Raw genomic sequence first — 72,089 nt, 5'->3', positions numbered from 1 at the left:
TGAGTATTGTTGTAGAAGGTAAAGAAGCAGCCTTGCGCATATTTAATAATGTATGTTAATTGTAATTTAATTTGTTCTAAGAAATGTCCCAATAATAATTTTTATAATATAAAGCAACTCTTTTAAAGGAAAACATTCATTTCAATTTAAAGAATTTCCAATGCATTATCATTGCTTCCAAGAATAAAAAAAAAAAAAAAAAATACGCCAGCATTGCACGAAGCTGTGTCGAAAAATGACTAATCAAGTGCAGATATAATTTGCAGTTTTATTGAGGTAAGAATTTTTGCTTTTTTTATTCAGAATACAGGGCCGAAGGTCAGCGCCGCTGTCCTCATAAAATTCATCAGGTTACAAAACTTTTCTTATTATTTTGGTGTTTAGGAATTTTTCTATTTCGAACTTGACATTAAATGAGAAAAGAATTTTGTGGTAACATTAAATGTGAATGCATTTCTGCACACAGACTATAAATGGGAGCCAATTTTGTTCAGAGGTTACAATATTAAAAAATTCATTTAATTATTTTTTTGTGGCGAGATTACGCTTGTCTCCATTTCCATTTATATTTAACACATTTTCGTGTGGGGAGGTTACACTTGGTTCATGGTTCATTATTTAATTAATATTATTGTGTGGTTTATGGTCAATTATCATTTATTAATTTCTGTTGGGAGGTTACACTTGGCTCCATTTCCATTTTCATTGAACAATTTTTCGTGTGGGGAGGTTACACTTGGCGACATCCGGCCAGGATCGTATTTCTTTGTGAATCTTCTGAGAGGTAGTCATATATCTGCTCTTATTTACTTAAATGTAGTTTGCATCTGGCGCAACGCATTTACTAATTTGTCACTCTTTCTTTCACAGATCATCGGCAATTTGTTGTATTTGTGTTTGTTGTATTTTGCATTGTCCTTGTTTAATTTGTGCTTAATTTTGTTTTGTGAAAAATGCCGCGAAAAACTGTTAATAGTACATCGCGATGTATAATGAGTGAAATAGCCGACTTAAATAACTTGGCCTATAGTACTTGCGACACGCAGTGTAATGACGACAATCCTTCAATTACAGACAATCAGTGCGTACTTATCACCGATAATGATTTTAATGCTAATGATGAGCAAACAAATTCAACTATGTCCTTTGTTAATTTAACGACAATTGATGGCGCGGGACGTTCTGTTACAATGAACGCTGCCCAGCTCGACACGCCCGATTTGCAAAATTTACGTAGCGAACAGATAATTGTTTCCAAAGAAAATGAACAGTATACTCAAAGTAGGAGAGATTTATTTAATTCCGGTGTAGTGACTAACAGTGTATATCCGAATGGCAAATCTTTTCGAGAATTACAGAATGACCAAATGGTTACAGAAAACGTGATAAATGCACATACACCATCACACAGCACAGAGGATAGAGTAGGTAATATTGGCTTGGATCAAATTATAGCATTATTGCTACAAATTAATGAATCGTGCAAACAACTCAATGAAAATTATGAGAGGTCGATCAAACTAATTAGTGAAAGTTTCAAACAGTCAAATGAAAAACACGACAACCTTAATGAACAGAATAAACAACTTAGTGAACAGATTACAGCCGTTGCCGCACAGTGTCATGATATTAAAGAACAATTACGTGATGAAATTGAGGTTTGTGCTAGTAACAGTAGTGAAGAAATTAGATCTGTTGCACAAGAATTAGGTAATAGACATGCAGGCACAACAGAATCACTTGGAGATGAAAGTAGTGCAGTCGCTGAACAATGTTCTGAAAATGCGACACAGTTACACGACGAGTTTGATTTAAAGTCACCAGAACTTTCACACACTCTGGATACGGAAGTCGATAAGAAATGTAAACAACAGAACAAGCAAATTGACGAACGTATTAAAGTGACAGAAATGAAAAATGTTTCAGTCACTAACACGTCACAGCATACGGCACATTCCGATCATTTGTCACACTCACACAGCCGGTGTAACTTAGGTAATTTACAGAGCCTACGGGAGTTAAAATCCGAAAAGACACAGACAAACAGATTCTTATGCAATCCTGAACCTGTTCACACATTCAGTGACGAGAACGTTGATTATAAGCAATTTGTATCTGTTAAAAAATCTAAGGTTTTTGAAAATGACAGAGCACAGGTGCACGATTTGAACTGGATACGTCGATTTATTTTTGTTCTTTCACCGCCATTGCGTGTAATTCAGAAATTAGCTTTGGACTTGATACAACAACTTGCTTTTGAATTTTCACCGGCATTGCCTGTAACGCAGAAAATAAAATTTATTTGTAGCGCGTAATAGACCTCAGGGGATTCATTATGCTTTAACGAATATGTGCCGTAGCGAGCACAGGGCCGCGAGCCGTAGTAGTGCTGTTTCATCTTTAGTTTTCTGCACTGCTGCCTTCTCTTCTACTATCCTTTATATCTATCAAAAGAGCTCTTCAACTATCGCTCTACCTAGGATTAAGAAACGAGTAAAGAAAACCCGATAAGACAAGTTTTACCGAAAGTGACAATTTTTCATTAGACGCTCCAGAAATGATAGCCACGAGAACTTTAATAACAGAAAAAAATTTAATCATCAGTATGTACAGCATTTTCAGCAATCGTCAAAATTATTAGTAAGAGGAACCACATTTTTAGTAATAATAGAGATTTTTCACCGGAACAGCAACAAAACCAGCCGGTTTGCATACCTAACCAACAATGCAGTCTACAAGATCAACCAAGCTTTAATGTTTCGCCGCGTACACGTACAGCATCAGCTCCAGCAAATAGTAACGCACAGCAACACGGGAATCAGTATGTACAGAAAACACACTATTTCAATTCCTATCGCAATGCGCCGTATAGAAATGACTATCACGACAGACGTAAAAATAAAGAGCACAATTTTCAGCGTACATTTAATAACAGTCTATCTTATCAGCAGCAAGAACATCAGCAACAACATATTATCATGAATGAACCAGACAGTAGGTATCATCCAGAACGTAATACGTCAGGAAGAAATAACAGAACAATACAAATAGTGGAAATGCCACAGCATCCTCCCGAAAATAATAACACGTCAGATGGAATTTGACTAGATACAGTACAGGTTGCATGTTCCAGTAACGCAAGCAATGCTTTTGAGACGGAGAATCTTGTTCACGAGAATGTTATTTGAAACATGCTTTGTTGAATGCACAACTTTTATCGCACCCAGATCTTACCAGCAATTTTTCCATTGCCACCGACAGTTCTAACACCGCTTTGGGCGAACACATTTTTCAGGAAATTGAAGAAGATGGTTGTTGTTGTTGTTGTTGTGGTCTTCAGTCCTGAGACTGGTTTGATGCAGCTCTCCATGCTACTCTATCCTGTGCAAGCTTCTTCATCTCCCAGTACCTACTGCAACCTACATCCTTCTGAATCTGCTTAGTGTATTGATCTCTTGGTCTCCCTCTACGATTTTTACCCTCCACGCTGCCCTACAATGCTAAATTTGTGATCTCTTGATGCCTCAAAACATGTCCTACAAACCGATCCCTTCTTCTAGTCAAGTTGTGCCACAAACTTCTCTTCTCCCCAATCCTATTCAATACCTCCTCATTAGTTACGTGATCTACCCACCTTCAGCATTCTTCTGTAGCACCACATTTCGAAAGCTTCTATTCTCTTCTTGTCCAAACTGGTTATCGTCCATGTTTCACTTCCATACATGGCTACACTCCATACAAATACTTTCAGAAACGATTTCCTGACACTTAAATCTATACTCGATGTTAACAAATTTCTCTTCTTCAGAAACTATTTCCTTGCCATTGCCAGTTTACATTTTATATCCTCTCTACTTCGAACCTCATCAGTTATTTTACTCCCTAAATAGCAAAACTCCTTTACTACTTTAAGTGTCTCAGTTCCTAATCTAATCCCCTCAGCATCACCCAATTTAATTTGACTACATTCCATTATCCTCGTTTTGCTTTTGTTGATGTTCATCTTATATCCTCCTTTCAAGACCCTGTCCATTCCGTTCAACTGCTCTTCCAAGTCCTTTGCTGTCTCTGACAGAATTACAATGTCATCGGCGAACCTCAAAGGTTTTACTTCTTCTCCATGAATTTTAATACCTACTCCGAATTTTTCTTTTGTTTCCTTTACTGCTTGCTCAATATACAGATTGAATAACATCGGGGAGAGGCTACAACCCTGTCTCACTCCTTTCCCAACCACTGCTTCCCTTTCATGCCCCTCGACTCTTATAACTGCCATCTGGTTTCTGTACAAATTGTAAATAGCCTTTCGCTCCTTGTATTTTACCCCTGCCACCTTCAGAATTTGAAAGAGAGTATTCCAGTTATCGTTGTCAAAAGCTTTCTCTAAGTCTACAAATGCTAGAAACGTACGTTTGCCTTTTCTTAATCTTTCTTCTAAGATAAGTCGTAAGGTTAGTATTGCCTCACGTGTTCCAACATTTCTACGGAATCCAAACTGATCTTCCCCGAGGTCCGCTTCTACCAGTTTTTCCATTCGTCTGTAAAGAATTCGCGTTGGTATTTTGCAGCTGTGACTTATTGAACTGATAGTTCGGTAATTTTCACATCTGTCAACACCTGCTCTCTTTGGGATTTGAATTATTATATTCCTCTTGAAGTCTGAGGGTATTTCGCCTGTCTCATACATCTTGCTCACCAGATGGTAGAGTTTTGTCATGACTGGCTCTCCCAAGGCCATCAGTAGTTCTAATGGAATGTTGCCTACTCCCGGGGCCTTGTTTCGACTCAGGTCTTTCAGTGCTCTGTCAAACTCTTCACGCAGTATCTTATCTCCCATTTCATCTTCATCTACACCCTCTTCCATTTCCATAATATTGTCCTCAAGTACATCGCCCTTGTATAAACCCTCTATATACTCCTTCCACCTTTCTGCCTTCCCTTCTTTGCTTAGAACTGGGTTGCCATCTGAGCTCTTGATATTCATACAAGTGGTTCTCTTCTCTCCAAAGGTCTCTTTAATTTTCCTGTAGGCAGTATCTATCTTACCCCTAGTGAGACAAGCCTCTACATCCTTACATTTGTCCTCTAGCCACCCCTGCTTAGCCATTTTGCACTTCCTGTCGATCTCATTTTTGAGACGTTTGTATTCCTTTTTGCCTGCTTCATTTACTGCATTTTTATATTTTCTCCTTTCATCAATTAAATTCAATATTTCTTCTGTTACCCAAGGATTTCTATTAGCCCTCGTCTTTTTACCTACTTGATCCTCTGCTGCCTTCACTACTTCATCCCTCAGAGCTACACATTCTTCTTCTACTGTATTTCTTTCCCCCATTCCTGTCAATTGTTCCCTTATGCTCTCCCTGAAACTCTCTACAACCTCTGGTTCCTTCAGTTTATCCAGGTCCCATCTCCTTAAATTCCCACCTTTTTGCAGTTTCCTCAGTTTCAATCTGCAGTTCATAACCAAGAGATTGTGGTCAGAATCCACATCTGCCCCTGGAAATGTCTTACAATTTAAAACCTGGTTCCTAAATCTCTGTCTTACCATTATATAATCTATCTGATACCTTTTAGTATCTCCAGGATTCTTCCAGGTATACAACCTTCTTTTATGATTATTGAACCAAGTGTTAGCTATGATTAAGTTATGCTCTGTGCAAAATTCTACAAGGCGGCTTCCTCTTTCATTTCTTCCCCCCAATCCATATTCACCTACTATGTTTCCTTCTCTCCCTTTTCCTACTGACGAATTCCAGTCACCCATCACTATTAAATTTTCGTCTCCCTTCACTACCTGAATAATTTCTTTTATCTCGTCATACATTTCATCAATTTCTTCATCATCTGCAGAGCTAGTTGGCATATAAACTTGTACTACTGTAGTAGGCATGGGCTTTGTGTCTATCTTGGCCACAATAATGCGTTCACTATGCTGTTTGTAGTAGCTAACCCGCACTCCTATTTTTTTATTCATTATTAAACCTACTCCTGCATTACCACCATTTGATTTTGTATTTATAACCCTGTAATCACCTGACCAAAAGTCTTGTTCCTCCTGACACCGAGCTTCACTAATTCCCACTATATCTAACTTTAACCTATCCATCTCCCTTTTTAAATTTTCTAACCTACCTGCCCGATTAAGGGATCTGACATTCCACGCTCCGATCGGTAGAATGCCAGTTTTCTTTCTCCTGATAACGACGTCCTCTTGTGTAGTCCCCGCCCGGAGATCCGAATGGGGGACTATTTTACCTCCGGAATATTTTACCCAAGAGGACGCCATCATCATTTAATCATACAGTAAAGCTGCATGTCCTCGGGAAAAATTACGGCTGTAGTTTCCCCTTGCTTTCAGCCGTTCGCAGTACCAGCACAGCAAGGCCGTTTTGGTTATTGTTACAAGGCCAGATCAGTCAATCATCCAGACTGTTGCCCCTGCAACTATTGAAAAGGCTGCTGCCCCTCTTCAGGAACCACATGTTTGTCTGGCCTCTCAACAGATAACCCTCCGTTGTGGTTGCACCTACGGTACTGCCATCTGTATCGCTGAGGCACGCAAGCCTCCCCACCAACGGCAAGGTCCATGGTTCATGGGGTAAGAGAAGATGGTTGTACAGTAATTAAAAACATCGCTTTTGCAAGTCGCATTCTGTCACCTGCTGAACGAAATTATTCTGTTACAGAACTTGAAACATTATGTGTTGCATGGGCTTTTACCAGATTTAGGCATTTTCTTTATGGGAGACACACTACCGTTTACGCAGATCATAGAGCGATACAATTTTTACTTTCGGCTAAATTTACACACGTCAGATTAAGAAGATGGAAACTTTATTTGCAGGAATTTAATTTTACAATTTGCACTATCCCGTTCTCTTAACAACAATCAGCAAGACATCGCAAACAACTTCTGCAAAGCAAATTTCAGCGTCATATACATTCAACAAGCTGCATTTGAAAATTTTATTTCGTCGTCATTACAAGACATAGCACAAGAGCAGAGTAAAGCCAACGTATGGAAAGAAATTAAACACCTTTGGCAAGATAGGAATAATGTTACCACTAGAAACCATTACACTGTACGCATTGACATTCTGTTTCTCCGCTCTCATCCTGACAGCAACAATTGGTTATTATGCATTCCTGACTATCTTGTTAACAAATTAATCTGGTATACTCATTTAAGTTACGCACATTACGGAGCCAGAAAATGTTTTCTTATACTGAGACAGAACTGTTATTTTACCAACATGGAGAAACGTATTCGACGAGTTTTAGCGTCATGTAAAATCTGCCAGAAAGCTAAATCAGACACGACTTCACATGTTCCTCCATTACATCCCATTGTACCTGTTAAATTGAGACATATGGCGCTGTAGACATTTTTGGTCCGATTACCAGAACTAATAGAGGTTTTTCCTACATCTTTGTCGCTGTTGAACTTACTTCAAAATTTGTTACCTTCACTCCGTTACGCAAAGCTACTGCTAAAACTGTTTCGAAAGCATTTGTAAAACATTTTCTATTTCATGTAGGGCATGTGTTGCAAGTAATTTCCGACAGTGGACCACAGTTTCGATCTGCTATATGGACACGCATGTTACGAGCTAGGAACATTTCTCCGATCTATATATCCAGGTATCATGCTTCTTCGAACCCTTGTGAACGATTAATGAAAGAAATTGGTAAACTGTGTGGTATATACTGCCATAAAAAACATATTGATTGGGACACACACATACTCTCATTCCAAGATGTAATTAATTCGATACCAAATGAATCTACTATGCTATCTCCGTCTATTATACTGAAAAATGTTGAACCACCTAACAAAATTAAAGAATTAGTAACCTTTCCTACATCTCGTCGACTACGACACCATGAAATAATTGACATTGCGCTGAACAACATCAAACGTGCCGCAGAGCGCCGGAGAAGACAGCAAAAACAGGTTTGCACACGCCGCGACTTTCACATTGGACAGAAGATATTAGTACGTACACACTATTTATCCAATAGAGGAAAAGGTAGGTGTAGTACATTTGAGCTTCTATATGCAGGTCCATATCGAATTCGCAGCATTCCTCACCCCAATGTAGTACACGTCGGAACTTTGAGAACCAGAAAAACCAAAGGGAACCACCACATGTCGAACATCAAACCTTTTATTGAATGAACATACTTTATGATTTATCACACTGTAATGCCATTTCCTAATTTTTTATGACCACTTATGCAATTATATTTATGTGACTACTTACTGATGATTGTCGTATTTTTTCTTGGCAAGTGCCCGGCAAGGTAAGGTTAGCAGGTCGCTTTTCTTGTCGTTACACATCAGACCGTGCATATTTTCCATTTTTTATGTATGTATGATTGTTTTCCTGTTTTGTTTGTATGCACTATGAAATAGTTAAGATATAACAAACACCAGTTGACTTTAACATTTTGCCATATGATATCTCAACATCGTGACTTCTTTACTTTTTTTTTTTTTTTTGCTGTTACATTGTGATACACTGTGTACATTTTTGCTTCTGAACACTGTTGATGTTTTTGACATATTACGTTTTCTGTCATGCTATGCTGTATGCTCAGTTATGTTACTATAAACCAGTTTTTATCTAATGGGTATATGAATTAAATGCAAGACATTAATCTTTGTTCATCATTTTCAGAAAGAAATAACGTGTAAACGAAATAAATTAAACAGAAATGGGAATTTCACTTTCGGAATGAACGAAAAAAGATGCAATACCTCGTGACGAAGAGTAAATGGATCAGAATTAACAAGCATTAACAAGAATATACTATACACATCGTATAACAGCAATCTTAACCAACTTTTTCTTTCAGAATACGAGGCGATTGATGCAGGCTGTCAGACAGAACTACACATCTTAGTTTTAGTGATGAAATATGCTAGAAATAAGGAATAGTTGTATAATGAATAATGAAGTGACTTTTTTTGCAGATGATAATGAATTGTGATGAATAATGATGAAGAATATGCTACTATGGATAATGAAGTTTTTCTTTACAGGTGATGATAATAATGGAGTTATGGTAATATGAATAATGAAGTTTTTCTTTACAGATGAGGATAATGATGAAGTTTATATATTTACTGTTAGTTAAGAGACACTATGTAGTTATTTAAGTATTTGTTGCAGTTCGTTTTGACAGTATGTCATATCGCATAGTGTGATGACTGAAGGTTTTGGAAAGGACAGCTAGAGAACATATATATTTTTTATACACATTTCACTACCTGTTAATTCGAAGTTCACTACTTTTCAGCATAATATGCGTTTCTTCTTTCAGTTTAATAATCCATTTTGTATATTTTGCAGGAGAAATTATTCATGAAATTAATGTGCTATAAGCAGTTGTTCATTAAACCTATGTCATATATGAATGTGATCACATATACTCTACTTGTTTCATGACCTTGCTACAGCTGACTCATGACGAATGACGTTACACATCTTCATTTGCAGCAATAACTCAAAAGCAAATATTGTTATTCCCCAGTAATTAATTATCGATCCCAACGCAACGCATTGCTAGCAATTAAAAAAAAAAGGATTACCAGTCCCAAATAATGCAACTAGTTTAAGAGAGTTCTGAGTAATACTGATCAGCTCTAAATAGTATGTCACTTCAATAATGACTTCTGAATAATACTGAATGATGCTTTGTAATAATGCATAAATAGTATGCGCATAATTTCTGTAAATAATATTTTTGTTATACTCTATAAATGTTATGCCAATAATTAATTCTTGTTTTGAATGATCACTTCTGAATAATGCATAAAAAATTCTTTGTAACTGGCCGACGAATGCCACTGATTACTGTAATAAGATGACCTATGATTAAGTGAATTAGTTAATACTATGCCATTCATTAGCTCCTGTTTTGAATGATGACTTCTGATGGTTTGTAACTGGGCAATGAGTGCCAATAATTACTATATTCAGATAATTTATGAACATTATTCTGTAATACTACATACATGGTACAGAAATGTTCAGTAACTGGGCGATGAGTGCCACCAGTTACTCAAATCAGTTGTTAGACTAGTGTAATTCTCAATGAAGACTACTATGTGACATAATTTCCTTCACCTTCTGACCTAATTACCAGAAATTACTGCAATATCCATTTGTCCCGTCTATCCTCATGATCATGGAACATTATATTTGGTTTTTGCACTAATTCTACGTTGGTGTACTTTACAAGAACATGGTGTTGACACGACATGCTGTCCACCACCTTGAGCGATGGAGATGTTATTATGGTCCCACTGTTTGGTGTACCTAATGTACTACAAAAATGATAACATGGAATATTATTACGACATTTCAGTGTCGTGGCTACACTGATTAATACTTCAAGGAAAAGAACTTCAGATTGTCTCACTTGGTGTTGTGCTTCTATAGAAAGATATGGGCTTTCAGTGCAACTGCGTGCAACCTAAAGTGCTACAACCATGACTCAATCCTTCCCATTCCTTTCCTAATTCTTGTAAAAATGGTAAAGACTTCTACAGTGCGTGTGCACTTTATTTTACTCCATGATATGTAAAAATGCTAAAGACTTATACAGTGCGTGTGCACTTTATTTCACTCCTTGATATGTTTATTTGTTGTAAAAATGTTAGAGAGTTTTACAGTGCGTGTGCACTTTATGCCATTTGTACACGTTACGTATACATTTTGTGATTCCCAGATATGTTCTGTTTTACAGTGCGTGTGCACTTTCGTCATTTTGTTAATATGATTTGTACTCATTGCATATACATTTTTGTGATTTGCTGATATGTTCTGAACTACAGTGCGTGTGCACTTTTGTCATTTGTCAATATGATTTGTACTTATTATGTTTATTTGTTGTAAAAATGCTAAAGAGTTTTACAGTGCGTATACATTTTGTGATATGTTCTGTGCTACAGTGCGTGTGCACTTTCGTCATTTTGTTAATATGATTTGTATTCATTGCATATACATTTTTGTGATTTGTTGATATGTTCTGAACTACAGTGCGTGTGCACTTTTGTCATTTGTCAATATGATTTGTCCTCATTATGTTTATTTGTTGTAAAAAAATGCTAAAGAGTTTTACAGTGCATGTGCACTTTTGCCATTTGTTAATATGTTTTCTACTCATTGTGCATACATTTTTGTCATTGCCTGATATGTTCTGTACTCAGTGCATGTGCACTATATTTTATTTCATGTTCTGCACCTATATATATGTACATATTCTGTGATTGTAAAGTTAGTTAATTAAGAAAAATTTGTTGCTCATGGCAAGTCAAATTGACTCACCATCGCTGCCAAATTTTTGCCCCCCCCCCCCCCCCCCCCCCCAAGTGGAGGGTTATGTAAGACGTATGCTTTGCCGGCGATGGGCGAGGCATGACAGAATCTCTGACCAGAGAGTAGTTTATCGTTAGTTGTTGCTTTTCGCTAGTCTGCGCGAGTCGACAGTAGCGAGTCGACAGTAGTAGTCGGTCGGCTTTAGTAGCGAGTAGTCTGCGGGAGTTGGCATGCGTCGGGTGTGTGCTCTGCTCGCGACGCTGGTCAGGACTCTGGAGGATGAGTATTGTTGTAGAAGGTAAAGAAGCAGGCTTGCGCATATTTAATAATGTATGTTAATTGTAGTTTAATTTGTTCAAAAAAAATGCCCCAATAATAATTTTTATAATATAAAGTAACTCTTTTAAAGAAAAGCATTCATTTCAATTTAAAGAATTTCCAATGCATTATCATTGCTTCCAAGAATCAAAAAAAATATATAGGCCAGCATTGAACGAAGCTGTGTCGAAAAATCTCTAATTAGGAGCAGATATAATTGCAGTTTTATTGAGGTAAGAATTTTTGCTTGTTTTATTCAGAATACAGGGCCGAAGGTCAGCGCTGCTGTCCTTATAAAATTTACCAGATATTATTTCTGTTGGGAGGTTATATTTCGTTCATGGTTCATTATTTAATTAATATTATTGTGTGGTTTATGGTCAATTATCATTCATTAAAAATATTTCTGCTGGGAGGTTACACTTTAGTACGTATGCTTTGTCAGCGATGGGCGAGGCATGACAGAATCTCTGACCAGAGAGTAGTTTGTCGTTAGTTGTTGCTTGTCGCTAGTCTGCGCTTGACTGCGCGAGTGGACAGTAGGCATGACAGAATCTCTGACCAGAGTCGCGAGCAGAGCACACAGCCAACGCATGCCGACGCATGCTGACTCCCGCCGACTCCCACAGACTACACCAGACTACTAGCGTCGACTACCCACTCTCTACTTAAGCCGACCGACTACTACTATAAACTACTCTCTGGTCAGAGATTCTGTCATGCCTCGCCCATCGCCGGCAAAGCATACGTCTTACAAGGTGCAAAAGAAGTTGTTGGCTACAAGACGTCGGTTAGAAAAATCTTATAGAATGCTGTTGTGAGTTGGCCGGATTTTCTAGATGTTATCGTATCGCTTTTGTTTTTGCGTGGGTTCTCATCAACTGATTTTGTCACACTTGGCCCAAATGATCCAGTGGTTTCTTTCAAGTCTTTTTGAAGACGAAGTGTATGAAAATGATAAATCACTCATTGGACAATGATAATTTCTACACTCATAATAAATCTATCGTTAGAGTTACATAGGAATGAAAAAAATTGTCAGCAGCGAGAATCGATACAATCTCGAGATTATGAAACAAAGCACTTACTCGTTAGGCAACAGTCAACGTACATAAACAGACCAAAAATTTTCCAACCGATTTTTTCGAAAACGATTGAGGCTTGTGTCTTCCTTAAATATCTCAATGTTGTATGGAATGTATTTAGACAGAGACTGTTTATGAAATAATTTATACCGATTCAGTCATTTTTTTACTAGTATTAATTAGCACAACTGTTTCGGCAGCTTGCTACCAGCATCAGGTGCATTCCAGTTACATTTACGTTTTATTAATCTGATTATGTTCTTCTCCTGTGTGTGCCATTGAGGTTATTTATCGACATATTCCTGTGCAGAAAGATAAATATATTTTAGTGTGTCTATTAAGTGATTTTCATGTGCAGATTATTTCTCTAGAACATTTATTTACGTGTTTGTTGCAAATTTAGTTGCCTGGCACACAGAGCACAGTGACACACATCACAGCTTAACACTTTTACATATAGATATTTATATCATTCCGAGGAGACGTAACTGCTAAGTAAATTGTCTTCAATTGCTAATAATATACACCGAAGGTGAAAGCTTATGTAATGGCACATATTAGACTATCGGGGGCTGTGCGTCATGGACTGGGCGGTTTTCCAGGTTAGAGAGCCTCGGGGAAACTCAGAAAGGGCGTCAAAGCGAGCAGGTCGAACACAGGAAGAACGTAGGTCTAGGAACCGTCGGTATTACAGTTGTCAACTATCGAAGCTGTATTGGGAAAGTACCAAAGATCGAAGCGCTAGTGCTCAAATCGTTATAGGCACTGAAAGCTGCCTAAGGCCACAGTTAGTTCAGCCGAAACTTTCGCAGAAGATCTAACGGTGTTCAGAAAGGATAGGCTAAATACAGTTGCTGGTGGCAAATTTGTTGCTGCTAGAAGTAGTTTATATTGTAGCGAAATGTAGATGGTTCTTGTGAGTTAGTATGGGTAGAGGTCATTCTTGGCAACCGGAATAAAATGGTAATTGTATTCTTTTACCGACCTCCCAACTCAGTCAATATGATTTCTGACAGTTAAGAAGAAAACTTGAGTGTAATTTCAAACACTTACCCAACTCATACAATTAGTGTTAGTGGTGATTTCAGTTTACCCTCGATATGTCTGCGAAAATACGAGTACATGTGTAAACCCGGAGGTATGCATGAAACACCATCTGTAACTATGCTAAACACATTCCCTGAAAATTATTGCGAGCAATTTGTTCATGAGTTCACTCGAATAGCAAACGGTTGTGAAAAAACACTTGACTTCTTAGCAACAAATAATCTTCAGCGAATAACGAGCATCAAAACTGATACAAAGATTAGGGAACACAAGATTTTCGTAGCGAGGCTGAATACCGTGGATTCCAAATCCACCAAAAATAAACGAACAATATGTGTTGTTCAAGAAAGCAGATAAAAATTCACTTTTCGCCTTCCTGAGAGGCAATCTCCACTCCTTCCAAATTAACAATGTAAGTGTGGACCAGATGTGGCTTGAATTCAAAGCAATAGTATCGACAACAGTTGAGAGATTTATACCAAATAAATAAACAAACGACGAAGCTGATCCAAAAGGGTACACGAAACAGGTCAGAACACTGTTGCAGAAACAACGAAAAAAGCGTACCAAATTTAAACGAATGCGAAACCCCAATATTGGCGTTCTTTCACAGAAGCTCGAAGTTCAGCGCGGACGTTAATGCGAGATGCTTATAATAGTTTCCACAGTTAAACTTTGTCTGGAAACATGGAAGAAAATCCAAAGAGAGCCTGGTGGTAAGTAAAGTGTGCTAGCGGCAAGAGTCAATCGATGCCTTTTCTACTCGATAGCAATGGAAATTTATCGACGACAGTGGTGCGAAAGCACACTTACTAATCACAGCCTTCCGAAATTGCTTCCCAAAGAAAACGAAGTAAATTTTACTTAATTCGAATCAAAAACAGCTGTCAACATAACTTATAATTAGATAACCTCGGGTAGTGAAACAAATCAGTTAATAAAAGCAAATCTTGCGGTCCAGACTGTACACCAATTTGGTTGCTTTCAGGGTATGCTGATGCAATAGCTCCTTACTTATCAATCATATACACCCGCTCGCTCGACGAAAGATACGTATCCAAAGACTGGAAAGTTGCACAGGTCACACCAATGTCTAAGAAAGACAATAGGAGTAACCCACTAAATTACAAGTCCATGTTATTGACGTCGATATGAAGCAGGATTCAGGAACACATACTGTATACGAACACTATGACGTGCCTCAAAAAGAACGGTTTATTGGTACATAGTGAACACGGATTTACAAAACATCATTCTTGTAAATCACAGCTAGCTCTTTACTCACAGTAAGTGTTGGGTGGTATCGATAAAGTATTTCAAATTGATTCCGCATTTCCAGATTTCCACACCGTATCTCACAAGTGGCTTGTAATCAAATTGCTTGCTTACGGAATATCGTCTCAGTTATGTGACTGAAACCACGATTTCCTCTTAGAGATATCACAATTCGTGATGGAAAGTCATCAAGTAAAACAGAAGTGATTTCTGGCGTTCCCCAAGGTAGTGTTGCAGGCCCTCTGTAGTTCCTTAGCTATATAAAGGACTTAGGAGACAATCTGAGCAGCCGTTTTACTTTGTTTACAGATTCTGCTGTCGTTTATCGTCTAGTAAAATTATCATTAAAGGAAAACCAGCTGCAAAACGATGTAGATAAGATACCTGTATGGTGCGAAAATTGGAAATTGCCCGTAAATTATGAAAAGTGTGAGGTGATCCGCGTGAGTGCTAAAATGAATTCGTTGGACTTCGGTTACACTGTAAATCAAACAAAGCTAAAGGACGTAAATTTAACTAAATACTTAGAAATTACTATTATTGACCTCTTAAATTGGAAAGTACATATAGAAACTGTTGTGGGGAAGCCGAAACAAAGATGGCGGAACACTTAGAAGACGCAACAGGTCTACTAAAGTGCCTGCCTACACTACGTTTGTCCGTCCACTTTCGAAGTAATGGTGCGCGGTGTGGATCCTTACCAGACAGGAGTAACGGAGTACATCGAGAAAGTTCACAAAAGGACAGCACGTTTTGTATCATCGAAAATAGGGAAGAGAGTTTCACTGCCATGATACAGGATCTGGGGTGGACATCATTAAAGCAAAGGCTTTTTCGTTGCGGCGGAATCTTCTCACGCAATTCCAATCACCAACTTTCTCCTCCGAATGCGAAAATATTTTGTTGACGCCGATCTACATAGGAAGAAACTGTCCTCATAATAAAATAAGGGAAATCAGAGCTCGCGCTGAAAGATATGTGTTCATTTTTTCCACTCTCTGTTCGAGAGTGGTATAACAGAGAATTATTATGAATGCAGTTCGATGAAACCTCTGCTAGGCACTTAAGTGTGATTTGCTGAGCATCTATGTAGACGTATATGAATGTGGCTGCTTTGCAAAGGTAATCTTCTATCGTTAAAACCAATACAGATATTTTCAATCAAACAAGCATTCAGCATTTGAGAAGTTTTTGAATTAATTAATATTATTGCTTTCTAGGTTATCTTTTAGTTACACGCAACCATGTATTCTGCTATGAATGAAAATTTCTAATTATTTATGTAAGTCCATCAAGGGGTCCCTTGTCAATGTTGTTAATTATTTGAAATAATTCCCCATATCATGAGATGGGTGGATAGTGTCCCTTATATGGGTGCCTACTGCTGATTTATTAGAACTGTTCGCGTGGTAGATATTTATATATTCATTTTATGCTTTCTGGAAGTTTCCCCCAGCTTGGTCTACGTAGAGGGCTTTGGATGAAATACGTACTGTTTTATACATGGCTAATTGTGTGTGTCTCAGTGTGTGTTGCACTTTCATACGAATTTTGAAAGCAATCTTAATGTTGCACAGTCATAAAATACGCGTAGTTTTCATTTTTTAGGAGAGTTCGCCTGTGAATTGTATGCAAGAAGTGGGTTTCTTTTTGTTGGATTGTTATTGTTGTTTTCTTTTCTGAATGAGGATGTCAATAAGTGTTTCATCATAGACATTTGCTACACCTGTTTGTGTTACTGTGCTGAGTTCACGAAGCATTGCGTATTTATCTGTTGGTATATTTCTGGCTGTCTTAACTAGTGCTCTGTGTGCAGCATGTCTGTGTGTCAGAGTGGCAAGATAAGTGTGTGTGGTGATGCCTATTGTTGTTCTTTTTCTGTGAGCCATGAATGTATCTAAGTTGTTTACTTCACTGATATTTAGGTCTAGAAAGTTGATGTTATCAATTTCATATTCAATAATGAATTTTATGTTTCTGTTCTGTTTATTGAGTGTGTTGACTATGTTGATGATATCATTTTTGGTATCATCTACCAGTAGCAATGCATCACAAACATAACGTTTACATTAAATTTTATCCACAGAGCTCGATTTTATTGTAAAAAATTTTTGTTCGAGGTAAGTAGTTGATACACAAATTGAGAATTGTACATGTTATACTTGAACCCATTGGAATCCTTTATATTCCATGTAAATTTCATTATCATACAAGAACTAGTAGTAGTTTAGTACTCGTTGAAGAAGTCCTTGAACTCAACAATTTCAACAATGATAGTTTTTTTATGTTTTATGCCGTCTGACCATATGATTTTTAATGATTTTGGAATGACTATATTTTTGTACTGTTGGTACAACGTAACGTACATGACAGTAGGCAAGAGCGTTAAAGGACCCTGGGCACACAGCTCACAAGGATTGCTGAATCTGCCGAAAGTGCCTAGACAATAACTACGTTATGTACCTTCACCTTGGCAACGTCGCAAACCGGTTAGCTTGAATCTGTATCACGTTTGAAGAACGCGTACACTTTAAAAGTAAGGTCCCTTGACTGTTTCTGAAACTCTTGGTGCCTTCTTGGGATTTCAACCAATATGAGAAAACTCACAGAACACACCGAACACTACAGAAATCAATCGTAGTTTTGCGCATGTAAAACACGACAGAACGCTCAAGTATGACTAAAATTCACACAGAACAGACTGAGCACTGATTAGCTTGCTGCGCAGCTGCCTACAGTGCATCCCTGGCCCAGAGGCGATAAACACACTCGCGGACTGTAGTTGGGCTGAATAGGGAATGTTAATTTTTCTATTATATGCTGACTGCTTTATGCTGAACAATTTCACGTGTATCTATATGTCTTGGCTGATATCTGGTTAAGCCGGTTTGTTATTTTCTAACATGGGCTGTTTCTTGAGTTCACAACCAAGTTTTTAATCAGAGAAGTTTCTTTGTGTATTTTTTGTTGCAATCTTAGCTTAGGTGTCTGAGTATTCGTAATCGTGCTATGATTCTTCTCACAGTCAGTTCGCAGGAATCGTGCCACTGTGATCTGAGTTTTGTGAAATGCTTATGTGGGGTCTTTTTCTATTTTAGAAATGCCAGTAGCAGTGAAGAAAATCCCAGGTTTGTCTCTTCTATTCTTCTTCTGTCACTATAAAGAAAGTATTCCCTTTGACTGCCTGGTGAGTATCGCTTCATAGTTAGCTTTTTATTTGCACCATTGTGTGTTTTATATCGTCTTGATTGTCATTATAACTTCGTTCTTGTTTGCTTAATCCCGTCTTATGGCTTTCATAGCCTTATGAACTACAACTGTCTCTTAGATATTGTTTAACTTTATTATATCTGCAGCATTTTTGTTCCAGTAATAATATGTTTTATAATTCTGCAGTAGAATCAGATTGTACACTTTATGTCAATTCTTTGCTTGGTATGTTTCTTTCTCTGCCTGTGAATATGATGTCTGTCTGATTGATAATTGTGTTGCAAAATATATGTGTAGTATGGTGGCATAATTTTTGTTCTGAGGGTGTAGCTGCTCATTTTTTAATTTTTGGACAATGATCCTGAGTGATCGTCACATATTTATTTACTGCAGCACTACTGATTTCATCTACAATTGTTAGCAAGATATAGTTGTTGAAATAAATAGCTGATTCTAAGTGCATGTTCATAAGTTTCCTGTCAATCAGGTCCTTCTTCTGTGAAGAAATTTGGTTTCAGATTCCAACCAGTACTGCTCAGCTTTTCGTTTAGTGCTCCGGTGTCATAGCGTCCTCCTGTTTACATATGGTGCGCATATGGTGCACAACACAACCTGTCAATATGAATCAAATCTTTGAGGGGAAGTTCGTATGGTTACGTAGCTATCGGGAGTCACATCACATGCTGAACGTGAGGAACATAATACGGTGTTGTGTGGTCGACAGAGAGCCATATTTACCAGACATAGTCTGAGCGCAGAGTGAATATGTCATTTTAGCACAGAACGACGAACGTCAACAAAGAATTCAAGTGCCCAAATTATCAACAGAGCAGATGTATCAATGACAGCGTATATGAACTCAATAGAAATTACGACTCACACACGCAGCAAAAGCTACTTTAAGTGCGACTCTGTTCTGGAGAGAAAGACTGCAAGCAACAGCACAATCCCCAAGCGTGCCCCTACATTTCGATTAAAGTAACTCAATGATAAAAGTTTCAACAATCCGAGTGACAATAGCCACGAGCTACGTGTGTCTTAACGTTTCGAAGGCACATGCAGAGCCTAGCGATTCATGACCAGCTGTCCTAACTCCAATTCAGTTTGTGAATGACAAATTTTACTCTCGATATGGCATGCTGTATCCAAGTCAGGTCAGGGGATTCAGCTGACCAATGAACTTGTTTCCTGTTCAAAAAATTAATCTATGAAATTATCCCTATTTGTTCAAGCATCATCGTCTTCTGGGATCAAACCATCACCTCTTGAACCGACGTGAAGCATTACATAAATATCGACGACGGCATCTCTATGTGGAAATAGATGTACGTTCTTCTTTCTTTCACTTACTCTGGAGTTACACTAAATAAAAGACTTGAGGCGTCATATTTGAAGTCAAACTGGAGATCATCTGGAAAAAGATCGGGCTATCATTTATATACAATCCAGTGTACATAAACACATCAAAAACTTTTGCATCACCCGGTTCCCAGAACTCCTGAAGATAGACATTGGCCGTGGATATTTTAACACAGACACCGTCCCTGTGGCTGTTCAGAGATGTCACTAAACCCTTCCAGGGATGTAAACAACCATGCATGAGCAGCACCTGTTAGAAGGAGGGGGACCGACAACCGATCAGTTCAAGTCATTCCACCAGGAAGGAGGTACACGGCTCGTGTTGTCTGTAGTTCAACCATGCCTAGACGCTCAATACCGCGGCTTCATCGCGCCCGCATTTTTACTTTGTGTCAGGAATGGCTCTCAACAAGGGAAGTGTTCAGGCGTCTCGGAGTGAACCTAATCCATGTTGTCCAGACATGCAGGGGATACAGAGAAACAGGAACTGTCGATAACATTCCTCGCTCAGGCCGCCCAAGGGCTACTATTGCAGTGGATGACCGCTACTTACGGATTATGGCTCGGAGGAATCCTGACAGCAACGCCACCATGTTGAGTAATGCTTTCCGTGCAGCCACAGAGCGTCCTGTTACGACTCTAACTGTGCATAATAGGCTGCATAATGCGCAACTTCACTCCCGACGTCCATCTTTGCAACCACGACACTATGCAGCGCGGTACAGAGTGGCCCAGCAACATGCCGAGTGGACCGCTCATGATTGTTATCACGGTCTCTTCACCGATGAGCGACACATACGCCTTCAACCAGACAATCGTCGGAGACGTGTTTGGAGGCAACCCGGTCAGGCTAAACGCCTTAGACACACGTCGGAAACGTTGGGTTTAGCTCCTTCATGGTGAATAGTAGGTTTAAATCGATGCTGTAGCTCAAGGCGCATTTAACCAAGAGGCTATATCTCAGCCTAGTGCTCTCAAACAGCCATTGATTCTCAGACGTGGTTTTCCTGGAACATATGTCCTCGATGACATTACACTAAAAACGCTACCCCAGCTGTCTTCTCTCTCTTCTACAGCGTGAACTGTCGTTATACCCTCGAGGATACTAATGCTTCTATGTTTAGTGATGAAATAAGCGCATTTCAGCAGTACGTTTTCAATTGAGTAGTGTTATCGAAATTACTGTTGTCGCAACGAGTACAACTAAAATCTGTGGAAGACGATAGTAACGTGTGCTAGGGTATTCGCTTGATGCAGTTTATTAAAAAGTACACGATACTGGCAGCAGTACTTCTGTTATGAGTTTGCTGGAAATCTAAATCCTCGATCATACCAAGAGAAACCCATTTCATAACCAAGTTTTGCTTTTACAAATTTTGCTACAGCCACCGAGAACTTGTAAGAGAAACTTGGTTTCATTTCTGTTGATAATTGTAACAGCTCTCGAGTTTAGCCTAGACTGTTATCTTCGGTGTTCTAGTAACGTGAAAAAATCACATTTACAAGTAATTGCCATACCGTCACACTTTGCGTACTTACATTGCATGAGCTACGGGAGGGCTACTGTAAGAGCAGTTGCGACTCCTGTGAGTGGTGTTAAATTAACTGCCTTTTCTCTAGAGAGACGTGCATTCATGCTTACGGCTGCATTACCTTCCACTTAACAAAGTTTACCGTACAGTCTCCAGCCTGAAGCAGATTGTACCTGAACTGTTTAGTAGAGAACGTCGAGAAGGCTAGGGGCACAATTTTCCGTCTGTATAGTAAGTTTTGCTACAGCATGCAAACAAGGATGCAATTCCCCTTCCACTTCATTCTATGTGCAACTTGTAGCAACGTCGGATGCTATCAGGTAGCAGCTCAGAGACTGCCCTAGGCAATGCTCATAGTTCTCCGTTAAATGCTCTTGACAGAAAGCGAGATATCTTGTTTCCAAAACATAACGAAAACAGCGAATTGTACTAGAAACATTTATAATGCACTGTTCGTATGTGCCTGAGTAATTAATTCGAAGCAAAAGCAAATGAGCAATATAGCCTGCAGCTGTGTACAAATTATGCTAAATAACTTTTTTGGCGCGACCGCTACGATCGCAGGTTCGAATCCTGCCTCGGATATGGATGTGTGTGGTGTCCTTGGTTAGTTAGGTTTAAGTAGTTATAAGTTCTAGGGGACTGATGACCTCAGAAGTTAAGTCCCATAGTGCTCAGAGCCATTTAACTTTTCTTTGGTAACAAAACATGTTTCCAGTATGCAACAAAGTCCCGTCCAGTATATGGAATGAAATTACCGTTGTTAGCAACGTCTATGGAATTTACCTTGCGCCTAAAGAGGTCAGAAAAATTAGTTCACTTGATCCTGTATTCCTTAGAGAATTATTGTATGCAAGTACAACAATTAAAATAATTAACATTTTTGGGGTTGTGGAACAACAATCCAACAATGAAACGTAAGTCGAAAATCCATTGCTGATACATTTTCGCTAAACAGAATCATAATGGTACCACAGTCGTCTCTATTGTGTTTTGAAAATTACTCTTTTGCAGCAATGGATGAACTGATACACGCAGTTTCGCATAACTGAGCAAACTTTATCATAAATGTTTACTATTTTTGTTTGTTAATAATATCTAAAACATATCATCTTGCATATTGTCGTATTAATGTCACCTAAAAAATTTCGTAAGCAGTCCTTAGGGTCTTGTTTCTAAACACCCTTCCATAAGAAAGATAGGATTGCGTGACATCTTTCCTATGAATTTGCAGGAAAATGATTATACTAAATGAACTATATGAAATGTTGTACAGCAATGATTATTTACCAAATAATGACTTGGATGTTGCCCATAACCCTCCTCTGAATGCCATATGTGACATTACTGATGAAGATTCAGGTGCTAGGTAAGAACCTTGTATAGATAACTTATCTGCAAGTCATCTAAGTCAAAAGGTTTTCATTACTGACTAACATATTCGGGTTTTGAGTCAAGATTATATATAGGGTGGTCCATTGATCGTGATCGGACAAATATGTCACGAAATAAGCGTCAAACGAAAAAACTACAAAGAACGAAATTTGTCTAGCTTGAAGGGGGAAACCAGAGGGCGCTATGGTTGGTCCACTAGATGGCGCTGCCATAGGTCAAACGGATATCAACTGCGTTTTTTTTTTTTAAAATAGGAACACCATTTTTATTACATGTTCGTGAAGTGCGTAAAGAAATTTGAATGTTTTAGTTGGATCACATTTTTCGCTTTGTGATAGATGGCACTGTAACAGTCACAAATGTATAAGTACGTGGTATCACGTAACATTCCCCCAGTGCGGACGGTATTTGCTTCGTGATACATTACCCGTCTTAAAATGGACCTATACCAATTTATAAGTTGATCCAGTACATTCAGCTGTAATGACTATGCATGAAGAGTACGTACAGTACTCTATCACATTAATTTTAAATTGTTTTCGTTATTCTAAATGAGATTTCTTTTTTGGAAACACTTACAAGACAAATCGAAAAGCATGGATGACATCTGTTCTCTTTAGTGAGTGGCTACTTTCTCTTGATAAAGAGATGACAAGGAAAAGTAAGACAATTGTGTTGCCGGTGCATAACGTTAGTGCGCATAACTACATACCAGCGTTGTAGAACGTAGAACTATGCTGCTTGCCCCAGAACTGAACTTCGAACCTTCAGTCACTAGACATGTGGATAATTAAGAACGTCAAGACAAAATACCGTCTTACTCAACACGTGATCGTAGACATTGAGAGGAAGGGGGGCAGTCTCTACTGTTTGAATGTGCGTAGGCTGTGACACGAATACTAGTTGCTGGAACGCTGTAGAGCTGAATGTGATTGCGAACTGTGAGAAAAAAGTAAGGATTTCCGAAAGCGAAGATATTACTGAGAATGTTGTGATGGTTAACAAAATGCAGGATGATATTCAAAAGGATTTTAAGATGTATCCAACAGTAACTGATAAATCCATAAAGGCATTAGTAGTTGAATATGTGTCAGTGGAGCCGGCCGCTGTGGCCGAGCGGTTCTAGGCGCTTCAGTCTGAAACCGCGCTACCGCTACGGTCGGAGGTTCGAATCCTCCTTCGGACGTGGATGTACGTAATGTCCTTAGGTTAGTTAGGTTTAAGTAGTTCTAAGTTCTAGGGGACTGAAGACCTCAGATGTTAAGTTCTATAGTGCTCCAATGTCAGTGGATGATTACGCGTTGATATTAGAAGCATACACTAACGATTTTATCATCAAAGAGTCTTCACCTGTGAAGATACTGATGATAACAGTGATGTGAAAGTGCGGATCCTCCTACTCTGCTGAAGCTAATGTCAGAAAATATGCAACAAGTAGCGTCTTCAGAGCCTAGTTTTTCAGCGGACAGCTGTTAGAGGAGATAAAGACAATATTTACAAGAGAATCGTTAAGAGAAAAGAAACAAAGGAAAATAGTTGAGTCTTCTGTACACAAGAGTGAGATACTCTTCTGATAAATGGATGGAAAAAATGTGTTTCATTATTTATCTATTAATGTTATTTCTCGCTAGAAAAATACTACAGTAGTATATATACTGACCTTTAAGGTACAACTGTACTAGTCACTATTAACGAAACCTCATTACAACAATAACCCTCTTACAACAAAATCATTTGTATGGCCCCATGTATATTGTTCTTTTGACGTCTGACTGTATATATACAGGGTGAGTCACTAACTATTGCCACCAAGAATAACTCCAAAAGTATGATAGTAGCAGAAAAGTTTGTGGGACAAATATTGCATCGCATAACGAGGGCCATAATGTGACGTTGGTTTATTTATTGCTAGATGATCGCTTTATGTAGGTCAACTTTATTTTAAATTGTATGCAATAGTTTGGTACTTCTGATAGCGCCTGTCGAGACGAATCCAATGATGTGTTACAGTAAGGTCTTTGAAGGTCAACGAAGGTCACAAAGGTGGCATGGACACCCTTTTACAGAAGGTTTTCGAGGTGATTAACATTGGTATCAATGCAATGCTGCAATCTCCTTATCATGGATTCAGTGGTATTCCTTATAACTTCCGCACTTATCGAAACACATACTCTGAAAATTCTCTCTCGTATATCGTGCAAATAGTAAATATTCGCCGAATATGGGGTGTTCATCTAACGTGCCATTGACATGTAAACACCATTCCACGGTTTCGCAATACAACACTCATAGGGACGGTAAGGCTAGTGCCGTCGAATCAAGCGAATGTGTATGATGGAATCCTTCGAAGGACAAGACCATATGCTTCTTCTACATCTACATCTACATCCATACTCCGCAAGCCCCCCGACAGTGTGTGGCGGAGGGTACCTTGAGTACTTCTATCGGTTCTCCCCTCTATTCCAGTCTCGTATTGTTCGTGGAAAGGATTGTCGGTATGCCTCTGAGTGGGCTCTAATCTCTCTGATTTTATCCTCATGGTCTCTTCGCGAGATATACATAGGAGGGAGCAATATACTGGTTGACTCTTCGGTGAAGGTATGTTCTCGAAACTTCAACAAAAGCCCGTACAGAGCTACTGAGCGTCTCACCTGCAGAGTCTTCCACTGGAGTTTATCTGTCATCTCCGTAACGCTTTCGCGATTACGAAATGATCCTGTAACGAAGCGCGCTGCTCTCCGTTGGATTTTCTCTATCTTTTCTATCAACCCTATCTGGTACGGATCCCACACTGCTGAGCAGTATTCAAGCAGTGGGCGAACAAGCGTACTATAACCTACTTCCTTTGTTTTCGGATTGCATTTCCTTAGGTTTCTTCCAATGAATCTCGGTCTGGCATCTGCTTTACCGACGATCAACTTTATATGATCATTCCATTTTAAATCACTCCTAATGACTACTCCCAGATAATTTATGGAATTAACTGCTTCCAGTTGCTGACCTGCTATATTGTAGCTAAATGATAAGGGATCTTTCTTTCTATGTACTCGCAGCACATTACACTTGTCTACATTGAGATTCAATTGCCATTCCCTGCACCAAGCGTCAATTCGCTGCAGACCCTCCTGCATTTCAGTACAATTTTCCAATGTTACAACCTCTCGATATACCACAGAATCATCCACAAAAAGCCTCAGTGAACTTCCGATGTCATCCACAAGGTCATTTATGTAAATTGTGAATAGCAAAGGTCCTACGACACTCCCCTGCGGCACACCTGAAATCACTCTTACTTCGGAAGACTTCTCTCCATTGAGAATGACATGCTCCGTTCTCTTATCTAGGAACTCTTCAATCCAATCACTCAATTGGTCTCATAGTCCATATGCTCTTACTTTTTTCATTAAACGACTGTGGGGAACTGTATCGAACGCCTTGCGGAAGTCAAGAAATTCGGCATCTACCTGTGAACCCGTGTCTATGGCCCTCTGAGTCTCGTGGACGAATAGCGCGAGCTGGGTTTCACACGATCGTCTTTTTCGAAACCCATGCTGATTCCTACAGAGTAGATTACTAGACTCCTGAAAAGTCATTATACTCGAACATAATACGTGTTAAAATTTCTGCAACTGACCGACATTAGAGATATAGGTTTATAGTTCTGCACATCTGTTTGACGTCCCTTCTTGAAAACGGGGATGACCGGTGCCCTTTTCCAATCCTTTGGAACGCTACGCTCTTCTAGAGAGCTACGGTACACCGCTGCAAGAAGGGGGGCAAGTTCCTTCACGTACTCTGTGTAAAATCGAACTGGTATCCCATCAGGTCCAGCGGCCTTTCCTCTTTTGAGAGATTTTAATTGTTTCTCTATCCCTCTGTCGTCTATTTCGATATCTACCATTTTGTCATCTGTGCGACAATCTAGAGAAGGAACTACAGTGCAGTCTTCCTCTGTGAAACAGCTTTGGAAAAAGACATTTAGTATTTCGGCCTTTAGTCTGTCATCCTCGGTTTCAGTACCATTTTGGTAACAGAGTGTATGGATATTTTGTTTTGATCCACCTACCGCTTTGACATAAGACCAAAATTTCTTAGGATTTTCTGCCAAGTCAGTGCATAGAACTTAACTTTCGAATTCATCGAACGCCTCTCGCATAGCCCTCCTCACACTACATTTCGCTTCCCGTAATTTTTGTTTGTCTGCAAGGCTTTGGCTATGTTTATGTTTGCTGTGAAGTTCCCTTTGCTTCTGCAGCAGTTTTCTAACTTGGTTGTTGTACCAAGGTGGCTGTTTTCCATCTCTTACGATCTTGCTTGGCACATACTCATCTAACGCATATTGTACGATGGTTTTGAACTTTGTCCACTGATCGCCAACACTATCTGTACTTGAGACAAAACTTTTGTGTTGAGCCGTCAGGTACTCTGTAATCTGCTTTTTGTCACTTTTTCTAAACAGAAAAATCTTCCTAACTTTTTTAATATTTCTATTTACGGCTGAAATCATCGTTGCAGTAACCGCTTTATTATCGCTGGTTCCCTGTTCTGCGTTAACTGTTTCAAATAGTTCGGGTCTGTTTGTCATCAAAAGTTCTAATATGTTATCGCCACGAGTCGGTTCTCTGTTTAACTGCTCAAGGCAATTTTCAGATAAAGCACTTTAAAAAATTTCACTGGATTCTTTGTCCCTGCCACCCGTTATGAGCGGTTGAGTCTCCCAGTCCATATACGGCAAATTAAAATCTCCACCCAGAACTATAACATGGTAGGGAAATCTACTCGAAATATTTTCCAAATTATCCTTCAACTGCTCAGCCACAACAGCTGCTGAGCCAGGGGGCCTATAGAGACATCCAATTACCATGTCTGAGCCTGCTTTAACCGTGACCTTCACCCAAATTGTTTCACATTTCGGATTTCCGTCAATTTCCTTCGATAATATTGCACTTCTTATCGCTATAAACACGCCTCCCCCTTCACTGTCCAGCCTGTCTCTGCGCTATACATTCCAATCTGAGTTTAGGATTTCATTACTGTTTACGTCTGGTTTCAGCCAACTTTCTGTCCTTAGGACTATATGGGCATTTTGACCGTTTATTAATGAGAGCAGTTCTGGGACCTTTCTGTAGATGCCCCTGCAGCTTACTATTAGCACATTAATATTGTTATTCCCTGTTGCATTTTGCCTACTCCTACCTTGCCGCGTCTCAGGAGGCGTCTTGTCGGGCCTAGGGAGGGGATTCTCTAACCTAAAAAAACCCCATGTGCACTCCACACGTACTCCGCTACCCCTGTAGCCGCTTCCGGCGTGTAGTGCACGCCTGACCTATTCAGGGGGACCCTACATTTCTCCACCCGATAGCGGAGGTCGAGAAATTTGCACCCCAGATCTCCGCAGGTATAAAAAAATATCCTATGAAAACATCAAAATCTGAGGAATGCGAGATTAGTGAACGTGAAATGGAAGGGAACTGGAATGGTAAATGTCAAAACGTTTAAGAAATGAAACGTGAGTAGTACGGAAGACGGTTGATATATTTCACTGTAGATTCGTAGATACGATATGTCCAAACCTCTGGTTTAAGCCTTCCACTCGGCTCCAAACCAGAGGACCGCGATCGGTTCTGGGAACGATACTACAAATAGTTAGCTCTGATTCCACCCCGCGAGCGAGGCTTTCCGCCTCCACCAATTCCGCCAACCGCCTGTACGAACTGAGTATGACCTCTGAACCCAGACGGCAGGAGTCATTGGTGCCGACATGAGCAACAATTTGCAGTCGGGTTATCACTGTTAGCATTCACCCGCAATTCTTATACATATTTTAACAACGCGTTTCAAGAGACCATGCTCTCATCATCAGGTTGTAAAAAATATGTCATGAAGTTAAACGGACTAAAAAGACATAGAAACGCGTTGTTAAAATATGTATAAGAATCGCGGTTGAATGTTAACAGTGATAACCAGTATAACGACAACTGCTACCTCGACTCCATAATGGATTATATCAAATTTGCAGTCGTGTGCACCCAGTGCTCTCTATCGCCGCCGGCAGGGCCTGCTCCACATCTCGGATGAGACCCCCCGGCTAGCAGACAGAGTGAACACTGGCCTTCTTCCCCGACCTTTCCGCTATTTCCCTAAGGGGCTCCATCACCCACCTAACGTTGAAGCTCCCAATAACTAATAAACCCCTCCCCCCGTGTGCCTGCTCGGACCTTGCTGAAGGAGCGGCCACATGTCCACTCACAGGCAGAGCGGGCGATGCCACACGGCCAGCCTCCACATTGACCCTCCGCCTCGTGCGCCGTGAACGCCGCTGAACCCGCCACTCCCCTTGGGGAGAGGGTGGCCCAACCGCGCCCGGTACCCGCGAAGATGTCTCGACAGCAGGGACAGTGGGTGAAGCATGTAACACCTGGGGTGTACCATGCGACGCACCAGACTCCCCACTGCCGCTACACTCCGAGGCAGCAGCCTGGAGACGGCTGACCGCGGACATCAACACGCTCAGCTGTTCGCGAACAGTGGCCAGCTCCTCCTGCGTCCGTACACAGCAGTCACACGTCCTATCCATCCTAAGAAATCAATTTACTGTAGAGAGTCAATCAACTTTTAAGTAGACCGCTAATTCACTAAAGGCTTCTGATAGTTGACTAAACTGTGGTTGCTAGACACTTCTTGTAGAAAACAATGAAAATAGCACTACCTGTCTCTGAACTGTATTGAAAACAAACACTAGCACTACTGGCACTATGGTTGACTAAAGGGACTCTCTCTGACTGTATTCAAAACAAACAGGAAATCTATGGAACACTGTTACTAGCACTCGATAATTACAGCTTCCTAAAAGCAAAAACACACGGAAGAAGAAGTGACAAGTAAGAAAAATACAGTTAATACTTAAATTAAGGTAGCTCGTTGCACAGCAGACGTGAAGCAGACGGCAGTTACGACGACACTGACACTACTAGTACTATGGCTGACTAAACGGACTCTCTCTGATTGTATTCAGTGGAAGCTAGAGACTTATAGGCTGAAAGATATCCTCAAGGTACTCACCCTACACGTCGTACGTTTAGATATGTTTATGGTAAATTGAGAATAACTAGATCTTTCACGCTTCGGAAACATATCCTTCGAAGGAAAGTTACTAACGAAGAAATTGGTACTCTTGCCACTGTGGTTCGAGATCCTTGTGTTAGTTCACGTCAAATCGCAAGGGAATCTGGTATGAGCCGGAGTAGTGTTGTTCGTGTTCTGCATCGCCATAAATATTATCCTTATCATATCAGTCTCCACAAAGAATTAACTGGTACAGCTTGTATGCGTCGCATTTATTTCTGCCGATGGGTTCAACTTCAGATTCAGAAGGATGACACATTCATTAATTTGATTTTATTTACTGACGAGGCTACATTCACGAAACATAGAAATGTTAATTTGCATAACATGCATTATTGGGCAACTGAAAATCCATGGCTGTGGCAAGTTGCACACCAAAAACCGTGGTTGATGAATGTGTTGTGTAGGAGGACAGAATTACAGGCCCATATTTCATCGAAGGAAATCTTAATGGTAGGAAGTACACCACATTCCTGCAAGAAACATTGACCTAATGTTATTGCGAGAAATTCCTTTAGGGACAAGGAACAGAATGTGGTATCAACACGATCGGTGTCCCTCACAATTTTCGCTGATGGCTAGAAATGAGTTGCAGAGACAATTCCCATATCGTTGGACTGGACGCGGAGGAGATGTGTCGTGGCCGGGTCGTTCGCCAGACTTGACGCCTCTGGATTTTTTCTTGTGGAGATTGGTAAAAGACGTTGTTTAGAAAGACGTTCCAACTACACCTGAACATATGCGAGAGAGAATTGTAAGAGCATGTGCTTCGATAAGGAATACCACTCAATCCGTGATAAGAAGATTGAAGCACTTCATTGATACCAATGGTCATCACTTCGAACACCTTCTGTAAATGGACATTCATGCCACCTTTGTTACCTTCGTTGACCTTCAAAGACCTTATCGTTAGACATCAATGGATTCGACTCACTAGCCGCTATCAGAAAAAAGTAACAAAGAATAGCACCCCATTAAAAAAAAACGGAGTTGACCTCCATATCTCTGACGCGACCCCACGTAGCAACAAGAAACCAACGTCATATTAAGGCCCCCGTTGTCCCATGCAACTTTTGTCCCACAAACTTTTGAACTCCGATTACACTTTCGGAGTTATTCTTGGTGGTATATTTCTTTTAAATAACTCTTCACCAATCGATTACATTAACATCGTCCGATAACACTACTTGCCTTGGACATATCGTATCTACGAATCTACAGTGAAATATATCAACCGTCTTCCGTACTACTCACGTTTCATTTCTTAAACGTTTTGACATTTACCATTCCAGTTCCCTTCCATTTCACGTTCACTAATCTCGCATTCCTCAGATTTTGATGTTTTCATAGGATATTTTTTTATACCCTTCAGGCCTCTCTGTCTCTTTCTAGCTACGTAATCTGCCTGTTACTTTCATGCACAAGAGCTGTGTTGCCGGCGAACTTTAGAGTGATTATCTGTCACCTTGACTTCCTTATTTCTGCTCTGAATTTCTTCTCCCTGTCCCTCCGACACACAACAGCGTCGTCAATAATTAATCTGCAACCATTTTGTTAACAAAAATGTCTCGTAATTCGAATTTCTAGATTACACAGTAGAGTGTGATTCTAAAAATCGCAGCTGCTGCTCATTTTGAGAGTCTCACTTCCGCAATAATAAATACGAATGAGTGATGCGTCCCTTCTTCTTGGAATCCTGAGGAAAGTATCGTTCCAACATAATACCATAAATGGAGCTGCTGCTCGCGCATAATTGTCAATTTGGGTTCTGGAAAAACTGTATGAAATCGAAAATTGTGCTCTGCAAGTGGTCACTCTCGTTTTGTGTAGGATGTCATCGCGGAAAGTAGATATTGTAACCTCAAACAAAATTTAAGCTGTATTCAATTCTTATCAGTTAGTTTGTGATCACAGACAGGAACAGTTATACGTGAAATCGATAAGCAAGAAGTTTATATTTAGATACCTGTCAAGAAGTGTAATCCAGTGTCAACAATCCTTCCACTAACTAAATTTCTGTCACTTATGTCTATAAAACTTGATGCTCGCATTTCATCTGAATTAATGGGACAATTCGTATCACATTTATTTCTTGGAGGTTGTGAGATGAAGGAGATACTGGATGAAGAAAGAAGCGTTTTATGAGCTTGTTCGCATCAGTGATTTTGCGTTTCGGTATGAAAATACTGCAATTGTACAGACAGATTACATACAGGGTGGTCGGAAATTCCCGTTACAGACTTCTAGGACTTGTAGAGTAGAGTGATTACATCGTAGTTTGAATAGGAACCCATGTTCGGAAACGTCATCCAACGAGACTACAGAGCGTCAAAATTATAGGCGCGGGCGTCTGTGAATGTACGTATACACGGGGTGGTTCCGTGATGATGTTGCAGACTTTCTACGATGATGGAGAGTGATAAATTTATTAATTTGAAATAAGGATCCCTGTATCGGAAACGAACGAGTCGAAAGTTATAAACGAAAACCGTTCTGATACCTCTGACAGTTGAATACAGGTACCGGTTCTTGTGTTGGGAAGAGTGTAGGGCTGGTAACTTTCAGTGCTAGTAGTGTAGACAAAAACGAGAAAAAATATCCAATAAACGTGAGCTCTAAATTGTGTACCTGAGGAGCTATGACCATTCGTTCATCTTCGCTAATGTGAAACACATCTCCTCTACTGAGCAAGTGTTCATAGCTGTTAAGGTACGCACTTCAGAGCCCACGTTTATTGGACATTTTTTATCGTTTTTGTCCACACTACCAGCACTGAAAGTTAACAACCCTGCACTCTTCGCAACGCAAGAACCGGTTTATGTATTCAACTGTCAGAGGTATCAGAACGGTTTTCGTTTATAAATTTCGACTCGTTCGTTTCCGGTAAAGGGATCCTTACATCAAATTAATACATTTATAGAGACTCGAACTCGGGACCTTTGCCTTTCGCGGGCAAGTGCTCTACCATCTGAGATACCGAAGCACGACTCACGCCCGGTACTCACAGCTTTACTTCTGCCAGTATCTCGTCTCCTACCTTCCAAACTTTACAGAAGCTCTCCTCGCAGGAGATACTGGCAGAAGTAAAGCTGTGAGTACCGTGCGTGAGTCGTGCTTCGGTAGCTCAGATGGTAGAGCACTTGCCCGCGAAAGGCAAAGGTCCCGAGTTCGAGTCTCGGTCGGGTACACAGTTTTAATCTGCCAGGAAGTTTCATATCAGCGCACACTCCGCTGCAGAGTGAAAATCTCATTCTGGTAATATATTTATCGTTCTCCATCATCCTAGAAAGTCTGTAATATCATCACGGAATCACCTCGTGTATACGTACATCTACAGACGCCCGCGCCTAGAACTCTGACGCTCTGTAGTCTCGTTGAATGACGTTTCCGGACATGGGTTCCTATTCAGAATACCATGTACTCACTCCGCTCTACAAGTCCTAGAAGTCTGTGACGGGAATTTCCGACCACCCTGTATTTACTGTTGGAGTTGAAGGTATTACAAAGAAGACCTGTTAGGAAAAAATGTTGTTAAAAAGCCTAATGTTCCTGATGGAATTGACGTAAGACTCATCACAGAAACTGTATATGCCTCAGTCACAGCATCCGACCACATAAATTGTTCTTGAAATCTAACAACTAGTTTCTGTAGTGCAAGCTCTCATCTTCAGGTGTTGTACAAGAAACGAAATCTATTAGAAAATATTTCCTATTGTCACACCAGGAAACCTAAGACATAAAAGAATACCTGTAAAGTAAGACCAAGACATCAGAAGTCTATCATTTAGGTTTTGGCGTAACAATAAGAGAAGGTTTCTTAATTGAGAAGCTTTTTGCACAAAACCTCAACTCTCGAAACACGCCGTTACTGGAGGTGAAAGATATTTTATTTGCTTCAATGTTACAATTAAAGTACATACAAACGTCTAACAACAGCAGCCTGAAGCTCGATGTGATGCATAACATTAAAACCGCAAATAACAGTAAAAAGTTTGAAACGGCGGACAAGGAAAGCATACAACCGACGACTCACCAAATTTACTCATATTTCACGTGGTATAAATAATGGTGCTCTAGTAGCTACGCTTCTCAAGCGTTTTAGAAGAATGGAGGTTCAACATTTTATAAGGAGCTGTCAAATGAAAACGAGACAATTGGAAATAAAGTTAACTACTATTCCAAAAGTAATCACCGTACTTGTTGATTCATTTATCCCACTGTGAGACTAGACGGTCAGTGACTTCATGGAAAAATGTTTGTGGTTGCGTGCACCTCTTCGCCCAAAGGAAATCGACGACCACTAATGTCTTTCTTCAGGGCACTAAAAACATAGAAATCGCATGAGCAGCGATCGGGAAAGTACTGAAAATGTGTAAGGGCTTCCCAGTGGAACTTCTGCAGAATAGTCCAAGCAATATTTACAACATGTGGACCCGCCCACGTACTTCATAAAGCCCTGATCTCTTCCCCATGAGATTGCCAAATTTTTGGAGCCCTGAAAAAAGACGTTCGTGACCGTCGACTCGCTTCGGACGAAGACGCGCAAGTCTAGGTACAATCGTGGTTCCTTAGGAAACCGAAAATATTTTTCAACACGGCATTGACCTTCTTCACTTACAGTAGGATACATGTATTAATGTTTAAGACGATTCATTTTGAAATAATGAAGGGTTTACTTACTTTCTTCCATGTGTCTCTCGTTCAGTTGACCGCCCCTTATAGCCCTTATAGTAGACTGTTCAACAGCATTCGAGAGGGCCAGCTGCCGAGCAGCGGTCTTCGCCCATGCAACCAAGTCGCAGACTACACGTCTCGTTGTGCTGCGTTCGGGTACATCATTTTCTTTCTCTCTAGTCTTCAATCAAACGTATCGCCACAATTAATCATGGTTCTTAGGAAAGAAACAACAGCAATAATACATTGTCCACACATATTAATAAGAACAGCCTTCAAAAGCCAGAGTAACAACTGTTTGCAGCGCAGACCGCTGTAAGACGTGCAGTAAGAGCGTCGATCTGGATGTGAAAGGTACCGACAAGGGTATGGAGTCATTGCGAGTCCAGTGCCGTGGCCAGCTGCGCTAGGTTTCTTGGCTGAGGATGCATGACGCGAACAGCCCGATCGAGGTGGTCCCACAGATTCTCAGTTGGGTTTAAATTGGGTTGATTTGGTGGCCAGGGGAGCACTGTAAACTCGTCCTGGTGGTCTTCGAACCACGCACATATACTATGAGCTCTACGACAAATTGTGTTGTCCTTCTGGTAAATGCTATCTTTCCAAGGTAAAGAAAACTGCAAATAGGGGTGGACATGGTCCCCAATGATAGATGCATACTTCTGGTGTTCCATTGTGCCTTCTAGTATGACATCACGTAGGGAATGCCCTTTCCGACAACTTTTGCAACTTGTGTTCTGACGTTTCACCTTGTACCCGTCAACAGTCATCTGTCCGATGGAGCTTGATAAGGCCACCTGACGCCACACAGTGGACGTCCAGCTGCGGCACTGGCGTGCAAATTCCAGTCTTCGTCGGCGATGAGCAACAGTCAGCCTGGGTGCATGAACCAGGAGTCCTCTGCGGAACCTTATTCGCAGCAACGCCCGCTGAACGGTCGTCGAGGAGACACTGTTGATAGCCAAGTTGATGGCCAAGGCACCCATTTCGTTTACGGTGGACACTTCCTCGACGTCCTCGTCCACCGTAAACGAAATGGGTGCCTTGGCCACAGCGTCTATAGAAAACCCACCCACACAGACCTGTACCTGCACGCCACCAGCCATCATCATCCAGCACAGAAGCGCACAGTTTTACGAATATTTGTGCATCGTGCAAGAGTAATACCAGACGACGATAACCTGCCCCATGAACTGAGCTACCTGCGAAAGGTTTTCAAGAATAACGGCTACAGCGCCCATCAAGTGAAAGAAGTGATTTCTGGGAAATATCAGAATAAGACCACCGACGAAGAGCAGGCCAAGAAACTTGCTTTGCTGCGGTTCTGTGGCACTGTGTCGGGAAAGATAAACCGCCTGTTGAAAAGACACAGGATAAAATCAATCTTCAGGCCTCCAACGAAAATCCGTCAATTACTGAGACCAGTTAAAGACGCAGTAGGTTTCAGAACAACTGGAGTCAACGAAATACCTTGTGAGTGTGGCCACAAGTACATCGGACAAACAGTGCGCACTGTAGAACAACGCAGGAAAGAACATGAGAGGTATTATCACCTACGCTATCCAGGGAAATCTGCATTAGCTGAGCATCCGTTAGAAAACGGTCACCACATAAAATTTGACGATACCTCTGTCGTGGCTCGCACTAACGGCTTCTGAGACAGTTTAGTAAAGGAAGCTATTGAAATAAAAATTACCACAAACACCCTGAATAGAGACGGTGGCTTGCAGCTCAGCGCTGCGTGGGATCCAGCGATCGCGCGGTTGAAGTGGGCACATCGAACGCTGACTCAAAACATGCCCATATATGGCAATGTCACGGGCACCAGTAACGTCACAGCCGGCAGCTAGCGTATATAAGAGCGCACCAACAGCCCACTCGCAGTCATACCACTTGGCAATGGCCAAGGAGTGCTTGGCCGAAAGCTAGTGTAGTTTTAAGCAATTGACGCGGTTGGAAACCCGAGAACATTGTATTCAACAAATATGCAAAGCTACAAAAGCTGTTCATAATAATGCGAGGAGCGTACACGACAGAAGCTTATTCGGAAATAAAAGCCTGTATAGTTCTTACCAAAAGAGCAGCTCCCGTATAAAATTATAATAACACTGTTGCTGTTACGTGGGACCTAGAAACAAAAAGCCAGGATAGTAAGTTCAGGATATGCTGGGCAATAGGTCACACGATTTTCTCCAAGACGCAAATAATCTACCCCAAGAGTCACGACCAGAAGGTCATCAACGACGAACCAATTACAACTTTCAGAAAGTACACGACCAGATACTCTGCATCATCCAACTTACCGGCAGTAGGTTGAGTGATGGCATGTTACGCCATAAGCGTTCTTCATTTAAAATTATTGACTGTCAGGAACAAAACGTAGCTTCCAACACTAATTAAAAGAACTGCCTAACTGACTGTGCCTATTCAGCGTCGGTCAAAATAAAATGAACAAATACGAAGCTTATTACGCAACTGAGGTGGGACTCCGTTTGCACAGGTCTTTCTTCAGCCAACACATGATGCGTCGTCCACTACACAATGGTCTGTTACCCTTATTTATAAATTTTGAGACTCCTGTGATTTCCGACAAACCACTTTATCGATACTTTCGCTTTGAAATACATAGTATCCCACATTGGTTCCTTCAGTGGAGACTCTTTCGGCACACTTCTTGAATAATTTTACTCTCATTGAAAACTAGTTTTCGGATGGATTATTTTTCTTTTCCGTGGAATCACGGCTGGGATGTGTCCACTCTCTTTTTGCTCATTTTTAGTTCTTTGCCATCGTATCCGTACACCAGCCTTCCAGAAACTTCTCGATGACGCTCTCTTATCCCCATTATATTCACTTGTAGTTTATTGGGGGATCAGCTGCCAGACGCTCGACAGTGGCTGCCTTCGGCCTTCACGTGCTACAGCGAATTGGACTTCCATTGGTTAATCAAAAGTGAAACATCTCGTGATCCATAGGTCGAACCATAATGCAGTTTGCACCAAACGGTCTTAAATTAAAAACGGCAAATATACATATTATGTTCCACTGCTGTTCTACATTAATTAATACTATGATTCAAAGACATAAAATACTGAAATTGAGTGATGTCAGTGAGAAATCACATCACTGTCACGTTTCAAGGGTATAACTAGAAACGAGTAGTTTGCAGTGATGAATCACACTGTATCCTGTGGCTTTCCCATGGAATGGTTCGGAGGAGACAATGGTACAGTTGCGAGGTTTTTATTTATATTAGCACAATGATGCCCCCTGCGGTAAAGCAGCATTAGTGTGGCAATGGTTTCTGGACAATAATAATCCTAAAATCCACTAATCTGCCCGGAGTGCAGAAGGGGACCCAATGGAACAACATCTTTGGCATCAGTTATAACGTCGACTTCATTCGAGACCCCAGCTTCCATAAGTGCTTCCGCTGGTTTCAGCTGTAGAAGAAGAATGGACAGTTATTCCTCCACAGACATTCAGACACATCACGAAAAGTGTCGCCAGCTGAGCTGAAGCTAAGTCGAAGGGTGGACACACAACATATTAATGTCCACTACTAGCTGCCCAGATACGTTTGATGAGACATTGGGTAACAGTGAACTGAAGTGGAAAGAAGACAAGGACTCCTTAGCTGATGAATATAAGGAAAAACCTACCGTGGCAAAAAGCAATGCTAGCTATAAATACTATAATAGGACAGAGATCAAGTTACTTCGAACAGTTTGGTGGTTGGGTTGTTCACAATGCGGTCGACCTCAAACGAACACCAACAAAAGAATTTCAAGTACACATGCCGACGTCATAAGCAGAAGACGAGGTAGAGAATGTATTTTTAGGTACTAAACGTGTAATTCATGAAGCAAAGGGAAATGAAAATCTAATAATCATTTGTGACTGGTACGTGTTAGTATGTGGAGGATCAGATGACAGTGCGACGGGAGAATATGGGATCTGAAGTAGGTATGAGAGAGGAGAATGGCTAATAGAGTTCTGCAGTAAACTTCAATTGATAGTATCAAAAATCACAAAAGGAGATATACTTTAAAAAAAGGCCTGGAGGCACGAGGAGGTTACATCACGGTCACATATAGAGATCCCGAAATCAGATAATGGATTGTAAGGCGTACCCAAGAGGAAAAAAGACTTGAATCCCTCTTTAGTCATGATGAACAATAGACTGTATTTTGATAAAATCGTCCGGCAGAATCATTGTAGAAAGAAATGGGGTACTGAGATAGTAGGAACGATGCACGTTTGAAGTTCTGTAAGACTGTAGACGCTGCGATAATTAGTACCACAGCAAACAGTTCATATGAAGAGATGTGGACATCTCTAAAAAAGGCAATCAAAAAGATCGGACAGAGGAATAAAGGTGCCGGGACGGTAACTGCGACGAAACCTTGGGTAACAGAAGAAATACAAATGATCGACGGAAGAAAGAGCTAAAAAGTGGTCAAGAATGACAGGAACACAGCAATATAAATCACTCATGAATGAGGTAAACAGAAAGTGCAGGGAGGCAAAGGCGAAGAGAAATGTTCGTCGGAATGACAAATTTAACATACAGAAAAATCAAAATAAACATTTGAGTCAACATTAAGACAGCAAGAAGAATTCGGCTATTAAATGCAGAGGAGAGAGTGCATAGGTGGAAATAATACAACGAAAAACAACTGACTACTTAATAGAACAAAAACTGAGAGTTTAGAGCAGCCTAAAAAGACTCTCGATCAAATAAGGCATAGATAATATGAGAATTTCTAAAATCATTGCAAGAAGTGGCAAGCAAACGACTATTCAGGTTTATGTGTACTATAAATGACACTAGTGATAGCCCAGCACGCTGTCGGAAAAATACCATCAACATAATCAAAATGTTAGGAATAACGGCTAAGTGAGAAAAGTTCCTGACAATAATTACACAGAAGAACTGAACACAACGTTGAACATCTCTTAGATGACAATCAAATTTGGCTGTAAGAAAGGTAAAGGCACTGGATCAGTACTCCTGACATTGCGTTTGATAACGGAAGCAAGACTGGAAAAAAAATCAAGACTCATTCCTAAGATATGTCGACCTAGAAAATGCGTTAGACACCTTAAATGGTGCAAGATGTTCAAAATCCTTGGAAAAGTATGTGTAAACTATACGAACACAGGTCACATGTAATATGTATAGGAACCAAGAAAAGAAAAATGATAATGGAAGAGATCGTATTAAGAAGGGTGTACGTGAGAGGTGCAACCTTTCTCCATTCCTTTTTAATCGGAACATCGAAGAGACGATGAGAAAATTAAATTATACTTTTGAGACGGATGGAAATTCAGTGTCAAAGAATATCAACAACGAGATTCGCTGGTAACATTGCTTCCTCAGTGGAAGGAACAAAGCATTAAAAGACGTACTGAACGGAATCAAGTGCCTACGGAGCAGAGAATACCGACGTAGAGTAGCCAGAAGAAAGACGGAAGTGGTGAATAGTTGCCGAAATGAGATTAGTTGTGATATTAACATAAAAATTGGGTACTGTGAAGTAGACAAAATGTGGGAATTCTGCTACCTTGGAAACAAAATAACACGAATCGGACAAAGCAATGTGGTCATAAAAAACAGAATAGTACAGAGAGCATTCGTGACCAAAACAAATCTCCTAGTTTAAAACATAGGTCTTAATTTGGGAAATAAATTTCTGAGAATATATGTTTGGAGCATAGGATTGTATGGAAGATGAGAAGAAGAGAACAGAAGCGTTTAACATGCCGAAAATTAGATCGACTGATAAAAAATGAAGTGGTTCTTGACAGAGGGTAGAAGCATGTGGAAAACATTGGCAAGAAGATGAATCAGGATGATAGGACGACTGTTAAGAGATCACAGAATAATATCCATGCTCCTAGAATCAGCTGTGGAAGGTAACAACTGTAGGGGAAGACCGAGATTGGAAAATATACTACAAATTCTCGAGTACGTTAGGTGTAAGTGCTACACTGAGATGATGACACAGTAGAGGAAGTCAAGGTAGGCCTCTTCAACTCACTGATTCAGATGTCAAGAGAAAAGGTGCCCAAGTGCCCAATCTGATCAAAAGTTATGTGGACAACTGTTAGCAGATATTAATATAGGATGTGCCAACCCTTCGCCTATACGAAGGTTTTGACTCTTCTGGGGACACTTTCAGTACGTCTGAATGTCTGTCGAGGAATGACAATCATTCGTCGTCAAGATCCGAAGTCATAGAAGGTAGTGATGCTGGAAGCTGGGATTTGGAGCGAATACACCGTTCTGACAAGTCCCACAAGTGTACCATTTGGTCGAGGCTGCAACTCTGGGCAGGCCAGTCCATTCCACGAATGTTGTTGTCCACAAACCTTTGCCTCTGAGTACGCCGTCATGCTGATACAAACAATAATCGTCTACGGACTGTTCATAAACTGTATGCAAAACACAATGCCTCAAAATGTGTTCAAATCCTTCCGCATTTAGCGATTTCTTAAGCACAATAAAAGGACCACACTCTATCCACACCACCACACAGTAACACCACCTTACTTCACTGTTGGCACCACACAAGGTAGCAGGTGGCGTTCTCCGGAATTCGTCCATCGGATTGCCGCAGGGTATAACGTCATTCATCAAATCACTCGCTTCCAGCCTTCCACCTTCCAGTGCCGCGGCTGTTTACACCAGCTCAAGCGTCGCTTAGTACTGTCAACAGAAATATGCGGCTCATGAGGAGCTGCATAACCGTCGTACCCAATTCTTTTAACTCCCTACTCACACTCATTGTACTAGCTGGACTCCTGATTGCACTTTGGAACTCAGGAGTGATTTCTTCCGCTGATTTCATGTCTTTTTTTCCAACAATCATTCTTCTCAATGCTTGATAGTCCCTGTGAGTCTGTGTATGATGCCTGCCTGTTATTTAATTAGCTGTGAATATTCATTCGCGGTTACAGTTCTCTCACATTTCTAATGGTCAACTTTAACAGCGTTCGAAGGGCTCACTGATGCGTATGTCCCTCGGGTCACATCCAACGAAACAGCTGTCATATCCGCCACGTTTCCACTTCACACTCAAATCACCAGAAATCGACTTGTGCAGCTTTAGAAGGTTTGAAATGTCCCTTAAGGATTTACTTCTGAGGTGACATCCAGCTAGTACCCGTTTGAAGTCACTGAGCTGTCTTAACTGATCCATTCTCTCCTAACGACAGAATACATCCCACGTTCTTTTTATTCTGTGGGGTCTACCTCTCATGAGAATTTCAAATTATTTGGAGTGCAGGGATACTTTTTATCACGTAGCTTTTGCTTAGCTTATTCTCTTGACGTTAGCTTCATTGTCTTCCTGTAGAGGTATGACAATGCCGCATGTCTGCTTTGTGAAAAGAACATTTACTGATGCTATGCCTTTGGAAGTCCGTTGAATCACTATCTACAAAATAAAGAATAGCTGCACTTCGTAAACATGTATTTTAACTCTTCGAAGATCCGAAAAAAAAGATGTAACATTGATTTACTTCCAGGAACTTTCAATTAGAGCAACAGTGTCTGCTTTATGCCGCATCACAAAAGTGTCGAGTATCCGTTGCTCCACAACTTCTCGCCAAGTATGTGAAGAAGCAGCGCAAATATAAAATTCGAAGAAAAAAGGCTAACGTCATTGACAAAATTTTGAACTGCCAACTAATTAGCAAAACTTGCTAGATTTAAATTGATAGATTTTTTACTTTAATCTGCAGAATTTCTTCAATAAATATGAAATGTAAATAGTTGGGTTCAAACAATGAATGTTAGTGATTATAGTTTTACATGTACATGTACATGTACATGTACATAGACTACAACCGTGCAAAAATGAACAAAATCGGTGGCTGATTGCAACATTTGTAAGCATTGGAGTCATGCAGGCATTGTACGGCAGTGTAAGCTACCCCCTAAGGCGACACTGTCGCCAGACCCTAGTCATTTAGCTGTGAATTGTGAGTACGGGACTCTACCACAAATGTATGTTGTTTATATGCGAAGAATATTACACTACTGGCCATTAAAATTGCTACACCTAGAAGAAATGCAGATGATAAACGGGTATTCATTGGACAAATACATTATACTAGAACTGACATGTGATTACAATTTGGGTGCATAGGTCCTGAGAAATCAGTACCCAGAACAACCACCTCTGTCCGTAATAACGGCCTTGATACGCCTACGCATTGAGTCAAACCGAGCTTGGATGGCGTGTACAGGTACAGCTGCCTATGCAGCTTCAACACGATACCACAGTTCATCAAGAGTACTGACTGGCGTATTGTGACGAGCCAGTTGCTCGGCCACCATTGACCAGACGTTTCCAATTGGTGAAAGAGCTGGAGAATGTGCTGGCCATGGCAGCAGTCGAACATTTTCTGTATCCAGAAAGGCCCGTACAGGACCTGCAACATGCGGTCGTGCATTATCCTGCTGAAATGTAGGGTTTCGCAGGGATCGAATGAAGGATAGAGCCACGGGTCATAACACATCTGAAATGTAACGTCCACTGTTCAAAGTGCCGTCAATGCGAACAAGAGGTGACCGAGAAGTGTAACTAACGGCACCCCATACCATCACGCCGGGTGATACGCCAATATGGCAATGATGAATACACGCTTCCAATGTGCGTTCACGGCGATGTCGCCAAGCACTGATGCGACCATCATGATGCTGTAAACAGAACCTGGATTCATCCGAAAAAATGACGTTTTGCCATTCGTGCACCCAGGTTCGTCGTTGAGTACACCATCGCCGGCGCTCCTGTCTGTGATGCAGCGTCAAGGGTAACCGCAGGCATGGTCTCCGAGCTTATACTCCATGCAACTGCAAACGTCGTCTAACTGTTCGTGCAGATGGTTGTTGTCTTGCAAACGTCCCCATCTGTTGCCTCAGAGATCGAGACGTGGCTGAACGATCCTTTACAGCCATGCGCATAAAATGTCTGTCATGTCGACTGCTAGTGATACGAGGCCGTTGGGATCCAGCATGGAGTTCTATATTACCCTCCTGAACCCACCGATTCCATAGTCTGCTAGCAGTCATTGGATCTAGACCACCGCGAGCAACAATGTCGGGACACGGTAAACCGCAATCGCGATAGGCTGCGATACGAACTTTATCAAAGAACAACGTTTCACCAGGTAACGCCGGTCAACTACTGTTTGTGTATGAGAAATCGGTTGGAAACTTTCCTCATGTCAGCACGTTGTAGGTGTCGCCACCGGCGCCAACCTTGTGTGAACGCTCTGAAGAACTAATCATTTGCATATCACAGCATGTTCTTCCTGTCGGTTAAATTTCGCGTCTGCAGCACGTCATATTCGTGGTGTAGCAATTTTAATGGCCAGTAGTGTTTATTTGAGATGGATGGTATTCGTACATCCGATCTCATTCTGCAGGAAAGTTCTGGGAGCGTGTCTTCCCGTCTTCCCAGAGACCCCACGTCCCTGTGCACCTCCCATTGTGTAGTCCGCAGGCACTGGTTTTTTTATCTCCTCACTCACACACAAACACACTCAAACACACACAAACACACTCTTTCCTTCGCCTCATCAGCTCCCTGTCACAGGGAACAGCCCTGCTGTCTGTATTTCATGTCCTACGCTTGAATGAATCTCCTGCTCTCACTTTTAATTCTTTAATAGAGTGTCATCTCTGCCCTGTATCATATTGCTGTTATTATCACCGTGTTGTCTGAAAACACATTCTTCTACATGCTTGACATTTATCCCAGAAATAACAATCTGACTGGAAAAATCACGATTTGTTTCACCCACATAAAATTCGTGATAAAATAGCGCGTCAAACGACGCATTTCGAACGCTGGCTTTCATTTACATTTCCAATGTATAAGAATCTATAAAATCTTACACATAGACAGTGCTTATCTTCTCTGTATCTTACCAATTTTAGTACATGTTCTGCCGAAGCAAGTAAATTCAAAGGCAAAGAAAAACGCATCTGGAACGAATTATCCGAATGAGACGGGACTCAGTTTGAAGCAGGACTTCTCACTGAAAACAGTTCTACTCGTCAGTGACATTTTAGGCGCTGGTGATCAGTAAGGACGCAACTGGAAACCCCAGATACCAACCTGCCTGTCACTCGCCATACAGCCCGATAATCTGGAGGTATGGTCTGGGATTACAGTTCGTTTAATAGCGGGACCCCTTTGGTTATCTTCTGGGACACCTTTACAAGACAGGCGTAAATCGACAATACATATACCCTGTTTTGTTTCCCTTCATAGTAAATTATCCTAGGCTTATCCATTACTGGCCATTAAAATTGCTACACCACGAAAATGAAGTGATACAGACGCGAAATTTAACCGACAAGAAGAAGATGCTGTGATATGCAAATGATTAGCTTTTCAGAGCATTCACACAAGGTTGGCCACCGGTGACAACACCTACAACGTGCTGACATGGGAAAGTTTCCAACCGATTTATCATACACAAACAGCAGTTGACCGGCGTTGCCTGGTGAAACGTTGTTGTGATGCCTCGTGTAAGGAGGAGAAATGCGTACCATCACGTTTCCGACTTTGATAAAGGTCGGATTGTAGCCTATCGCGATTGCAGTTGATCGTATCGCGACATTGCTGCTCGCGTTGGTCAAGATCCAATGACTTAGCAGAATATGGAATCGGGGGCTTTGGGAGGGTAATACGGAACAACGTGCTGGATCCCAACGGCTTCGTATCGAGTTGACAGGCATCTTATGCGCATGGCCATCTGCACGAACAGTTCGACGACGTTTGCAGCAGCATGGATCATCAGCTCGGGGACCATGGCTGCGGTTACCCTTGACGCTGCATCACAGACAGGAGCGCCGGCGATGGTGTACTCAACGACGAACCTGGGTGCACGAATGGCAAAACATTTTTTTTTAATAAATCCAGGTGCTGTTTACAGCATCATGATGGTCGCATCCGTGTTTGGCGATATCACGGTGAACGCACATTGGAAGCGTGTATTCGTCATCGCCCTACTGGCGTATCACCCGGCGTGATGGTATGGTGTGGCACTGGTTAGACGTCTCGGTCACATCTTCTTGGTATTGACGGCACTTTGAACAGTGGACGTTATATATCAGATGTGTTATGACCCGTGGCTCTATCCTTCATTCGATCCTTGCGAAACCCTACTTTTCAGCAGGATAATGCACGACTGCAAGTTGCAGGTCCTGTACGGGCCTCTCTGGATACAGAAAATGTTCGACTACTGCCATGGCCAGCACATCCTCCAGCTCTTTCAGCAATTGAAAACGTCGGGCAATGGTGGCCGAGCAACTGGTTCGTCACAATACGCCAGTCAGTACTCTTGATGAACTGTCGTATCGTGTTGAAGCTGCATGGGCAGCTGTACCTGCACACGCCATCCAAGCTCTGTTTGACTCGATGCGCAGGCGTATCAAGGTTGTTATTACGGCCAGAGGTGGTTGTTCTGGGTACTGATTTCTCAGGATCTATGCACCCAAATTGCGTGAAAATGTAATCACATGTCAGTTCTAGTATAATATATTTGTCCAATGGATACCCATTTATCATTTGCATTTCTTCTTGGTATAGCAGTTTTAATGGCCAGTAGAGTAATTTAGCAAGATAACGCCGCCTGCACAGGAAGTGAGTTTCTACTGCTTGCCTTCGTGCTTGTCAAACTCTTCCTTGGCCAGCAACGTCGCCGGGACTCTCCCCAGTTGAGAACGTTTGCAGCATTACGGGCAGTGCCTTCCAACTAGCTCGGGATATTGACGATCGATAGCGCCAGTTGGACACAATTTGGGCCGACATCCTTCAGGAGGACGTCCAACAACTATATCAACAATGCCAAGCGAGTAACTGCTTGCATAATGGTCACAAGTGGACTAATTTGTTATTGGCTTAGTTTGTGAAGTCCTTTCTCGTGAATAAATCACTAAGGTTTCTCTGAAATTAGGATAATTCCTTCGTGGTGTACCTTTTTTTATTTTTAGTGTGTGTACATAGTTCTCTCTACATAGTTATGTCAAGCAAAGCGTCGTTTTCAGAATTTCGAGGTTCTCTTTTCAGGTGATTTTGAGAAGTACTTCGTACTGCCTTAGAAAATGCCTGTCTGGGCACTAATCTTTAAGTCCGGTAAGGAAATCGAAGAGCCCACCCATAAGGTCTCCTTGTAAGAGATATGTGGGGATACCGTTAATTGCAGCACCAATAACATCAGTGGCGTGCGTTTTTGCGAGTCTGAGGCGGGAGCAAACAATGGCAAGGAACAGGGCAGTGACGTAGGTGGTAATGGTAGCGGGAAGTAGCAGGCGTACGAGAGACCTGAAGAACGCTACGCACACGCAGCTCCCTCGCACGTCTCACCGGCCTGAGGAGTGCTCCAGGGCTCCGAGTGTCCCGTTCCCTCCCCACGGGCGCCGCCATTCAGCGCCTCGAGAGCCACTGGCGGCGCCGCATCCACAACCCCGCGGCCAGCCCCAAGGGAGCTGCGATACTGCGAAACCTGACAGCGGCAACACCGTTCCTATCGCTTCCCAATGTTTTGCAGTTACAAACGACTCGACTCTTCCTACTGTGCCAGTTGATTTTATAAACGTTTCACTATTAATCTTGTTCTTTTTATTTTCCCTTTTAATACATTACGTCTATGATTACAGCCGTGTTTCTACTGCGTAAGCTGTCTTATGGTGCACGGTGATGGGTACATTGTATACCATTAATCCCCCTTACGCCCCGACCCCACTCCTGCTCCAATCGCGAATGGTGTTCTCGAGGAATGCTTATTAGTAAGCTTCCCCGTTGTAGGAAATCAACGCAGTTGAAACCGCAACTAATTGTAGGATATGTGTTCCGCCTTTTTGCAAACCTCTGTTTTCTTTCTTTTCACCCGATCATGTTTCAGCACCTCTGTGGCATCATCAGTGGTTTTTTACTGAAAACTGTAAAAAGTGAATATGTTTTAGATTATAAATGATTTAACAAAGTGAGGACTAAAGAAAGATTTTGTTGTATTTGCTTCTTACCGTGATTTTACGTTATACGGTTTTGCAAAACCAACTCTATGTTTCTTGCATTCGTGGCTTGTCATATGCAAACCAAACGATGTAAATGTAAATTTCATCAGCGCATTAACACATCCTTTGATTTTTTTAAAAACTGATATATTTGTTATTTTCCACGCTTCGTCGTGACTGATCCTTCCTCTCTTAGGTTCCGAGGACACTGCACGCAATTATTAATGTGCTTTGTGTAATTTATTTCTTTATAAACACCGTTTTACTTCGCAAAACGCGGTGAGCACTATGTTGTTATATTTCCTATCCCCGTCGGCGATCATTTGTTACCGAGAGAGATATTACATATTAATCACCGCTTATACAGTGACTTGTGCATGAAACGGACGTTTGTGGTTATTCTGTATGTAACTGCATTGGAGGTAAATTCACTAAAATATAGCTTTTGCTTAGCTTATTCTCTTGATGTTAGCTTCATTGTCTTCCTGTAGAGGTATGACAATGCCGCATGTCTGCTTTGTGAAAAGAACATTTACTGATGCTATGCCTTTGGAAGTCCGTTGAATCACTATCTACAAAATAAAGAATAGCTGCACTTCGTAAACATGTATTTTAACTCTTCGAAGATCCGAAAAAAAAGATGTAACATTGATTTACTTCCAGGAACTTTCAATTAGAGCAACAGTGTCTGCTTTATGCCGCATCACAAAAGTGTCGAGTATCCGTTGCTCCACAACTTCTCGCCAAGTATGTGAAGAAGCAGCGCAAATATAAAATTCGAAGAAAAAAGGCTAACGTCATTGACAAAATTTTGAACTGCCAACTAATTAGCAAAACTTGCTAGATTTAAATTGATAGATTTTTTACTTTAATCTGCAGAATTTCTTCAATAAATATGAAATGTAAATAGTTGGGTTCAAACAATGAATGTTAGTGATTATAGTTTTACATGTACATTTACGATTATATAACGAAATTACAGATACCTGATGGTATCAAGGGATTCTGAGTATGATTCAGTTTTGATTTCATTTCACCTTATAAGTTGCAGTATGTACACATCAATATACAGTTTAAAAATTTGTAATACGGATAAATTAAATTTCATAATCAATTTACAACTTTTACATAGAAACATTTTTTTACGTACATCGTGCTCTTCGTAAAACTGCAACCAAAGGTTAATAGCTGTTCATCTTTTGGATCTGCAGCTATTGTCCTTTCTTACCGCATTTGCAGTAAAATTGTAGTATATGGGTTCAGCCTTTTTGCACACATAATGTTTCAGCAATGTTTCAACAATGGTTTTTTGTTTATTGAAAACAGTAAAAATGTAAAATATTTCACTTTGTAACTGATTTAACGAAGTGAGGCCTAAAGAATGTTTTTGTTATTTTGACTCTTACCGTGATTTTAAATTACATGGTGAAAACGTAATTTTGGCGTGTCAAAATGTTTTCCGTATGTACTTGTGACAACTTACGCTTTGTTGTGATTGATCCTTCTTCTTTTGGGTTCCCAAGACACTGCACACACATATTAATGTACTTTGTGTTATTTATTTCTTTATAAACACTTTTCTACTTGGCAAAACGCGATGAGCACTACGTTGCTATGTTTCCTATACCCGTTGGCGTTCATTTGTTACCAAGAGAGTTTGGCGACGAATTTGAATTTTGTTTACTTTTTCTCTCTCTTTCTGTGTGTGTGTGTGAGAGAGAGATAGAGAGAGATAGATAGATAGATAGATAGAGAGAGAGAGAGAGAGAGAGTATGTGTGTGAGTGTGTGTGAAATTCCTTTAGCTGTTTGTGTTGCCTTTCTGTAAAGTTCCTTCAATGTTTTAAATAACGTACCTTCACAAAGTGTAGTGTCTTCATTTAAAACTTGTTTGCCTTCTATTTCCTTCTGTATGTGGAAAATCTATTATCAGTATGTGGCATAGGCTGTGGGTGGATTCCACTATTTTGTAAATCTGGTGTTATTGTCGTCGGGTGGTCGTTATGTGCTATTAAGTGATCAGCAAATCTGCTACAGGTACTGTTACTTTTTAGGGCTCTGAAGTGTTCTGAGTATATTGTTTTAAAGTACCTGCATGTTTGTCCTATGTATACTGATTGACAAGTATTGCATGTGAAATCATATATTCCTGATCTGTAAAACTAATCTGTGGGTTCCTCCTGTGTTCAGAGTTTTTTCTGTGTTGTGTTGTCTGTCCCGTATCTTGATTGAAGTCCCTGTTTATTTAATATGTTGCCTGTTCTGTGGACAATTCTGTTATTGTAGGTGAGTATGTGCCATTTTGTTTTGTGTGTGTGTGTTTTTGTACTGTTGTGTCTTGCAAGTGGTCGTTGTTTTTACGTTGTGTTGATGTGCGTTGTGTAAGGTTTCGTGTATATATTGTGCTTTCATTCCTTTTTTTTAATTTCTCTATCATGTGAGGCTTGTAACAAGTTAAAAACAATTCTTTAAGGATCTAATTGATATTTCTTACAAAATACACCATGGTGGTGTCCTCCTCTATTAATAAAATCTTCTCTGGCTGCCAGGTGGTTACAAATCCCTCGAGTTTTTGAGCGCGCTCTCCGCGACCACTGCTAATGACTGTCGTGCTGGTGTGCACTCGCCGTTATAGTCGCGTAGCTATGATGTCACTGGTGCGCTCTTCCTCGCCAAATATGGTAATGGATGTCAAATTAAACGCCTTTCACACGTCAATTTTCCGTTTTCTTTTTAATTTTAATAATTAATAGCCTCAGTTGCACCGTTTGCCTAGAATTTACCTAGGTTTCAGTCGGGATAATCCAACCTTCTTCAGAATAACAGTAACTACCGTTTGTCCATAGTGGACATCGTCAAGCTAAAACTACAAATCTATAAAACTTAACTGGAACTGCCTCGTCCCCACTTCGCGACCGCGATGCGGCAGCCACGAGTGCTGTACTGGAACTCAGGTAATGCCACCTCCACTAGGACCTTGCCTAGTACAGCGATGCGGGTCTCCCGCATCGTCCCCTACGCTCCTCGGAGTATGGGACCACATCATCATCTTCATATCACTATCCCCAAACACATTTAAGGAAATCGAAACAGTAATCAGTCCATCAACACTTCTCTGCCAACCAGTCGTTGTTCATAGGAATCAATAATCACTGTTTTTCTCTAATGCGTTGTCACTATGGATTATTAATTACTGTTACAGAAGTCATGAATTAAACCCACGAGTGAAGAAAATAAACTGTGCGCAACATATGTAAATATTTCAGAATGTTAGTTGCTGACGACAAGAGACATAGATGTTGCTCACTTTACTCTCAGCAGCAGGCTCTCTGACTTCAGATGTGCTAGGTCTATATCAAAACGTGCAAGGAAAAATGGGCTAATCCTCAAATGTAAAAACTTAGAGATACGTGTTGCCATCTGTTGCTGGATACGGGAATTATCTAAATATCACTTAGGAGTGGCACCAATGTCAGTTTTAGTAATTCCTGTACCCAGCAACAGACGGCAACATTTACCTCTAAGCTTTTACATTTTAGGGTTAGCCAGTTTTTCTGCACATATCTTCAAATATAGTTTCGCCTATGAACAATATGTTTTACACTACTCGTTACTGAGTGCAGCCAACTTAAATAAAATATTTTATGACCCTGAAAATATTTGACTTTCTAATTAGTGAGTTAATTACAAAATTCTCCAGGTCAAATGCACTCCGTCTTCAGGCCACGAGTGGCCTACCGGGATCATCCGACCGCCGTGTCATTCTCACAAGGGAACCTCCCCATCGCACCCTCCTTAGATTTAGTTATAAGTTGGCACAGTGGATAGGCCTTGAAAAACTGAACACAGATCAATCGAGAAAACAGGAAGAAGTTGTGTGGAACTATGAAAAAAATAAGCAACATATACAAACTGAGTAGTGCCTGCGCAAGATAGGCAACATCGAGGAGGGTGTGAGTTCAGGAGCGCCGTGGTCCTGTGGTTAGCCTGAGCAGCTGTGGAACGAATGGTTCTTGGTTCAAGTCTTTCCTCGAGTGAAAAGTTTTAATTTTTTATTTTCAGACAATTATTATCTGTCCGTCCGATGCGATCACTTTTTTGGGAGTGATTATCACATTCACAAGAAAACCTAAATCGGGCAAGGTTGAAGAATCTTTTTACCCATTCGCCAAGTGTACAAGCTACGTGGGTCGACAACATATTCCTGTCATGTGACGCACATGTCGTCACCAGTGTCGTATAGAATTTATCAGACGTGTTTTCCTGTGGAGCAGTCGGTTGACCTATGACCTTGCGATCAAATGTTTTCGGTTCCTACAGGAGAGGCACGTCCTTTCCGCCGGCCGGAGTGGCCGTGCGGTTATTGGCGCTACAGTCTGGAGCCGAGCGACCGCTACGGTCGCAGGTTCGAATCCTGCCTCGGGCATGGATGTGTGTGATGTCCTTAGGTTAGTTAGGTTTAATTAGTTCTAAGTTCTAGGCGACTGATGGCCTCAGAAGTTAAGTCGCATAGTTCTCAGAGCCATTTGAACCAATTGAACGTCCTTTCGTCTACTAATCGCACGGTTTTGCGGTGCGGTCGCAAAACGGAGACACTAAACTTATAACAGTGAACAGAGACGTCAATGAACGAACGGACAGATCATAACTTTGCGAAAATAAAGAAAGTAAACTTTTCACTCGAGGGAAGACTTGAACCAAGGACCTCTCGTGCCGCAGCTGCTCACGCTAACCACGGGACTACGGCGCTCCTGAGCGCACATTTTCCTTAAAGTTGCCTATCTAGCGCATGGGCTACTCAGTTTGTATATTTTGCTTATTTTTTCATAGTTCCACACAACTTCTTCCTGTTTTCTCGATTGATCTGTGTTCAGGTTTTCAAGGCCTATCCACTGTGCCAACTCATAACTAAATCTGAGGGGGGTGCGATGGGGAGGTTCCCTTGTCAGAGGAGGATGCGGATAGGAGGGGCGTGGGGTCAGCACACCGCTCTCCAGGTCGTAAGATGGTATTCTTGACCGAAGCCGCTACTAGTCGGTCGAGTAGCTCCTCAATTGACATCACGAGGCTGAGTGCACCCCGAAAAATGGCAACAGCACATGGCCGCTGGATGGTTACCCATCCACGTGCCGGCCACGCCCAATAGCGCTTAACTTCGGTGATCTCATGGGAACCGGTGTATCCACTGCGGCAAGGCCGTTGCCTCCAAGTCAAATGAAACATAAAAAAATATATTAACAAAACTGTAATGCCGAAGTACAGAATGTAACAGCAATTTTGACATAATGTAACTGAAGTTAGAAATGGTCTAAAACTTCGGCGTTAATAATTCGGAAGGTATTTAGTTTCACACAATTTTAGATACCTTACGGAAATGTTGGAAATATATGTTGTCAAATGATAGGCGTTAATATGCCGAAATGCGTTTAGCACCGCTCGTTAAATATGTAAGACCGTGCTGTATGAACCTTTTCACATAATAATATTTCACAATTAATAAAGTTTATGGGTTAACTAATTATATCACTGCAGCTATATTAGCATGCAGTATGTAATGAGCAATGAAATTCAATGGGACTAAGCTTACTTATGAATCTGAAATTACGATGCAATCTCTGAGTACTAGGCACACTGTCGTATTGTCATTACCACAGTTTTGTTAAAAATCTTGGGAGGCCGATAAACATAGCAGATAAGATTGGATACCCAATTGCTTCGTCTCAAGCCATTGCCGAATTGCAACAAAAAGTCCAAGTTGCTTGGGACAAGCTGGCATTCGGCTCGTTTACAATCGTTTGCATGGAAGAACAAACACCTGAGTTTCAGCCATAAGAGAGGGAGGGCTTGGTACACTGTGTGTTGAGGGAAATGTTTGGGTACCCTTTGCTTGACTGTGTTCCATTTGGTCTGAGCTGGTTATCATAGACTCATACAATGATAAACTACCTATCACATCTCTTGTCAATAGAATGGGCTTGTCCTTGAGGATGTTGTATTTTCCCCGAAAGTGTAGAACTAGATACAAAGTATTTTATATTTTAGTGGATGATATACATGGTGTTACAAAAACGTACGACCACACTTTCAGGAAACATTCCTCACACACAAAGAAGGAAAATATGTTATGTGGACATGTGTCCGGAAACGCTTACTTTCCATGTTAGAGCTCATTTTATTACTTTTCTTCAAATCCCATTAATCATGGAATGGAAACACACAGCAACAGAACGTACGAGCGTGACTTCAAACACTTCGTTACAGGAAATGTTCAAAATGTCCTCCGTTAGCGAGGATACATGCATCCACCCTCCGTCACATGGAATCTCTGATGCGCTGATGCAGCCCTGGAGAATGGCGTATTGTATCACAGCCGTCCACAATATGAGCACGAAGAGTCTCTATATTTGGTACCGGGGTTGCGTAGACACGAGCTTTCAAATGCCCCAATAGGGTTGAGGTCAGGAGAGCGTGGAGGCCGTGGAATTGGTCAGCCTCTACCAATCCATCGGTCACCGAATCTGTTGTTGAGAAGCGTACGAACACTTCGACTGAAATGTGCAGGAGCTCCATCGTGCATGAACCACATGTTGTGTCGTACTTGTAAAGGCACATGTTCTAGCAGCACAGGTAGAGTATCCCGTATGAAATCATGAAAACGTGCTCCAATGACCGTAGGTGGAAGAACATGGGGCCCAATCAAGACATCACCAACAATGCCTGCCCAAACGTTCACAGAAAATCTTTGTTGATGACGTGATTGCACAATTGCGTGCGGATTCTCGTCAACCCACACATGTTGATTGTGAAAATTTACAATTTTATCACGTTGGAATGAAGCCTCATCCGTAAAGAGAACATTTGCACTGAAATGAGGATTGACACATTGTTGGATGAACCATTCGCAGAAGTGTACCCGTGGAGGCCAATCAGCTGCTGATAGTGCCTGCACACGCTGTACATGGTACGGAAACAACTGGTTCTCCCGTAGCACTCTCCATACACTGACGTGGTCAACGTTTCCTTGTACAGTAGCAACTTCTCTGACGCTGACATTAGGGTCATCGTCAACTGCACGAAGAATTGCCTCCTCCATTGCAGGTGTCCTCGTCGTTATAGGTCTTCCCCAGTCGCGAGTCATAGGCTGGAATGTTCCGTGCTCCCTAAGACGCCGATCAATTGCTTCGAACGTCTTCCTGCAGGACACCTCCGTTCTGGAAATCTGTCTCGATACAAACGTACCGCGCCACGGCTATTGCCCCGTGCTAATCCATACATCAAATGGGCATCTGCCAACTCCGCATTTGTAAACATTACACTGACTGCAAAACCACGTTCGTGATGAACACTAACCTGTTGATGCTACGTACTGATGTGCTTTATGCTAGTAGTGTAGAGCAGTGAGTCGCATGTCAACACAAGCACCGAAGTCAACATTACCTTCCTTCAATTGGGCCAACTGGCGATGAATCGAGGAAGTACAGTACACACTGACGAAACTAAAATGAGCTCTAACATGGAAATTAAGCGTTTCCGGACGTATGTCCACATAACATCTTTTCTTTATTTGTGTGTGACGAATGTTTCCTGAAAGTTTGGGCGTACCTTTTTGTAACACCCTGTATACAGGAAGGCAGTGAGAAACTCTCATGGACCTTCACGAGTTGACACAAAAAAATAAATAAATCAGTTATTCATTATTCAAATGAGCATAGCATTGAAAAAATTGAAGAAAGCATAGAAAGCAAAGGCATGGATTTTAGAATAAGAGAAGAAGGAATGAGTACAGTGGGATAGAAGATAGCCCAAACCACGAAAGAAGACAAAAGAAAGAAAGAAGTAAATAGGGATGTCAAAACAGCTACAAGCAGTACAACAGCAGAAGAACTAGGATACTTAAAGAGAAAAGAAATTTCATGCTGAATAACTTGTTACCAAACTGTGGTGCACTCGAAAATACGACTGGTTACCTCATAACACTAATCATTACTAAAATGGAGGCTAGCGCTTTCTTCTGCCGACTCCAGCGGATTATCAGTTGAGGAGGGAGACAGAGAAAAGCGAGCGAGCAGTGCTTAAAGAAAAATATGATGGTACAGAAGACCTGGACAGCAAAGTACAATACGACCCACTTTATAAGAAAGTACAGGGAGTTACTTCAGATAAATGGACAATGAACTATAGAGAAGGAGAAACAGATGGTGGAAATCATAACGTACTGCATGAGAAACAAGACAAAGAGGGGGAAGGGATATATGGAAGACCTGCACAAAGCAAAAGAAAGCTATATCTAACCACTGAAATGGAAATTGTAGAATTAGAGAAAAAACGAACTTCAGTTCTGAGCTCTGAAGTAAAGAAAGCAATAAAGGAAATGAAAGGCAAATCTGCTGGATTCAGTTCCTACAGTGTATGGATGAAAAGGGCGTGTTAGAAATGACAGCTTTATCAAATGCGATATATGAAAGTGGTACATAGCCAGAAGAGATTGGTAGTTTCCGTCCCCAAAAATCAGGTATCAACAAATCCACAGAACAGAAAACAGTAATTATACGAGTAGTCGCTCATAGTGCCAAAATTATGATGGTATTGAACTATGGAATTGGTGTATATAATGGAAGAGAAAGTAGGGGAAGCGCAGTTTGGTTTCAGAAAAGAGAGAGGTATAATTTAACTAATTAAAATTACTGGTGAATGGTACATAGAATGAGTTTGTGCTTTGAAGATATGGAAAACGTCCTTGACCGAACGGATCGCACAAGATGACGGAAATTTTAAAACTGATGAGGGTGAACTACAGGAACAGTAGGCTAATTAAGGTGTTATACACACACAATGAAGCTAAGAAACGATGCGACGCACTGATTTGAAATCGGAAGAGGAGTAAGACGGGGTTGTTTTTTCGTTACCTTTGTTTACCATGTATATCGAAAATATGATAGTGAAAACGCTAGAAGCAGAGAAGGAAGGAGTAAGCACAGAAGAACAGAAGATCAACTGCATCAGATTTTCTGGTGATACTGCTGCTGGCACCACTTGTAGATAAAATAATATCTCTTCAAAAAACATTATTCGAACTTGAAGAAGAACTGCAAGAATATGGAATGGAAATCAGCACAAACAAAACTTAGGTGACGAGAGTACGTGACAAACAAGATATCGAAGCGGAAACAACAGAAAATCAAATTGAACAGGTTGCGCAGTGCAGACTATTGGGAAGCATCCTACTTGGAAACTGAACGAGTGAAAATAGATAAGATCAAAAACTGCAATGGCAGCACAAACTTCCCAGAAAAAGAAATGCTTATTATGCAGCAAATTGGAGTTAGAGGTGAGACGAAGATTAGTTAAATGCTTCGTGTGGAGTGTTTTACTGTATACCCGTGAAAGCTGAAGAGGGCACAAAGAATTCTATGTGTGGATTTGGAGGAGAATAGTGCAAATGAGTGGATAAAGAGAAGAACTGTGAAATACTGGAAAGGACAAAGGAACAATAACTGTTTTAAAGAAAACAGGAAGAAGAAGAAGAAGAAAAATTTTGGATGAAGGGAAAAGAGGAACATACCAGACTATGTTGGGTTGGGACAGGATCAAATGGAAACAGTGGTGGCGTTAGGAATCTGACAGTAGGCAGAACGCTTTATGACTATTATAAACATAGCACATTTTAAAGATAGTATGCTGCAAAACACATTAGAATGATAAGTCTGTGATTTTATTTTTCTCTGGACAATGGAAACGAAGTCCCATGCTTCTTGACGGAGCGTAGGGGAACGATAAGGGAGACCCGCACCGCGGTACTAGGCAGGTCCTAATAGAGGTGGTTTGCCGTTGCCTTCCTCCGACCGTAATGGGGATGAATGATGATGATGAAGACGACACAACAACACCCAGTCATCTCGGGGAAGGTGAAAATCCCCGCCGGGGCCCCGTGCTCGGGAAGCGAGAACGCTACCGCGAGACCACGAGCGGCGGACTCTGTGAACAATAAAATACTAAATATACATGGTGGTTATCATTAAAGATCCAGTTTCAAAACACTGTAAAAAACTAACCACTGCTCAGACTGCCGTCTAATTTAAATGGAATATTATCAGAGGAGGGTAAAATGCTACGGAAATTGAAAAACAATCTAACGAAAGTCTTACCTCTAGATGACGCTGTAAGTGGCAGAATCTGCAAAATAAAAGGCACAGGGTAGACGGGTGTTCAATTTGCGTCTGAGGCGCTCAGCATGACTGTCTGAATGCAGGGATACGCGCTGTTGGTAAGGCTGTTCAACAAGAGCGGTGACTGTGTACCAGTAGCTCTGTAGAAGTTCCGGACACTTAAAGAACATGAAAAAAGTCACTGGTCTGATGAGTGCAAGGATCTGATAAAAATGAATACGAACTTCTTACTTCCTTTGAAGTGCAGTGTGGCAAGGGAAAAGGAGAGAAACTTCTGCGACGTCATTAGAAGCAGGTGGGGTCGAGTGGTGGTGTGCAGACATGAAGTGCACGGGAAATTGTCCGAACTTTGGACATGGCTGTGAGAACGTAGCATAAATTTCTACGAAACATCCTGAACTGCTACCGTAGAAAATTATCCATGTTCATAGTTGCTTATCAACTGAAGACAAAGTCTGAAAATGAGTCCGTGATCATATTACGGCACTTTAAAATCCAGTCTTGATCACACAAACTTCTACACTTATCTGTTATTTAGGAAGAAGACGGCTACTGACACGATTAAAAATCTGAATTCCTGTCACCCTAATAAGCGCAAATCAGCGTACTTCAGAGCCATGATCAACAGGATGCTATAACTACCACTCATCCCTAACGACGAAGTGGAAGATTTAAATGTCATTAAATAAGTAGCTAAGACAAACGTCTATAAGGACCGTGATGTAATGAACCTTTATCATACACAGGAGTCTAAGATACAGGACAACAAGGAGACAATAGATCCAGAGGGCAAGAAGTTTGTGGCTATGTAATGCAATGGTGCACTTTCAGACAGAATTGCACAAGCGTTCAGAAAAATTGAAGTGAAAAGTTGCTTTCAAACGGAATGTGTAATTTTTTCTAGGCTACGTCACAACGTTGGCAACAACAGTAACAAATATTTTGAATCTGATATCTATAGGTTCAACTGCTAAGACTATGACAATTTTTACATCGTCAGAGGAGAAGAAATGTCAAGACCCGTTTTAAGAGCATACATATAGCCAAAATAAGAGCACTTTCGGTAGACATTTGGATGAAGAAGAACATGCGGGAGGAAACATAGGTGATAATCTGGAAGTGTTGCAGAGGGCGCCAAACGGGCAATTACTGAAACACTCAAGAAAATGGAGATTTCCGTACACAGAAAACGGCAACCAGATTTACTGCTGAATGATCAGAATGAGTTTAGTCTGAATGCTTATTTTGATGTATTCGGAAACCTACTGGTCTGAGCAGTGTCGAGCGCCGCAGCAGCTTGGCATGCGGTCGTGCGCGCCTGCCGCCAGCGGGGAGGAGGAAGATGATGGTGTTTGGTTTGTGGGGCGCTCAACTGCGCGTGCACATATGAAGTCCCAACTTTTGAAAGTCCAGTTTTTTTACACAGTCCAATCAAGCCACTTTCGCGAGTGGTGATGATGAAATTATGAGGAAACACAGACACCCAGTCCCCGGGCAAAGAAAATCCCCAATCCGGCCGGGAATCGAACCCGGGACCCGCTGGTCCAGAAACAGCAAAGCTAGCCACTAGACCACGGGTTGCGGACCCCAACGGGGAGGAGATTGGCCATTCATCCACAAGTTCCGCTGCAAAAAGACAGGCACTTCATAAAAGAAGCCACGAGGTGGCACAATTGAGATCCCACGCCGGATGTGCTATCGACTTTTTAATTAATAGTCACTGTTTCGACACTTACGGCTATGGTTTGCTTTGTCGTGCAGGAAGGTCCGATTTATAGCTGTGATTTTATTTTTAAACTTTTTACACTCGCTTTTACACAATTGTGTGTTTTACTCTGCTGGCTAGGAGCTTCTCGTTATTACTATTTTTACCTTTTATGTGGATTTTATGTATGAATCTAACGCCAAATATTGTATGTCAGTACATATTTTATTGTCTGACGCTCATTTTGTCATGTGAAGTAATTTTTATTAATGACTACGCATATTACATTTTAATTATTAAATTTGCAATACTGGTTACTTGCGTACTCTAGCTATAACGCCCTTTGCTGGTCTCGATTATTTGTATAAATACCAGAGGCGTCCAGGTCATCACCAGCACTTACTGTGTACCTACATCTATAACTTGACGATGATGCCTAAATCAGAATATTTTATGGTATGTATGCCTGGTATGCATGGGTGCTATTCATGCCCGCATCTCGTGGTCGTGCGGTAGCGTTCTCGCTTCCCACGCACAGGTTCCCGGGTTCGATTCCCGGCGGAGTCAGGGATTTTCTCTGCCTCGTGATGGCTGGGTGTTGTGTGATGTCCTTAGGTTTAAGTAGTTGTAAGTTCTAGGGGACTGATGACCATAGATGTTAAGTCCCATAGTGCTCAGAGCTGTTTGAACCATTTTTTTTTTTGCTATTCATGTAAATATTTTTATGTATCCCCAGGCCTGTTATGGTAACAGAACTTACTTGGTTACTTGTTTTTGTTTATAAAAGATCTGAAGACGGCAGTAGCCAAAACCGGTAAGAGTGAAGTGTAAAATTTTGTGTGATCAAGCTGGCCCTTTAAAATGCTTACTGCTGACCTGCGAGTAAGACAAACGTTTACTCTAGAATATCTTGCTTACATGGAAACGGACAATGAAGGCCCAAGGAACACTGCAGGCACACGAAGCACATTCCCATATCCAAGGACATGTCACTACACAGAATTGCAGAATATGAGCAATGGAAAATCTGCTCGCGCACATACCCGTACCATTTCATTCTGTAAAGAAAACTATGTAGCACCATGTGTTTTGGAGGAGATACGTTCTGCGGGCTCTGTTACCTGTACCGTCGCTGGTAAACACTATAAGAGTCTTTGCGTATCAACGCCATTCTTGTGCGGATAGAATCATCTTTAACCGGCCGCGGTGGTCTAGCGGTTCTGGCGCTGCAGTCCGGAACCGCGGGACTGCTACGGTCGCAGGTTCGAATCCTGCCTCGGGCATGGGTGTGTGTGATGTCCTTAGGTTAGTTAGGTTTAAGTAGTTCTAAGTTCTAGGGGACTTATGACCTAAGATGTTGAGTCCCATAGTGCTCAGAGCCATTTGAACCAACCAGAATCATCTTTTTGCAACATGGTGCTTCGCCGCACGTTGCACATCATTTGAAGGAACTGCTGTAGAGGCATCTTAGAGATGCTAGAATTATCAGCCGTCATTTCCCTAAAGCCCGGCCGTCCAGATTACCTGATCTTAATTTCTGTGACTTCTGTCTATCGATGTATCTGAAAGATACCGTGTTCAGTGCTCCAATTAGGCAAACACAACGTAACGAACACTGTATGTGACCCCAATGATGAATGTATGTACGTATGTATTAAACCGGGGACCTAGAAACGATGGAGAGGCTTCGTCCCTCCGCAGCCCTCAGTGGTTCACAAGCCCACAACAGGCCACTGCGGTCCACCCACCCCATAGCCGCCCCACACCGAACCGAGGTTTATTGTGCTGTGCGGCCCCCAGTGGACCCCCACGGAGAACGTCCCACACCAGACGAGTGTAACCCAAAATGTTTGCGTGGTATAATAATATTATGATGTACGCGTACGTGGAAACAGTGTTTGTGCAGCAATTGCCGATACAGTGTAACTGAGGCGGAATAAGGGAAACCAGCCCGCATTCACCGAGGAAGATGGAAAACCGCCTTAAAAGCCACTCCGGCACACCGGACCTCGACTAATCCGCCGGCGGATACGTGCCGGGGACCGGCACGCCTCTCCGCAGGGTAAGCAGCGCGTTAGACAGCGCGGCTATTCGGGCGGGTGACCCCTAAGATACTCCGATATGTTGTGGACCTAGCCGTTTCTCGATTTCAACTTTTGGCAGGAAACAGTGTACAGAACACAGGACATGTTTTGCGCCAATCTCACGACGTTTAAAAGCCGATCTCATTTTTGCGTTTTGTGCTATTTTTGGCTTAGGGAAATTAAAAACGGATATTTCCAAGCCGATATGGAACGACCATGCCACAGCTATTGAATGGCAGACTTGCGCAGTCATGCACATTGCACTATGCACTTCGTTTAACGTGCAGTTTGCACCATATCCATCGTATTGAGATTCATCTGTCATTTGTAGTCGATCCTATTTACATTATGACGCGTACGGCACCATCTACTGGGAAAATTTCCTTTAGTTATTTTCTGTTTTCTCATAGCGTTTCTCCATTCTCCAATAGTATTCCGTTCAAATTTGACGTCATTTTGTGCAGTGATTGTTTTTTTACAGCGTTTTGTAACTGGAACTTCAATGGTAATTACCCTGTGTGTGTTTTGTGTGTGTGTGTATGTGTGTGTGTGTGTGTGTGTGTGTAGACATACATATATGTTTACATAAGGACACATTCGAGCTGCATATAACTTATTTTAGAACCTCGACACTTTCAAAGAACTGTCACACAACTTCCTATAGACTTTGATATATGCAAAATGCTTTATTTTGCGATTGCTAAAGTAACACTGCTCTCAGAAAATCTCTCTAAACCTCCAAGTACCGGCGTTTATGTAAAACATCTGAAGTAGGCCGGAGCACACAATCTCACCAATTGTCCGTTGTCTATTGTCAAACTACAGACACGTCTGTATCTCACTGCTCCTATGATAGTGCTGCATGTAACCAGAAATAATTTGACAATTCCAAGGGAAAGAACTAAAACTAAAATTCCACCTGGTAATCTTTTTTAATTGTATGTTGTCCTTTTTTAATTTTATGTTTCCCTTTGAGGACAACGCACAGTGTTCAAACTTCTTAAGTGTGTTACTTCACTTAAATAAAAACGTTTTACAGTCACAAATTTCTTTGGATGTGGGAATCTTTGTAAATCAAAGTTTCAAATCCTAGTTTTCGAACAATCCTTACCTCAAATCCTCAATATCACGAATGTCAAATTAAGTATATTTTCCTAGTGAATTGCATTTTTCTATTCCCTTTCAAGTCCTGCCTCTTGCCGTGAAGGTTTCACACAGTTGTTCCAGCCGACTTGCATAGTGATCAAAAGTTCCTGTTTTATGCTCTGCAAATTTTCCATTCAAGAGCTGATTGGCCACCAACTTTTCGGCTGATGAGATCACTTCCCTATTTCTGGTACAAAGCTAGCGGTTTCAAGCTTTTATTTTGATTGTTATTTAATTTTTGGCGTGTCACGCACAGTAGCAAGTGGCTTATAAAATGCGGCGGATTACTTTTCAATCAAACATAGCTGTAAGCCAGCCGGGGTGGTCGATCGGTTCTAGGCGCTACAGTCTGGTACAGCGCGACCAAACCGGTCGCAGGTTCGAATCCTGCCTCGGGCATGGATGTGTGTGATGTCCTTAGGTTAGTTAGGTTTAAGTAGTTCTAAGTTCTAGGGGACTGGTGACCTCAGATGTTAAGTCCCATAGTGCTCAGAGCCATTTGAACCATTTTGAACCATCGCTGTAAAATTAGTTTTCGCATTTTCACAAAGCTATCTCACAGTAAATTCTGTACGTAGAATGCATGTTATTCGTTCTTATGATAAGTTTACTGCATCAGAAATGTTGTACATGTTTAATCGCAGATCATCCAGCACCACATTCTCATGTTTCTCTATATTCATCTTTACTGTCGGACATCCTTCATGTTAATTGTCTTCGAGAGTAGTGCGCCCACGTTTGAATTCCAAGGTCCACTGGAACTGTGGAGGTGAAGAAGTAGACTCTGTACAGTTGTAAGGTGTCAGTCAAATCCAACTCCTTCCCGCCGGCCGCGGTGGCCGTGCGGTTCTGGCGCTGCAGTCCGGAACCGCGGGATTGCTACGGTCGCAGGTTCGAATCCTGCCTCGGGCATGGGTGTGTGTGATGTCCTTAGGTTAGTTAGGTTTAAGTAGTTCTAAGTTCTAGGGGACTTATGACCTAAGATGTTGAGTCCTATAGTGCTCAGAGCCATTTGAACCAATACCTTCCATGAAAACCCTGACATGATTGCAAATCCGGCAGTATGTCACATAGCTCCGAATAAATCCTGACATTAGATTAACCAAAGTAATACGATCAACGAGTGAGCAAATGGAATACCACAGACTAACACAAGAACGCCTAAATCATGTCATACCTTCCCACCGAGAAACAGACGCAGTTCCGAGGGGAGAAACGAGAACAGAAGCCGGGAGCAGAGTCGTGTAAGCGAGAAGGCCCTACGATAAGGGACGGACACCCACATCGCCCGCCGACCGCCAAGACCACCCCTCAGCCCATGATAAAAGATAGAGCCCTCCAGAAGAACAGTATAGATCTTACGATAACACTAAAAGTGCTACACCAGCTCCAAGTTTTAGCGTGAGACTATACGTGTCTCTGTTACGTAGCAAACATTAAAAACATTGCCCCACCACAAAAAGTATAACGTTTCTCACTGGATAGACAGAATTTTTGTAGGTGATTGGTCAGTTGAAAACACAGCCAGATAGCTTTTCTTAAACCAGCTTCGGTAAATTGTAATAAGGAGAAGTTAGAAAGAGTTGCTTCTGAGACGGCGAGGTGTGTGGAGCTGTGCCGCCCGCCGCCCCCTGACACTGCCTGACCAACGACAAGGTAATGAACGCAAGAGATGCCGCATAAGAGAGCATAAAGCTTCACTCAGAACTGCAGAAGTCTCATCTGTTACACCCCCTTTTTACGTAATGCTACTGTCGATCGTCAATTAAACTTTGTGGTATTGACATTTGCTATTAGAAGTTCCGAAGCTGAAACGCGATGATTTTTCTGTTATATAATTATTGAGAAGCCACATCAGCCACTGTAATTTACGACAAGTTAAATAAGTAATTAAAGATAATTGAAGGTCACTGTAGACCATTTTGATAATTTTCTCTTTTATGAAACTTAACTTAGATCTAGATTATAGATGTGATATGGCATAGGTCATCCTTCGATCCATTGTAGAACTTGGAAACCCATTCAGGGAATATTCGTTCACATTTTTGTTGAACGCAGTTGGTTTTTATCATCCTGTATTAAAATATTTCCTTTTATCAACAGTGCAATTTATAAACAATTTTTTGTGAGTAGAATAAAAATTCCAATGGTAAACTTAACTACTTTTTCAACGTTATTTTACCAGCTAACTAAAAATAGGAAAGCCTTGAACCCCTTCCACTAAATTTAGTTAGTATTAAGATTCTTTCACAGGGAGTGCAGTGGAGCTGACGCTGAAATCATTAAGTATTTGATTATATCATCGCTAGTCTCACTGAACTCTTCTGAACTCTACATGTCATGTGTGGTCTGGCGTCTCCTTACCAGCAACAGATCCCAGGTTCAAACTAGTCAATTCCCTAAAAAACACGCTCAGAGCGTCGTTGCGCGAAAGTGGTAGGGAGACACGACTTAGAACAAACAGACACCACGCAGAATGGTAGAAGTGTCTTACGAAAGTCGGATGTACAGGGCTATTACAAATGATTGAAGCGATTTCATAAATTCACTGTAGCTCCATTCATTGACATATGGTCACGACACACTACAGATACGTAGAAAAACTCATAAAGTTTTGTTCGGCTGAAGCCGCACTTCAGGTTCCTGCCGCCAGAGCGCTCGAGAGCGCAGTGAGACAAAATGGCGACAGGAGCCGAGAAAGCGTATGTCGTGCTTGAAATGAACTCACATCAGTCAGTCATAACAGTGCAACGACACTTCAGGACGAAGTTCAACAAAGATCCACCAACTGCTAACTCCATTCGGCGATGGTATGCGCAGTTTAAAGCTTCTGGATGCCTCTGTAAGGGGAAATCAACGGGTCGGCCTGCAGTGAGCGAAGAAACGGTTGAACGCGTGCGGGCAAGTTTCACGCGTAGCCCGCGGAAGTCGACGAATAAAGCAAGCAGGGAGCTAAACGTACCACAGCCGACGGTTTGGAAAATCTTACGGAAAAGGCTAAAGCAGAAGCCTTACCGTTTACAATTGCTACAAGCCCTGACACCCGATGACAAAGTCAAACGCTTTGAATTTTCGGCGCGGTGGAGATCATGATCAGCAATTCAAGTCATGTCCTCCACGCTCTCCCGACTTAACCCCATGCGATTTCTTTCTGTGGGGTTATGTGAAAGATTCAGTGTTTAAACCTCCTCTACCAAGAAACGTGCCAGAACTGCGAGCTCGCATCAACGATGCTTTCGAACTCATTGATGGGGACATGCAGCGCCGAGTGTGGGAGGAACTTGATTATCGGCTTGATGTCTGCCGAATCACTGAAGGGGCGCATATCGAACATTTGTGAATGCCTAAAAAAACTTTTTGAGTTTTTGTATGTGTGTGCAAAACATTGTGAAAATATCTCAAATAATAAAGTTATTGTAGAGCTGTGAAATCGCTTCAATCATTTGTAATAACCCTGTATTTCTGTATACGAGAAACTGTCAAAACACACACAGCATTGTAGTCCATCCATTTGAATGAAAAACACGCAATACGGTTACTTAGGAAAGTTTTATCAACAACGTCGCTGTAAAGATCATGCTACCATTGATTACGTTATTATGTAACATGAAATAGTATAACGAAAGTAAAATCGTTCCAGCGCCACCTCTTTGTTGGGCCAGACGTTGGAATGTTAATGTATTGAGAATTTATTTAACCAGAACAGAAATTTTGTCACCAATAATACACACTGTCCCGCAGTTCATATGACTTTGTGATAAAAATCTATAAAAAGTAACTTTTTCCCCTTTCATGTATTCGATTTGCATCCACAGCAGCTACAACTGTTTGTCTTTGCTGTTCATAATAAATATAGTGTGACCCTATAGTATCATGAATTCGTACATATAGAAAATATAAAACCAGTACAGACAAGAGACAAGCAAGGCAGTACACATTTCTTCAATCCTTAGATCCAAGCCTTTTTTTCTCTCTAATCTTGCTGCAGCTTTATACGGTGTGCTTTCCCTTCTGATAAAGAATCAGGTACCTCATCAAGGTTCTTCAGACGTTTTGCCACATGAGAAACAAAATATCTTCCCCTGACACTGAAAGAGATGTTAATACGAAGAGCAGCCAAGACTGCTGTAGTTTCTCAATTTGATTACGTCTATTTTGTCACTGTCTGCTAGATAAAACGAAATAGGCCTTTCTAACATTGCAGCAATTGTAACACACGCGGTACAAATGAAGCTGTTTTCGCACAAATCGTCACTTTAATCCAACTCATTTACATAAATAACGTATCAGAATACAATTCATAGAGTAACAATATCAGATGCCTACTAGGCCTATTAAAAGAAAAGTTTTATGTTAGGAAATACAACTACTTTTACATTGCTCAAGGTTTCTCTAGAGTGAGATCAAAAAGTAGTAGTGGTACGACATTTTTATATAAATTTGGAATCGTCATATTCTTCCATATAATTTGTGTGATGCGCCCGTTTCTTCTCATTCCTCGTTCTAACAAACAATTTTGTCACCACTAATTCTGTGACTGCTACTGCCATTGTCCAAAACGTATCCTCTGGTTAACGTGAATAACCCTGCCAGAATCACCGGCTCAGTTATCCCACGTTTATTCGCCTGTTAGGCGATATTACGTGTTCGTAGAAAGCGTTTTCCGAGTTTTTCCGAGAATGGACTTAGGCGGCTGTTAACCGGGGACTGTACAACTGACCCTTAGTAGTATAGTGATCTGGCAAAAAATTTCTGCTAAAATTTCATTTTCTTGGATACGCCGATAAGATAATACGTAATCCTTTTTCCCTGTTATTCCTGTTAGTCGTTTTTCACTCTGGTAGTCTGAATCAATGGATTTCGCTAATAATTATAGCAACGCTTATCATTCACACACCGAATCAACCACATAACCAAACAGCGTTGACATTCACTCGTTGGAGTTCATTCGGCTCAGTTCGTATGGCGGCCGCCGCGATAGCTGAGTGGTCAGCGCGAAATAATACCGTGGAAAGTAGGTCGGCTTCGATTCCCGGCTGTGTCGGAGATTTTCTCCGCTCAGGACTGGGTGTTGTGTTGTTGTATTGTCATAATCATCATCATCTCATCTGCATCGACAAGGAAGTCTCCGAAGTGGCGTTAACTAAAAGGACTTGCACCAGGCGACCGGTCTAGCCGACGAGAGGCACTAGCCACACGATGTTCCATTTCAGTTCGTATAGTCCTGTCCCCTTTTGCCTGCGGGAAAGTTTTTTATAGATGCGACGTGGATTCCCTTGGCAGACACATCACGTACACTACGCACACATTCAAAAACCAATTTATAATTCGTTCAGAAATCAGCTTGGAATGGGTTTAAAAATCGACAGGGATGCGTTTCGAAATCATATGAGTAATCGACAGACCAACCTGCGCTGGATGCGAGGCGCTTTGTGAAACAAGGTTTCTTTCTTCAATAAAATATTGCCACCCGGTGCAAACACCATGGTTAGCCACCCCGCCCTCCTCCTTAGATCCGGGACTAGGTATCGAATATGTCGGCTATAATGACTTGTACGTGAATTGTTGATTATAGATATATTACAAAATACTGTCGCCCAGGTTACAATATTATGGAGCGTAACAGCACTTGTACATCCAAAAATAAGTCATTTTTGAGTTTCACTGAAATCTGTTACTAACTGCTTGTGTAGTAGTAAGGGTTAGTGACCTGATGATGGATGGAAGCGTATTGCCGAAACGCTTCGTCACAAAAAGGACTGGAAATTAAACGTGACAGAAGACGAAAAGTTTCAATTTATAAATTGCTAAACTATCAGCATTTGCAAAAATCTTAAATAACAGCGTTATATCGAAAGTCGTTTCCCGTCTTATGTTGCGAATGTTCGGCATTTAGATATGCCTTCTCCGTCATCACGCTTAGTGGTAACTGAATATTTTATCATTACATAATTGCGTAATTAAAATGCCAAAGGGTGTGTTTCCGACGGGGCTCCAAACAGAAAAAAAACTGAACTCGGTTTTGAAACATCACACATAAATCGTACCTCCCAGACTAATGTTGTTGTGGTCTTCAGTCCTGAGACTGGTTTGATGCAGCTCTCCATGCTACTCTATCCTGTGCAAGCTTCTTCATCTCCCAGTACCTACTACAACCTACATCCTTCTGAATCCGGTTAGTGTACTCATCTTTTGGTCTCCCTCTACGATTTTTACGTCCACGCTGCCCTCCAATGCTAAATTGGTGATCCCTTGATGCCTGAGAACATGTCCTATCAACCGATCCCTCCTTCTAGTCAAAGTGTGCCATAAATTTCTCTTCTCCCCAATTCTATTCAATACCTCCTCATTTGTTATGTGATCTACCCATCTAATCTTCAGCATTCTTCTGTAGCACCACATTTCGAAAGCCTCTGTTCTCTTCTTGTCCAAACTATTTATCGTCCATGTTTCACTTGCATACGTGGCTACACTCCATACAAATACTTTCAGAAACGCCTTCCTGACACATAAATCAATACTTGATGTTAACAAATTCCTCTTCTTCAGGAACGCTTTCCTTGCCATAGCTAGTCTACATTTTATATCTTCTCTACTTCGACCATCGTCAGTTATTTTTCTCCCCAAATAGCAAACCCCATTTCGTAATCTAATTCCCTCAGCATCACCCGATTTAATTCGACTATATTCCATTATCCTTGTTTTGCTTTTGTTGATGTTCATCTTATATCCCCCTTTCAAGACACTGTCCATTCCGTTCAACTGCTCTTCCAGGTCCTTTGCTGTCTCTGATAGAATTACAGTGCCATCGGCAAACCTCAAAGTTTTTATTTCTTCTCCATGAATTTTAATTCGTACTCCGAATTTTTCTTCTGTTTCCTTTCCTGCTTGCTCAATATACAGCTTGAATAACATCGGGGATAGGCTACAACCCTGTCTCACTCCCTTCCCAACCACTGCTTCCCTTTCATGCCCTTCGACAAATTAATAAAAATATGGCTCTGAGCACTATGGGACTTAACTGCTGTGGTCATCAGTCCCCTAGAACTTAGAACTACTTAAACCTAACTAACCTAGGGACATCACACACAGCCATACCCGAGGCAGAATCCGAACCTGCGACCGTAGCGGTCGCGCGCTTCCAGACTGTAGCGCCTAGAACCGCTCGGCGACTCCGGCCGGCCAAATTAATATACATGACAAAAAGATGCATCAGCGACAAACCGTAAAGGGAGCAAAAAGAGCACGATAAGGGAGAGAGTGAGCCTCAAGTGGGTTACCACTTCCCTTTTTTTGTTTTGTGTGTGTGCAGGCAGCAGCTGCGGCCGCGGCTCGGGGCACCTGCTGTGGCGCGTGCCCGCCGTATCCACACCTGCCTGCATCCGGGCACCGCCGACGGCCTACCAGCATAAGGCCGTCTGGCGTCTCTGCAGCTTCCTACGAGGTTCTCCCACCGTGTGCGAATGTGGCTGATGCTGCACCTGATCGGCGAGGAGACACTGCACTGCGAGACAACGTGCCAGATACTGGCTGTTGCAAGAAAACAGCGTCGTCTCGCAACACCTTGTCAGCTAACCCCGTTCGCAATACTACAGGAGGTAGCAATGGAGAAGAAACGCAATGACGGCTGTCGATGTGAACATTAACAACAGGCGGACAGCCAACACTGCGCTGTCGGAACTCTGCGTGATGGTGGCGCTCATCACCGCCAACAACGATGCCCCCTTGCGATATAAGAGTCGTTCCTTGAAACCACGAATACAGGGGCCACCAGTATTTGCAGATTTAACTACAAAGCACTTTGCGGTGCACAAAGAACGGCCTTGGCTCGCCAACGCATCGGAAAGCTGTCAAATTTGGCACGCAAAGAAAAATTTGTGGTACTGCTGTTTATAATGGTCAAAATAGCTACGGTCGCAGGTTCGAATCCTGCCTCGGACATGGATGTGTGTGATGTCCTTAGGTTAGTTAGGTTTAAGTAGTAAGTTCTAGGGGACTGATGACCTCAGCAGTTAAGTTCCATAGTGTTCAGAGCTATTTGAACCGTTTTTGTTGGTTACATTCCAGTCTTCCTCAACAGTTTCCGCTCTCTAAAGGTCCCTCTAGTATAACTGAAGTTATTCCCTGATATCTTGATACATGTCCTGTCCCTACTGGCTGTGTTATCCATTTGTTATTTTCTTCGCCTATTCTGAGGAGCACCTCCTCATTCCTTCTCTTATCACTGCACCTGATCTTCAGCATTCTTCTGTAGCATTAAATTGCTTTTGTTCCAGAGATCCCAAAGTCAATGAAACACTATCATGCAATCCTCTGCTCCAGATTTACTTTCTCAGAAATTTTTTCATGATATTAAGGTCCATATTTGATACTAGTAGATTTCCCTTACTCAAGAATGCACTCTTTGCTGTACCAATCACCTTTCCTATGTCCTGTCACTAAAAAGTATTAGAATTCCTTAGTCTAGTTCATGGCCACTAATTTTGATAAGATTATGGATTATCTCATTTCTGTTACTCTTCTTTATTTTCGTCTTTCTTCGTTTTACTCTCAGTCTATATTCTATTTTCATTAGACCATTCCATTCAACAGGTTCTGCAATTCGTCTTCCCATTCACTGACGATAGCAGTGTCATCAACGAATCTAATCCCTTGTTATCTTTCATTTCAAATTTTTTATTCAACCTTGATGATTCCTCATTGCGTCTTCGATAAACATACTGAAAAGTAGGGGTGAGAGACTACAGCCTTGTCTTGCACCCCATTCTTAATGTTCCCTCCTTGTTCCCTTGTTCTTGTACATATTCTGTGACACCCTTCTTTCCCTACAGCTTATTCCTATGTTCCTCAAAATTTTCTACATCTTGAATGATGTTACATTTTCAAATTCTGTTTCCAAACAGACAAATACTTCAAAAGAGTCTTCATTTTTCTTCAGTTTTGCTTCCATTATGAATCGCAGCATCAGAACTACGCCTCCGTTGCCTTTACATTTCCATAAGCCAAAGTGTACGTCATTTAAAACATCCACAATCTTAGTTTTTTATGCATTTGCATTTTATTCTCGTCAACACCTTGGCTGTATGAGCTGATACGCTGACTGTGCGAGAACTCTCACGTCTATCCTTGCTTTCTTCGAAGATGTGTCGATAATATTTTTCGAATGTAGAGGGAATGTCTCCAGTCCCATAGTTTCTATACACTAACATGAATAGTCGTTTGGCATTAATCCTCGAACGGTTTTAGAAATGCTGAAGGGTGTCACCTATGTCTTCTGCCTTACTTGATTTTAGCACTTACAAAGTTATGTTAAACTCCGAGTCTAATTCTGTATCCGCTATGTCTTCCATATCGACTCATTTCTTCTTCTCTCTCGTCTTCAGACCCGTCATCACCCTCGTTGAGGCCTTCATTGTACTGTTTCCACTTATCTGCTCTCGCCTCTGTGTTTAACAGAGAATCACTCTCGCATCTTTAACGTTCCACTTTAGCTTTTACTTTCACTGGAGATTTTGACTTTTCTGTATTGTGAATCCGCCCTTCCACCGCCCATTTCTTTTTTGATTTCTTCGCATTTTACCTGCGGCAGTCTCACCCTGC

The 72,089-nt window shown here is 41.4% G+C and overlaps 1 pseudogene; it reads right to left on the bottom strand.

Moving 5' to 3' along the window:
- Positions 1-52,475: 52,475 nt before the first annotated feature.
- Positions 52,476-52,592, bottom strand: LOC126237954 (5S ribosomal RNA; annotated as a pseudogene).
- Between the last annotated feature and the right edge of the window lie 19,497 nt (positions 52,593-72,089).

The sequence above is a fragment of the Schistocerca nitens genome, chromosome 2 (assembly GCF_023898315.1).
Source record: "Schistocerca nitens isolate TAMUIC-IGC-003100 chromosome 2, iqSchNite1.1, whole genome shotgun sequence".
In the NCBI taxonomy this organism is placed as follows: domain Eukaryota; kingdom Metazoa; phylum Arthropoda; class Insecta; order Orthoptera; family Acrididae; genus Schistocerca; species Schistocerca nitens.
Note: the sequence above shows the minus strand (reverse complement) of the source record. Positions and strands in the feature narration are given on the sequence as shown.